General features: G+C 44.0%; 5 protein-coding genes across 9 annotated transcripts in view; 2 read left to right on the top strand and 3 right to left on the bottom strand.

Moving 5' to 3' along the window:
• The window catches only part of USP42 (ubiquitin specific peptidase 42), a 31,037-nt gene extending 8,965 nt beyond the window's left edge, over positions 1–22,072 (bottom strand). Inside the window, exons 1-13 of one of the 4 annotated variants that reach the window (XM_063315027.1) lie at positions 22,019–22,072; positions 12,760–13,006; positions 10,898–11,098; positions 10,078–10,188; positions 9,664–9,766; positions 9,489–9,556; positions 9,301–9,371; positions 8,088–8,170; positions 7,456–7,567; positions 6,983–7,123; positions 4,442–4,542; positions 2,889–3,042; positions 906–1,646 (exon numbers count right to left, since the gene is read on the bottom strand). In XM_063315027.1, the coding sequence (XP_063171097.1) occupies positions 906–1,646; positions 2,889–3,042; positions 4,442–4,542; positions 6,983–7,123; positions 7,456–7,567; positions 8,088–8,170; positions 9,301–9,371; positions 9,489–9,556; positions 9,664–9,766; positions 10,078–10,188; positions 10,898–11,098; positions 12,760–12,997 (2,124 nt within the window). In that variant the 5' untranslated portion in view covers positions 12,998–13,006; positions 22,019–22,072. Of the gene's footprint in view, positions 1–905; positions 1,647–2,888; positions 3,043–4,441; positions 4,543–6,982; positions 7,124–7,455; positions 7,568–8,087; positions 8,171–9,300; positions 9,372–9,488; positions 9,557–9,663; positions 9,767–10,077; positions 10,189–10,897; positions 11,099–12,759; positions 13,007–13,579; positions 13,963–16,411; positions 17,303–20,397; positions 20,599–22,018 lie in introns of those variants that run through there. The other 3 variants (XM_063315029.1, XM_063315028.1, XM_063315025.1) reach the window with 3 other exon arrangements.
• Positions 22,073–27,566: 5,494 nt separating this feature from the next.
• Positions 27,567–45,008, top strand: EIF2AK1 (eukaryotic translation initiation factor 2 alpha kinase 1). The gene is made up of 15 exons (XM_063314922.1): positions 27,567–27,834; positions 31,842–32,000; positions 33,018–33,154; positions 34,414–34,445; positions 35,387–35,486; positions 35,905–35,985; positions 36,787–36,916; positions 37,459–37,511; positions 37,639–37,920; positions 38,455–38,563; positions 38,727–38,833; positions 42,677–42,797; positions 42,897–42,976; positions 43,952–44,185; positions 44,799–45,008. The coding sequence occupies exons 1-15, from the start codon at positions 27,582–27,584 to the stop codon at positions 44,928–44,930; spliced, it is 2,010 nt and encodes a 669-aa protein (XP_063170992.1). The 5' UTR covers positions 27,567–27,581; the 3' UTR covers positions 44,931–45,008.
• On the bottom strand, positions 39,373–40,411 carry ANKRD61 (ankyrin repeat domain 61). Its single transcript, XM_063315049.1, has one exon. It carries the CDS (start codon positions 40,186–40,188, stop codon positions 39,373–39,375), a length of 816 nt encoding a protein of 271 aa, XP_063171119.1. The 5' UTR covers positions 40,189–40,411.
• Positions 45,009–45,330: 322 nt separating the features above from the next.
• AIMP2 (aminoacyl tRNA synthetase complex interacting multifunctional protein 2) lies at positions 45,331–51,851 on the bottom strand. 2 transcript variants are annotated; one of them, XM_063314917.1, is made up of 4 exons: positions 51,822–51,851; positions 49,476–49,682; positions 47,756–47,987; positions 45,331–45,857 (listed from the first exon to the last, which is right to left on the bottom strand). In XM_063314917.1, exons 1-4 carry the CDS (start codon positions 51,834–51,836, stop codon positions 45,472–45,474), a joined length of 840 nt encoding a protein of 279 aa, XP_063170987.1. In that variant the 5' UTR covers positions 51,837–51,851; the 3' UTR covers positions 45,331–45,471. The 2 variants fall into 2 exon arrangements, with proteins under 2 accessions (XP_063170987.1, XP_063170986.1); XM_063314916.1 differs by having other exon boundaries at positions 51,684–51,836.
• Positions 51,852–52,912: 1,061 nt separating this feature from the next.
• On the top strand, positions 52,913–66,466 carry PMS2 (PMS1 homolog 2, mismatch repair system component). Its single transcript, XM_063314661.1, has 15 exons — positions 52,913–53,117; positions 53,591–53,724; positions 53,881–53,967; positions 54,971–55,073; positions 55,883–56,066; positions 56,847–57,014; positions 57,856–57,953; positions 58,659–58,758; positions 59,274–59,358; positions 61,007–61,159; positions 62,115–63,066; positions 63,176–63,343; positions 63,961–64,061; positions 64,647–64,816; positions 65,849–66,466. The coding sequence occupies exons 1-15, from the start codon at positions 53,101–53,103 to the stop codon at positions 65,990–65,992; spliced, it is 2,664 nt and encodes an 887-aa protein (XP_063170731.1). The 5' UTR covers positions 52,913–53,100; the 3' UTR covers positions 65,993–66,466.
• The last annotated feature ends 3,282 nt before the right edge of the window (positions 66,467–69,748 follow it).

Raw genomic sequence — 69,748 nt, 5'->3', positions numbered from 1 at the left:
AATCCCTCACCACTGACCACGTTTCCTATAATTCAGTCTCTGGAGGGCCACAGATGGTCTACTTCTGCACCAAGCCCTGGTTTGTTTAACTATGTTTTTTAAAACAGATCACCACTGGTCCACATGCTAAGCCATTCAGGGCAAGTTACAAACCACAATGGCTGAGTCTGCACAACACATTAACCCCAAACCAAACAAAGCACGTCATGGCTTCGCTGACAGGTGAATCCGGCAAACTCGATTCCATTTTGCAGGGACAGATATGTCAAGTGTACCCCCAGAGAGGCTGGGATGTTAGTGCAGAGACTGCTAGCTTCAAGAATGCTCACTTGCTCTCCAGCATGAATAGCTCCTGTACTTGTTTGCATTAAGCATCTGCATTCTTCTACTCAGCATTAGCGGTCAACTGTGGCCCTATCTCAGCTTGAATGTGAAAAAGGTCTCCAATCCCAGTTAAGAGGGGACCTGACTAGTACTAAGATTCCAAGACTGCATGGGAAATGCTAAACTATGGGTAACTAACAAAAGGAAAGGGGAGGGAGCAAGTGACTAGAGCAGTGTTTCTCAACCTCGGCCACTTTCAGATGTGTGGCTATGCTGGCTGGGGAATTCTGGGAGTTGAAGTCCACACATCTGAAAGTCGCCAAGGCTGAGAAACCCTGGACTAGAGGCTTGAGGAAGAAACACACGTCTTCCTGAGGACGGCTCTGATTCATAGCTAGCTTTCACCCCCAGGCAGAGGGACTCCAGCCCATTGCTCATTCAGTCCCAGGCCTCGTTAATCTCAGCCGGAGTGCTGCCTCATGAGGCTCAGAGACTATCTTCTCGAACCCCAGATTTGCAACTTAAGGCTCGCTGGCTGAGAACCAGATCGTAACTACTCCAAACCATAGAAACACACTCACTTTTCCGGGCAACCCGTTGGTTTTGGAAAACGGGTTGTCTGCCAGCCTCACCGGCTTCACTGGGCAGGTGGAATCACTGCAGAACTGCTTCGGGGCATCGTTCAGGCTAATGGAGACCACCACGGTAATGTTTTTGGGCAGCTCGTGCTGGGGCCCCTCCTTTTCAGGGCCGTGACGGGACAAGCAAGGGTTCTCCAGCCCGCCAGCTGCGCTGTCTAGTAAAACGCCATTGAACACTTTGGCGTGGCCGTTCTCCTTCAACAGGCCTTTGGACTCCTCGTCTGAGTCTTCGGAAGATTCCGCTCCGTAAGGGACCAACGTGCTGGGGCTGCGTCTGGACCTGCCGTTCATGACCAGCTTGGAACAGGGCTCGCCGGGGGGGGTCGGCTTGGAGACCTGGTTCGCAGCCGAGATGGTGGACGTGCTTGAGGTAGATTGCACTGCGGAAGGGTTAGAAATGGTGGACGACGGGGCAGGCTTGCTGAGGTTGTCCAAGGTACCGCTGGCGTGCGACACGCTTTGGCGAGCAGGCAACTTGTTATTGTGAATACTGAGGGTGAGTTTTGGCTTCTTGGAGGGATCCGGGGGGGCAGCAGCAGTGGACCTGTTCACGGTCCAATTTGAGATGGACATGGCAGGCGGTGCGGAAGGAGACTTGACGAGGGAAGCATTGCTAGGGATTGCCACAGTACTGCTGGGCGTTTCCTTCAGGGATCCAGTTCCATTCAAATGATTTGAATTCTGCAATTATACAAAAGGGGGGGAAAAACCCAGAAAATAAGAGATCTACTTCCAGTCATCAGTTCCTCACCCTTTCTTCCTATATTGCTACAATCTCGTTTCAGGAATAAAGCCACAGTTGTATTTCTTCAACCGTGGTTTGATGTGGTGTCTGAACCGTTGATGGCTGAACTGGCCAACTGTAGACGGAGCCAAGGCTGCGCAAGGCACAGCACACAGGCCGTCTTGTGGCGGATCAAGAACCTGAGGCTAAGAGAATGGAAACACCAGCAACTCAAACTTTGAGTGTGCCTAGATATTCAAATCGTAATGTGGGTTCTCCCTGTGGTGACACCGAGCCCAAACTTTGTGCTTTGCCACGAAGTTCAAACTGAGCTGCTGCGATCTGAGGATTTCAGAAAAAGAAACCACCAATCTTCCTTTAGGAGCAGTCAAACATTAGAGCTTTATTTCAACCCACTAGATATGAGTTATTATTTCTGCCTTAAATAGAGGATCTGTCTGTCTAACCCAACAATCACAGAAGTTTACTTATGGTACACCATCCTAGGAGAATCCGACTGGAAGTATGAGGCTCTCTTACAGAGGGAAACGGGCTCCAGGATGATCAGTGGAACTCTTGTAGCTCAGCTACCTTTGAAGAAGCCTCAATCATTCCTCTCTGCTCTCACTCCACAATTACAATCTTCCCTTAACATTGGGAAGGAAGATTGAGGAAGCAACATGTGCAGGACAATTCAGAATCAAAGCGGCATAACAGAAGTTGGGAGAAAGCTTGAGTTGCTCCATTAAATAGGAAAAGAGTAATGCTACGTTAAATATTTTCACATGATGGACAGATTTCTTCCTGAACCAAACTTCTGAAGGTGTTGCTACGTTTATTTCCCTTACCTTATCAATGTATTATAAGACGTATGGCATGATTAGAAGAACTTTATTTTACAAATTAAACTCTGGCTCTCTAAACAGCTTCTTTGATGACCCTGTACTTAACTGAGAGCCAGTTGGGTGTAGTGGTGAAGGCACCAGGCTAGAAACTGCGAGACCGTGAGTTCTGGTCCCGCCTGAGGCACAAAGCCAGCTGGTGACCTTGGGCCAGCCACTTTCTCTCAGCCCTAGGAAGGAGGCAATGGCAAACCCCTTCTGAAAAACCTTGCCAAGAAAACTGCAGGGACTTGTCCAGGCAGTCTCTGAGAATCAGACACGATTGAATGGAATTTTTAAAAAAACAAAACACCTTACCTTAATCATGTGTGGAGGGAGCTGAGGTCCAATAAACCCTGGAGTAGTTTGTTTATTACTGACCACCCGCTGATTGATAACAGGTCGGGGAGAAGACTGCCCTGGCATGTGAACTGAATGAATGTGTTCGCCACCATTTTTCATGTCGTGGGACCTAATAAATAAAAAGCCATATTGAGCCATGTTAACTTCTCCTTTCACAAGCCTGGTATTCTTTCCTTAGGCTGGCATCCATTCTACCCTACCGTATTCCCCCCACTCAAAAAACACCCTAAGTGGTGTTTTATGTTACTATAAACTTGAGGCTGAGAAACTACAGCTGGATTCCCACGTCATCCTTCTGACCTCATTCACAGGCTGGGGGACCGAGAAATGCTGGCAGCCAGATTCCTGGCTCTGGAAAGAAGAGGCCGTGGCCTCTTATGTGGCCTAGAGAAAGAGCAGCTGCAGAGAGCTTCCTTCCTCACTCTGGGTCAGCCCTTCGAGGTAGTCCCGACAAGAAGCACACCCAGAAGTGCTAGCTCTACCTTTATTGTAAGGCTACATCAACAGAATCTTGCAACTCTGAAGGTACATCTCCCCCGCCCCCGCCTTTACAGCCCAAGAAACTGGGGAGGGTCCCTTCTGAGACGTTTGCCATGCCCCCACTGCTTCTGTGGGCTCAGCCGCCTCTTATCTGACTGTTGTCTAGACTGCGGCTCTTCCTCCCGTCTCCCAAGGTCATTCTCACAGACCACCGCACTCTGCTAGAAAGAACACTGGGTATAAGCTGTCCTAGGGTGGAGGAATGAAAAGTATGAAACTGGGGTCCCATCCTTCAGCCAGGCTACAGGTAGTCCTCATTTAGCGACAATTGGACCAGCAATGCGGTTGTTAAGCAAAGCAGTCACAAAGTGAAACTGACTGTGTTTATGATCTTACTTCAGCTTTCCTTTGCTTTACAGACCCGTGAAGGTTGTAAATGTGGCGACTGGTCGCAAAGTTACTTTTTCATCACTGCTGTAACTGTGAATGGTTGCTAAATGAGGCAGTTGCTAAATGAGGACTACTTGTATAGGGATCACTGGGATGATGCTGCATGTGTCTTCTGCCCCTCTTCGATCTCCCCTGCAGACATGTTTCTGGCCAGGCCCAACTGGACCAAAAAGTCTGCTTTATCTCACTGCTTGGTTCTAGCCTGAGTGAATGTATTTCCTTCCTCTGCTTTTTCTCTCCCCTCTGCCTAGTGCACGTCTTGCCGGTGGGCTGTTTTGAGAGACGTGATTTTTTAAAATATTGACCCTTTTAAGAGCTTGTTGTAATTAAAATCCCTTGCTGAAATACTGCAGTCCCCCACCCGAGATCTAGAGGTTGATCCTGCTGGACTTCCTGTCTGACCCAAATTTAAACCGCAGAGGGAATAGTTTCTCAAGATCAGAAAGCGTTAGACATTACGGAGAACGATGCTGGGAAAGAGGAGTGACTCTTCCATTTGCAAATAAGGTTTGCAGGCCAGAAGTGGGGCAGGTCATTGTGCCAAGACAGAAAACCAATTTTGGAGCACTTGAAATTACCTGATATAAAAAAGCACATAGGCTTGTTGATTTAATACAGCTCTGATGTCACTGTTTGAAACAGTGGAGTCATTCATCTGGTACCACTGCCCGTTACTGGCCTAAAAAACAACAACAAGAAAAAAACCCATTGCTCTCTATAAATCAATTCTGCAGTGTGAGGTAAAGCAAAACCCCAACCTCTTGCATCACCCTTATCTTGAAGAAGGCCTTTGGCTCCCACCGAGGCATCAGAGGCCCTTTTTAAAAAATAAAACTGGTGGATGGGAGACCAAGTCCATGCTTTGTTTAAAACTGGATCCCACCAGATGTTTCTCTTCTAGGAAGGGATGCAACTGGTGATCTGCCAAAACGGATAAAAGCCATTCCATGCCACAGATGTTACGTGGCTGGATCCGGAAGGAGGCCTGGCCTGCAGAGCCGACCTCTGTATCTGTTGCTTTTCAGTGTTTTTGGCTTCCCTGTTTTAAAACCCCCCATCATTTCTGCAGGAAACTGCAGTAATACATCCTTAAAGATGCATTACCATCTCAGACGCTTCCATGAATGCTCCAGAAGACAGTGGCATAAAGTTAGGAAAGGCAGCTCTGCTTTTCAGAAAGAGTCTCGGTTTTAATTGGAAAATAAAAGGCCTTCCTTAAAGCTGGTGGGAGGAGAAACTGTGCCCTCTACTGGGACTGAAGTGAAATACACAGAGTGATTCTCAACCAGGGTCCCGTGGCACCCTCGGGTTCTGCAAGGGGTCACCAGGGAGATCACAATTTATTTAAAAAATTATTTCCAATTCGGGCAACTTCACATGAAAGAGGTAAGGTTCATTCTTTATTTTTAGTTTAAGAGCACTGTGAATGCATATAGACAGACCTACCCATGAAACAAATATAATAATTTTGTAACTTCTGACCCATACTTGAGCCTGAATGTGCAGGGGTTCCCCGAGGCCTGAAAAGTATTTCAAGGGTTCCTCCAGGCTCAAAAGGTTGAGAAAGGCTGTTCTATACAATCAAAATATTTTGTCTAGCAGAACGAGAAAGGAAAGGATTGTATAACTAAAAAGAGACTAATATAGCCTTTACATTTTAGAGCAAGCATTTACTAGTGTCTAAAAGTACGCACAAATCTTTTGAGAGCATGAATTACCTTAAAGCAGTGTTTCTCAACCTCGGCAACTTGAAGATGTATAGACTTCAACTTCCAGAATTCTCCAGCCAGCATGGGGAGTTGGCTGGGGAATTCTGGGAGTTGAAGTCCACACATCTTCAAGTTGCCGAGGTTGAGAAACGCTGCCTTAAAGAATTAAATGCCTGGGATCAAATCTCAATCCCTTTGCAAAGCTCACTTTGGGCAGTCGCTGAATGTATTCCTACAGTGCACTAAATCATGGCTTGGCTCACACTCTAAGGAGTAAGAATGTGAGCCAAGCCATGATTTAGTGCATTGTATAAATACATTCACAGTGCCCAATGTGAGTTTTGCAAAGGGATTGAGACTTGATCCCAGGCATTTAATTATTTAATTTAATTTAATTTATAAGTCATAATAGCAGAGGTCGCGCATTTGGAAAAGCCGCCACTTAGCAAAACACAGGACCGCTTATTATGCTGCTACCTATACTCTCTGCCTGGCCTACCCACAGGGCTGTTATAGTTATTAAAAAAGGACAAATGCTGCTTTGAACGCCTTGATGAAAAGAAAAGATAAAATAATAAATGAGACCGAACAAATCTGAAATGATGTACTGTATATATTAGACATCTAAGTATTTCAGGGCACAAGGATCACCCCCATATGATTTGGGATGTAGGTGTTTACATTTTATGCAGGTTTATGTTTAGTACTTCGCATAACAATGTATTCAAAGTAATGGATTAGTGGAATCAACTGTTCTTACTTCGCTGGGATAAGAGTTTGTACTGCTTTCCATTGCCATCACCCATTTCAAATTGTAACCAATTATTACAGAACGGTCACCTGCTCTGTAGTTAAGAGCAGAGACCTCACACTGACAACAAAGGTCCGCATAGTTAAAGCAATGGTGTTCCCCGTAGTAACATATGGCTGCGAGAGCTGGACCATAAGGAAGGCTGAGAGAAGGAAGATAGATGCTTTTGAACTGTGGTGTTGGAGGAAAATTCTGAGAGTGCCTTGGACTGCAAGAAGATCAAACCAGTCCATCCTCCAGGAAATAAAGCCAGACTGCTCACTGGAGGGAATGATATTAAAGGCAAAACTGAAATACTTTGGCCACCTAATGAGAAGACAGGACACCCTGGAGAAGATGCTGATGCTGGGGAGAGTGGGGGGCAAAAGGAAGAGGGGCCGACCAAAGGCAAGATGGATGGATGGTATTCTAGAGGTGACGGACTCGTCCCTGGGGGAGCTGGGGGTGTTGACGACCGACAGGAAGCTCTGGCGTGGGCTGGTCCATGAAGTCACGAAGAGTCGGAAGCGACTAAACGAATAAACAACAACAACACCTGCTCTGACACACCTTCTTTAACGGCTGGAAACAGTGAGATGGGAAACACAACAAGCGTTTACCTTTATGTAGCAGTAGTAATGTCCAGCGTGACAGCTGAAGCCCGTATGGACTAGCACTGCGTAAAGTGCATAAATTATTGGTTCTCCATTTGGTTGGGACATGTATGGTCGGACATCTAAATACTCTGGGTATTTCACCTCCTAAACCAGACAAGAGAGGTACTTCTGAGTTTGCATATCAAATCCAGTTTAAAAAAACACAGAGCGAGAAGCAACCTCATAAAAGTTAATTTTTTATATTTGTCTCTACAGAGGACATCAGTTCACACAATTATGTTTGTGAAAATACCACAAGTTGGTTACCTTGAGCATCCAACAGCCCCCCCTGCCCCCCCAAGCACTGTTCATTTACTCAAAACCATTTTTATACAGTCCTCTGCCTGGTTTAATCCTATACAGCGTGGTGTACTTTCAAGTCTTTATCATTCATATTGCTAAGGCTACGCTATGAATCACGGAAGTTCATTTTTTACCTTTGTGATTTTGCCACCACTGAAATTTGCAAACCGTTTGAGGGACAAGGTGAGGACATTTGAAGCCCGATGTATCGTAAACCGCTTGGATGCAGGAACCATTTTTTTACACCTAAAACATAAGGGAGATTTAAGACTTTTCCCCCCCTCGTATGGAGCATTTCCTGAAGTTCATGCAACTACTTTCTGTTGGGAATTTGTGTTTCAAACAGGTTTAGATTTGCTTAAAAACATGGAAGAGGAGCCAACACATTACTCTTCCTTCTACACCTAGGCTCACCTCCTTCAATATTCCCCCAGGGCAGTGTTTTTCAAACTTGGCAACAGGTTGAAGTCCACACATCTTGAAGTAGCCAAGTTTGAAAAACACTGCCCTAGTTTGCCGGGGGTGGGGTGGGGTGGGGTAGGAGGAAGCCTTTTCATTTCCCTCTAAGATTTTCCTCTAAGTAGGACACGCGCATTTAGGAAGCAAACACAGGGCAAAAAAGACAAGACATACATACCATGCCTTGCTAAATAAACTATACCATAGCAAAACCTGTTTAGTGTTAAATGTGGGGTTTTGTAACCATGCAAGACACACAAGAACAATCAGCCTAGGAATTATAGAACATATTAATTCTCCCTCTTACTTGCTACATTTATAGGCATTTTCACCATCCAGCTGTTCGGGCTTGACAAACTGCTCCAGAGCTTTGTTGACACTTTGAGCTGACTGAAAGAAAAGGGGGGGGGGAAAAAACTTGCTGGGAGCGGTCACAAGCAAATAATTCAGTACAAATACTCACAATAGCACTAGGTCTGGCTGGGATCTTTGTGGCAGCGGTGGACAACTGGAATACCTCAAAAGTCTTGCTGTGACCCAGAGAAAGCCCCCACCTACTTTTTCCAGAGCACCCCTGGCCAGATTAACTCAAGAACAAGGGTATCTCTTGGCCTAAAAATGGGGTGCAGCCTCACTCTAAACCAGTGTTTCTCAACCTTGGCAACTTTAAGAGGTGTGGACTTCAACTCCCAGAATTCCCTAGCCAGCCATGCTGGCTGGGGAATTCTGGGAGTTGAAGTCCATACATCTTCCAGTGCCCAAGGTGGAGAAACACTGCTCTAAACAGACAGAACGCTTTCCAGCTATCTAATGCTTTACCACCATTGATTTTGCAGAATAAATTCTCCATATCCTTTCTCTGTATCCCCTCTGCCCAGTAACACAGTAATGGAATTTCCAAGGTTTTAAATGGGGGCGTAAGAAGAATAAAACATTCTTCATACAAAGCCTTACTAAAGAAATGGAATCCATTGTTAGAAGGAGGGGCAAGAGTCCTGAGTTTAGAAGGAGAAAAATTACGGAATATTCATCTGTGAACCACTGGAATCCCTCAGGATCTGAGGCATATTGCCATGGAATAGCTAGCTATAGCTACTGTGGTGGAGAAGAGGGCAACAACAGAAAAAATGCCCCATTCTTTTAGATCCCATTCCTAATGGGAATGATAAGAGGAAGCATCACTCTGGGATATCAGGGGTTAGATTAGATGGCTGTTTTGGTCTGGTCCAGCAGGATGTCACTGGTGCTTACAAGTATGGGGAAAACGTCTACATTTGTCCTTGCAAGCAAGTGTGACAAAATAGCCTCAGGAACAGGGGTCCTCAGTCATATAGACAGTTATGTCTTGACCGATGACAATGCTTTTATATTTTCACCTGCAAAGTAAAAATAAGGCCTGCATTTCCTCAGCCATTCACGCCTGGGATTTTCTGCATCAAATGCATTGTGCTAAGTGTCATTAAGAATTTGCAAAAAAAAAAAAAACCCAAAACAAAGCACCAAAGAAAACGAAAGTGTACCTTTATTTCCAATGTAATATCCAGATACGGATCAAAGGTATCTGAAACACCTTTGCAATTCATGCATTTTACTGCAATTAAAAGAAAAGGAGCAGGTTGAACATATTATGAAAGGAAAAATCAGAATATTCGATATCCTCAATGAACTTTAAGAAATATTCAGAGAAGGGAGCTAGTTAGGGGTGTACCTCTAGATCTGAGATATCCTCCAAATATCTGATGAATGAAGGTGGTCGCCTGGGTATGTCTGTCCAATCTAGAAATAAGTTACAGGGGTAGATCAAACATAAACATTAAAAACCCACCTATCGGTCTAGGGATGGAAATCACCCATCAAGAAAAGAAGCATAGGTTGCCGCTTACTTGTTGCTACCATTCAGACATGCTTTCTGCATAGCGTCAACAGTGTACCTTAGGAATTCATGCGCATCTTCTTGATTGCCAAAACGGAAATGTTTTGCTATTCCTAGCAAGTAAAGGAGAAAGTCGCATTATATATTTTACGACAGCTGTTGTAAGAAAATAAAAACCGAAGTGCAGATCAGGCCTATTAAGCTGCACCAACCCCCTTCCAGAGACACAGTAGCCTATTAGAGGCAGAATGTAACTCCTCTGGGGGGGCTATTTGGGGGGGAGTCCAAAGGATCAAAGATCCCCAGTATGATAGAGCAGTCAAAACACACCACTTAGCCCCCGTGTTTAGCTCAGTGGCTGTGGGGGCCAAGTGCGGGTCAAAACCCTCTGCGTGCACCCGTGCCAACATCGATAGAGCCTTACGTCTAAGATCGTTTATGACAGGCATCGGCTTGATGACAGTGCCGGAATTAGAAAAAGCCTGGTTGATGTGACCTTGCATGGTGCACATCATGCAAAATCCTTGTTCGTGACCTGCATGCAAAAAAAAAAGAAAAAGTTATATCCCGTTATGGTATCTCCGTACTTGAGAAACAGGACAATACTTCTGGCAATGTTAATCCCCACAATAAACAAAGGGGGAGGAGGAAGAGACTGGGGTCGTGTAAGAGCCAACACAATATGTGTCAGCCTTACCAGGTGGACCAGACAGGAAACACAACCAGATGAGCTAATTCTACCTTATTCTTAGGCTACATGGACAGAATCTCGCAAGTCTGAAAGTACAAATCTCCCACCATCTCTTTTACAGCCCCAGAAACTAGGGAGGGTCCCTTCTGAGCCTCTTGCTCCACCCATTGTGCAGCTGTGGGCTGTGCCCTCTCTTATCTGACCGTTCCCTAGGCAGCATCTCTGGGCCTAGTCTCCCAAGGTCTTTCCCACATACCATTACAATATGAATGATCACCGATTGATTGAATAAATAAACAGTACATTAAAATTGCAGCATCCTGAGAAAGCAAGGCAATTCTATCTGTGACATATACATCTGTGAAAATATTTAGCAAAACATAGACTTGGAGTAGCTCCTCTGTATAGAAATATTTGCCTTGCTGTTCCTGCATATTTGGGGGGAAAAAAACAGAGCCAAGCCCAGACTGAACCACCCTTTGAAGAATATGCATTTCAGCTCAGACTTCCTTTTTCAAATGTTTAGGGGAAAAATGTTATGAAACATACTCACAGGTTTTGGAGTGTTCATAGGAAAGCATGTAATTGGCAAGGGGAGGGGTGTATGTCAGACATTGCAGAGCGGAGTTCAGGAAACAAGTGTTGCCAAGATTTTGGAGACCAGCTCCAACTCGATGCATCTTTTGCCATTTTAAGCAGATCTTCTCTGCCGGAAAGAGGACCTTCTGGGGCGCTGCAATCCCATCACCGATAGCTATCAGAAATTAGAGATCAGGAAATAATTATGGTTATACAAAAAGATTAGGCAAAGGCATAATTCAAAAGCCAATCACAGGATGGTTCCCCTTCCCTTTTCCTGGATAAACTAGGCACCTGGGGAACTCCAGTTGAAAGAAGGGCTGAAAAACTCTGACGTTAATTAATAAGGCGATCAGAAGAATAGCTGGATTAGTCCCTTAAAGTGAAAACAATTCAGAGTGTCACATTCAGGTCTTAAAGCTAGCAAATTTATTGTGGCAGAATCTATTTTGTCACTTTTTTTTTATTTCCCCCTTTTCAATTTATGGTAAATACTTTGCTAACCTTTTTTCTTTTTTCTGTATTACAGCAAAAGATGTGGCTTCTTTTATTAATATATTAGACAGCATAAAGATGAACATTAAGGAAACAGAAATTTGAAGAAATATGTCCTTTAGTTTTAGAGGAGGCACATATGCACTCAGTGGAGATTTTCTGAGGAAAAGCATTTCTCTTCTCAAACACGCAGGAAGGAATACTTGATGGTGCGTGCTTGCTACCCATTTCCTTTTTTTAAAAATGAATTTCATGCAATGATAAAATATAGAGATCTGCTCTCCCATTCAGCGGGGAGCATCTTTGGGTGTGTGTGTGTGAAATACACCTTTGCACACTGACTGTTGCAACAATCACAATCCATTTTCGGAAGGAAAGGCTATGCAAGTCACGTACATCTGCAGGGTTTGGCTTACCTTATAAATCGGAATGACCTGGTAGCGGAGCTTGGTCTCTGCAAGAGGAATGTGAGAGTAGCTCTTGCCTCCTGGGATGCAGCCAGGCAAAACAAGTAATTTAAGTGCATCACTTCCCTGTGCGTGGGAATATATTCCCCCCCACATTCCCCCTCCTGCACACTTCACCCTCAGGAAGTGGCACACTGAACTTTGCCAGGGAGTCAGGAAATGGTGCTGGCTCACAGGATGTTTTTTCCTTGGCTACCAAGAGGTCACCCAATATAAAAAAGGGCCTGAGGTGATGCACAGCATATGAATCAGTCCCCAGAGCAGATACTTAAAGCTTCATTTACAAAGGAGTTACAGGCTGTATATTAATGGGTTGTTTTATATGGCCAGCTAGCCAAGAGCATAATATTATACGCAAAAGTAACTTCCAATTCAAGTTTCATGGCTCAAATTTACCTTCCAGTTTCCAGCTGGATGTTGGTGTGACTTATTCCAAAGCCCCAAGACGTATGCAAATGAAAATGGAAACCGTGGAATTAAGTCACTGCAACCAAGACCACCAGACCGATTTCTAGGTCAGAATGCGGCCCATCCTGGATCCCGTACCTCTGGGGTGGTGTGAAGGGCTGCCTTTACCACTTATTTTTTAATCATTTTTCTAGCAACTTGGCACTATAGATAGCAAAGCATGTGCCACAGGAAGTTGATAAAAAGCTAGAAATCCACTTGAGAAACAGGTGTACTGTAACTTTTTTTTAAAAGGTTCTTTGCCTCTGTAAACCCTGTTGGATGGTGTTATCCTAAGCACCTCGTTTTATTTTGGTATGAAAGAAGAAGAACTGAGAATCACCGAGAATAGCTTTTGCAAACTGCTGTGTAGCGATAACCATTAAAAAGGGTTGGCCCGTGCTTTTAAACAGTGTCTGGAACTTACACAGCTCTTTGGCGGAAGGCTTGCATTTATCTGGTCCTGATGCACTGGAATAGACTGCAGCTCCTGGCACTGGTCCCAAGGAGATCTTGTGTTTCGGAGCTTCTAACGAAGACGACACAGCGCCCCATCCTGTAGTGCCTGAGTCCATATCACCGGAAGCTGGTGCCACGGAGCTGAAGGGCTGCTTCTCAGAAGCCGAGGGCTTTGAGGACTCAGACGTCTTGTCAACTATGGTCATGGTTCATCTCTGGAAAAGAAAAGGGTGGGGGGGAATCTTTAGCGCATGGCAGGCAAAGCAGAGCAGTCCTTATTCAGTACTCATTTCCAGCTGTTCTCGATTTCAGAGAACTACTCAGCCAGCAAGGTGAGAATAGAGAATTCAGCTCATTTAAAGGAAGAAGAGAACACATGGTCTCTTTTCCTCCATGAAGGAAAACCAGCCAAAGAGAGGCGAATCTTTCAGATGGAAGAAATGCATTATCATATTGTTTTGTAGTACTCTGGCTACTGAAAGCCTTCTAATAGTTTTGAAGGAGCAGCAGGCATTAAAAGAAAAAAAAAACCACCTAGCTAAAGCTTATGAAAACTATATCTCATGGCTACGTGGTAGCATTAGCTCCTCCAACAACTTATGGTGGTATTGATTTTAAAATAGCATTCTTTAAAAAACAAAACAAAAAACCCGACACACGCCGGCTTCATAACCAAAAAACAAAAACGAATTGCAACCAGACAATACAAACTTAGTTGGGGATATCTGTATGACTTGTGACTTAGTAAAATCAATAAAATAATATAAAACGCACAGCTACCTCCTCACCCTTTGAGCCAATATAATTAATTCCATTCACTCAAAGAAGTGGTGGCAATATCTGTGAAACCAGATGGTGACATAGCTAGGTTTACTGGTCGCCAGAGAAAATTAAATCAATTCAGCATCTACAATAACGCAAGCCTCCAAGTTTTACTGGCCAACCTAACATTCTGCCAATTTCCCCAAGGACAGCACTGCCCCCATTTGGAACACTGATGCAGTGGAGGTCACATTTCCCTCTGATGCTCAGGCCAAAAGACAAAAGTGATGCACAGCTGCCTTTGGATCACATACAGTGTCGGGATGAGCCCGTTTTGTAGAGGTGGGGAATATGACCGTGGTTGGTTGTAACTATAGTCGGTGTTCTTTTTATTTTTCTTGGCTTTTTCCCTTTAAAAGTCTTTCTATTTTACCCCTATTTTAGCTACCCAGAGTCACAATTTGTGGATTGGTTGGTTGGTTGATTTATTTATTGGGTTTCGGGGCAACCTGACTCCAAAAAGGCTCTGTGGGCAGCTTACAATTCTTAAAAAGAATATGTAATCAAAAAAAAAAAAAAAAAGGAACATGAGTGTCCAGACAAAACCACATAAATAACATCCTGAAAAAAAATGGCCAGGGACTCCACAAATACCCCAACCCCAGCCCTGGGAACAGAGACTTCCAGAACATTTGATGAGTGGGAGCTGTATGCATCTCTGGGAGGAAGCTGCTCCAGAGGGCAGGTGCTACAGAAAAGAATTCATGCTTCCTCAGTTGCAAGATAACAACATTTAACCGAAGGGACCCGGAATGCACCTACTCTGCCTGATCATACAGGATGGGCAGAAACAATTGGATACAGGTGATCACTCAAATAAAAGTCAAGGAGCACAGTGAAAAAATGGGACTCATATTAAATATAAAGAAGACCGAACTCATGACAACAGGAACAACCACCAGCCTTAGAATTGACAGTGAAGATATTGAAGTGGCAGATAGCTTCTGACTTTTAGGCTCAACCATCAATAGTAAAGGAACAAGCAGAGAAGAAACAGGCCACAGTTTAGCACTTGGTAGAGCAGCCATGAAGGCCTCGGAAAAGATATTCAAATGCCATGATGTCTCTTCACTTACAAAGTTCAGAATAGCGCAAGCAATGATATTCCCTGTGAAAGCAAAAGTTGGGACTTTGAAGAACCAGGATAGAAAGAGTTTTGATGCTTTTGAACTCTGGTGTTGGAGAAGACTCTGAGAATCCCATGGACAGCCAACAGAACAAACGGATTGTCAAATAAATCAACCCAGAGTTCTCACCCGAGGCACAAATAACCAGCCTCAAATTATTACGCTTTGGATACATTATGTGAAGACCTAGCTCTTTGGAAAAGGTTCTAATGTTCGGAAAGGTGGAAGGAAAGAGAAGAGGATGACCAGCAGTAAGGTGGAGGGACTCAGTTACAGCGGTGATGGGTGCACTGTTGGAAGACCTGAAGGACCAGGCTGGGGACAGATTTTATTTATTTATTATTCAAATTTTGTTACTGCCCATCTCCCCCAAAAGAGGGACTCTGAGCGGTTTACAATGAAATTAATACTATAACAATAAACGTTAAAATCCCATAAAAATAAAAACAAGTTACAAATATAAAATACAAAATAAATAAATATAGAATCCAAGTGGCTATAAAAATTCCAATCCGGTGGGAGGGGCTCTAAGGCATGAGCCACCCCAAAGAATGACTACCCACCTTCCCGCCCCAAGCGAGACAGCAGAACCAAGTCTTCAGGGCCTTCCGGAAGGTCAGGAGTGAAGGGGCCTGCCTCAGCTCCAGGGGCAAGATGTTCCAAAGATTGTAAGAGAGAAAATCTATCTAAGTGATCGCTAAGAGTTGGCACCAACTGGATGTCACATAATGAATCAATCATGTCATGAAGGGCTTTAGAGGTGACAGCCAACACCTTGAATTGCACTCGGAACCCAACCGGTAACCAACGCAGCACACAAAGCAACAATGACACATGGGCATAATGAGGAGTGCCCATTACTGCTTGTCCCACTGCATTTTGGACCAGCTGTAGCCTTCAGATGAGCTTCAAGGGTAGCCCATGTAGAGCACACTGCAATAATACACACACACACGTCGAACGAATGAATGCTGAGAAGGATGAAGAAACACACAAAGCTGCAATCATACTGCTGTCTGGAGAAGGCACTCTGGTTGTTACTCAAAGGGACACTGGCCCACTAAAGCTAAAATATACTGCATAAAATAACCGTCATGGTGTTGCATTTTTCAAAGCTGAAGAACCAACAGTAAAACCAACTTGTATAAGCTTGCTTGTGTTACAAACTATTTCCCATTTTTTCTGATTGGGGTGGGGAGGCAGTTAAGGGTTACTCCTTGTTTTAAGCCTATTCCATTATTATTTAAGCTGTTTGGAGCAGGCCCTGGGGCTGAAAAAAAGAAGGCTGAAATGGAATTACTCCTTATAATAATTCACTTCCATGAAGGTAAACTGAGGGGTGACTGCTCCCAGGTTACCAGTAAACTTCATGTGGGGGTGAGAATTTGTTCCAGGTTGTAGCCCAACTTTTAAGCCATTGCACGATGAAGTGCTTTCTCATTTCAATACAAATGACAATTTCCTGAAATTAATCTCTTTGCAGTTACAAGGAAAAGATCCTGGTTCACTAGCAGAATACCTCCTTTCCATGTAGAAAGTCCATTTCCAGAATCTAGCATCTCCAGGTTGAGCTGGAAAAACTCCAGAAATCTTGGAAAGACACCCTTTGATTGTGTTCAAACATGGGCTAGAAAGACCAATGATCTGGTCCACTGAAAGGCAGCTTCTTACATTCTTACTGTGAAATCAGCAACACTTTAAGTCCTCACAACCTCCTGATGCTCGTCTAATAAAGCCCGTGGTTTGACTGAGAATGGATAAATACTGCAAGCGTTTTTACATGCACAAGATTAAATAAAGTAACATTTAACAGCTCTCCTGCTCTAGAAAAACCACACATTCCCAGAAGTCCCTATTAAAACTCATTTCCTTCACGGAATTATAAAGCTAAAATTACCGAAATTGCACAATCATAGAACAAAAATCACACTGAGAAAGGAGCCTCTGCACCAACATGCTCAAGTATTTACTCATTTCCTGCATGTGGCTGTTTGTTCTTAATTTGAATAGCAATGAAAGCACATCTTAAGCAGAATTCTCTTTTTCCCATTAACTAGGAAAGGTACAATATACAAAGAGAAGGGAAAGAGGTAAGGTAAGATGTCCCTTGTTTTACAAACAAGCCTATTACGGGGATTGCTGGTTAAGAGTTCCCTTGCAAGTCATCTCCAGATTTGTTTACAGAAAAGGGGAAAAAACACATCAGCAAAGAAGACAACAAGCCAAAATTCATTTGGATGACAATAAACTACAGGCATAGTACATCATTCCAGAGGTGCCTGGAGCAAAGCTGGCAATAAGAGAGAACTCAGAATTGTCAACTGCTCAGATAATTTGCCTGCAGATGGGAATCCAGACAAAGGGTACATTCCTGGAGGAGTGGGATTCTCTTGTAGGAAAGAAGGGTGCAAAATGTGACAAAAATGGTCAAAAGGAAAAGGGTAGCAAAGGAAAGACTGAAAATCAAGCTACAGTAAACATGGCCTTCCCTCAAAAACAAACAACTGATGAATCAGGTAAAAGGAAATATTTTCCTCTCTTAATCAGCTACAGTAACTGAGAGGGAGTTAAAAGCCACATGCACAGTAACTGTTACGTGATTTCTGGGCTTGCTTTCTGACAGACAGGCTTAAAAGACCCCACCATCCAATGAAATGAATGGGTGACAAGGGATTCCACCGGTCTGTGCAAATTCATTTAGGGCCAGACCACCCTCCCAAGTGAACTGGCCTCAGACAGGGCTGACTCTCTTCGATTGACTAGAGATTAGCTTTCTTGTGAGAAGTCTCTGATGGAAAACTGGAAGAAAGTTAAGCTACTAGCCCAAGTATTTCACACTCCTTTTTTCAGGAGCAATCAGAAAGGACTTTAAAAGGCCACTGGTTAACTGGCCATGCCGCGAGTTTCACATATGATTCTGCATGAAGTGGGAGGAGGAAGAATACACCTATGCAGTGCCGGCTGAAGGGTATATGGCGCCCTCAGGCCACATTGATTGGCCTTGCTGCTTCCCGCCGATGCAAAGGTTTGCATTTTTAGAATGATTTGGAAGTTGGCACTCCCTGAGCTTCCGCTGCCGAGCCTTAGCCAAAAGCGGGCCCTGCGTGTGTATCCTCGTACCACACCTGTGTGGCAGCTGCCTGAGAAGGAGCAGGACGAAACAGAAGATACGCTTCAAACATCACACCTAGCGATTGTTTTTAAACCATGGTTTCCTGAACAAGCCCTACTAACCTGGTTCACAAGTTCCACCAAGCCATAAATTTATTTAATTTTTACCCCACCTTCATTATTTTTATAAATAACTCAAGGTGGCGAACATACCTAATACTCCTTCCTCCTCCTATTTTCCCCACAACAGCAACCCTGTGAGGTGGGTTGAGCAGAGAGGGAGGGACTGTCCCAAGGTCACCCAGCCGGCTTTCCTGCCTAAGGCGGGACTAGAACTCTCCTGCCACGCCTGATTGGCTCTTGGGCTGAGGGAGGGACTGGCCCAAGGTCACCCAGCCGGCTTTCATGCCTAAGGCGGGACTAGAACCCACAGCCTCCTGGTTTCTAGCCCATTGCCTTAACCACTAGACCAATAATCTGTGACCCCCCAGCACCCAAATATTACACTATCAAAATGGCTGGATTTGCACAATGTGATTTTGGCTGTTTTTGTGTACTTAACGCTTGGGATGGTGGTGAATTTTCTCCAAGATTCACAGCCACCATTAAGCCTCCCCTGCCATGACCAGTATGGAGGGTTTTTAAGAGTGGGGGTCATAATGGTTTGCCTCCAAAAGCCTCTCATTCCTGTTCGTATCCTTAAATCCCACCCCGCCAAAGCAGCTTAACATTTTCAGTCACACCTCTTGTTGTGACGTCAACCTCCTGAACCCCTACAGCAAGTTGAGAGGCTGTGCTGCAGCCACCAGCCTCTCAAAAGGCCCCCATAAAATCAAATTAAATATAATAGAGCAGTGTTTCTCAACCTTGGCAACTTTAAGACATGTGGACTTCAACTCCCAGAATTCCCCAGCCAGCAAGGTTGAGAAACACTGTATTAAGAGTTTAGGACAACATACAAATGGTCTTTAATCCATTGGACTCTTTATTATGATATGGGGAGACAAGTAATTTCTTAAAACTAGGATGGGGGAACCCAGAAGCAAGCCACATGCACTGGATGTAGGAGGCCCAATCCCTGGGGTCCAGTAGAAGGATCTAGTATGAGCTGAAGGGAAAGACCTTAATGAAATCCCTGAAGAGACACCCTCAAAGGGGACAATACTGGGCTAATGTGCTAATGGTAGTTGGATCAAGTATACGGCAGTTCCCCCTCTTGTACTTCTAAGAATACATGACAGCATTGTAGCTAGATGAGCATCATCAATGTAAACAAGGATAAACATGAGCATTTTAGTCGCCTTTTCTACTTCTCTGTAACTTCCATGCATAACTCCAGTTAACCCTCCCGTCACCAAATTCCCTGTATGCCTTTATCTGGACTAGTTAACATGTGACAATTGTCCCTACACTTTACTAAGAAAAAATGCTTGAATATCTCATGGCTATCATTTGAAATATTGTAATACGGCATCTCCCCATAATCTGATGCTCAGTACATACACCACAAACACAATACCCTTACAGGTGCATATTTATTGTTTCTACATGGAGGCTCAAGCTGGATAAGAAAGCTGCCCAGGCATGAACTACTGCGCTACAGAGAGGAGCCTTTTGTGCAGGGAATGGGAAGTGCAAAACTGTAGGACTATCATAAAGTAACTGGCACACTACTGACTCCTTGCATTAAAGCACACCTCTGTTAAAATCCGGCAGTTCTATACTTACTACACTAATCAAAAATATACAGAGGTAGCCCAACTAATGAGAACTGGAAGCAGAACTGCAATACAGTTTTAAAATTTATTTTTACACAACCTCAGCAAGAACAATACCTTTAACAATCACAGTGTAGACTGTTCACATTTGTCTTTGAACTTTAAAATGTATCTAATTGTCCAATTTGCATTCTCTTTGAAAAGAAATGTACCTGGAACTCAACAGAACACAGCTGACCTTGTAGAGCAAATGCCATGATTAAATCCATTAGATCTCTAATTAGAAACCTAGAATTATTTTAGGGACCTAGATGAGTATGAGTGTGAACTTCTAGCAATAAACTCCCACTTCCACTAGTTATATTTTCACATAAAACAGTGCCCTGTCCTCTACTTACGATTCCAAACTGATTTATTTTTAAGAGCTTCTAATTCTTTTCTCTCTTCCAGCTTTGATCTGCTGCCTGAATCCTTTCAGTTTAACCACAGCGTTTTACAACTAAGTTAACTGGTTCTCTTAACGGATTTGATTTCACCTGCCTGAAAAAGCAATTAACTTGCAAGGAGTATTGTGTGTTTAAGGCCACCTTTAAGGTAGATTTACGGTCATAGTTTCATGGCATCATTTATGCCAACCGAGGCTAGTATTTCTATAAAGCAGCACAGAGCAGTAATCAGCCCACAGCGAAAGCAAGCAGACAATCTATAATGAGCCAATTTCCCTTAGTCCTAGAAATTAATATTACAGGAGCATCTGACAGACGTTTCCTTGAGAAGCTAAGTGGGAAGGAAAAGCCATATTCACAGTCCTATTCTGAATTATACTACCTTGGGATTTATCATGCCAGAGTTCTATCATTTGCACTAAAGGAAGAGCAACTTCATATCAACATGTCTCACAGCAAATGTTCATGCAGGAGAAAGATTTACCATCCTTTTCCAAATCCAGTGGCATCTGCTGCATCCCTTCTCCTCAAAGGGGGAAGGAGAGAAACAGGAGACTGCCAACTCAGGCCTAAGACGCCACAGAGAATCCACGACACCGGCCTCAGTTAATTTCCATCCCCACCGTACCAAGGCCTGATTCCCAGACGCAGGGGGCGGAAAGAGAAGACAGGACTGTAAAGGAATCACTCATTTGAGAGGCAGTGACCATGGCAACCAAGCCAGGGAAGAAACACCAATGACAAGTGACTTTAAAATCCACCCCCTTCAACAGCAAAAGCAGGAAGGTGGCCTGGGCCACAGGAGGAGAAGGCAAAAGTGAAGGCAAGTAAAGCAAAATAAAGATCAGGCACAGTGGAAGCAGGGAGCGAGCCAACGCAGGCCACTCACAAACTGGAGGAAGGGGAAGCAGCCTTTGCCCAAAATATAGGGGGATCAAAATCGGGGCGACAGGGTCCAAGCCATCCCGTGCGGGAAACCTGAAGAGGTAAAAGCGAAAATCATTCAGAAGTCCTCAAACAAAGACGGGCGGGGTGGGGGAAGGAGGGAGAGATGCCTATACAAAGCCACCAACAAGCCTTCTTCCTGCAAACCCTTTTGCACGCCCGTGCACGCTCCCCCACCCCCCGCCATGGATCCGCGCCCCAGGATGCCCCCGGCAGCGCCTGGAGCAAAGCACGAGGGCGCCTTTCAAAGATGCTCTCCGCGCAAAGTCGCACTTCGCGCACTTCGCCCTCCCGGCTCGGAGGAAGGGGGTCGCCGCCCAGCCGAATCGCCACCCGCCCCCCCCACGCGGCCCAGGTGCGGTTATTGTTCGCCGCGGCAGGTGAGCAGAGGCGGCCCTCCGGCGGGAGGCTCAGGGACCCCCGGCTGCCCCGAGCCGGACTGCAACGCCCATAATCCCCGGCGAGCAAGGCCGGCTTCCCCTTTCGCCACGCCGGATCGGAGGGCCGCCGGCACCGCCGGTGGGGGCAGGCCGGAGTGGCCCGCAGGGGGGCGCGGGGATGGGGCCCGCTCCTCCCCGAAGCCGCGGGGGGGCGCCGGGACGCCGGCGGGGAGGCACGCGCCCGCCCCCCACGGCCCCGGGCCCCCAACGGCCCCGGAGCGCGAAAGGGACCCCCACCCCGCGCGCGGAGACACACCTCCCTGCCCGGGCTCCCCCCGCAGCCCCGGAGGAGGAGGAGGAGGAGGAGGAGGAGGGGGCCCTCCAGCTCCACGCGTGCACGCCCCCGCCTCCCCAGGGGGGGCCCGCGACCTTCGCCCCCCCGGCCGCCGCGTGGGGGTGGGCAGCGCGGCGGCCGAGGGAGTGGGCGGGGCCTGGCGGGGAGGGAGGCAGGCAGAGAGGGGGCGGCGGCAGGCGGAGGGGGCGCTCCCGCCTCAGCAGGGGGGCGGGCCGAGCCGCGCAGGCCGGCGGCGGCCTAGCGCGCCCACCCGCCTGCCTTCCCGCCTCTCCTCTCCCGGCCGCCCGCCCGCCCGCCGCCGCCGCCGTCGCCGTCGTCGTTACCTGGCTCGGCGCTGCCGGGTCGCTCTTGGCCTCAGCCCGCCCGCTCCGCCCGCCCGCTCCGCCTCCGCCTCCTGCTTCGCCCGTGTCGGGGAACAATGACGTCCCCGCTCCGCCCGGCCTCCTGCATCCGGGGCTCCGGCGGCCGGCACAGCTCTGGGTCACACGGGGACCAGCGCCGCCCCTACCGACGGCGGGCGGCAGGGGGCGCTGCGCGCGCAGGCGGCGGGGGCGGGGCCGAGCCGGCGCCGCACGCTGGGCCCCAGGCTGCGCCCGCGGGCGCCCTCCTGTGCCTCCGCCGGGGGACGGAAGCGGCTTTTCCTACCTGGCCTTCTTCCGGGTCCGGCTGTCGCCTCCCCGGATCGCCCGGTGGTCTCCCGTCCTCCGCTCCCCCCTCCGCTTATTCCAGATCAGGCCAGGTCGGATGGGTGCAGCCTGGGCTGAGGACTCCAGTTCCCACCATGCCCGGCCGGCGCACTTGGAGGGTCGGTCGGGCTGAGCAGCAAGAGGCCAGACCCAGACCTGACCTCCCCCTTCCTTCCCCAGCGTGGCAGGTAGCGTCCCATCCTCCCCAGCGCTCAGTGGGAGTGGTACCCAGCCCCATCTCCCGCAGGAGGGCTGCTTGATCGCCCTCCCCGTCTCCCACCTGGGCAGTCCCGCTTCCCCTGAGGTGTGGGGAGAAATCTTAGGGACTGGCATCCTTGGCACCGTTGTGTCTAGAAAGGCGGGTTCGAAAGTGAGGGGGAATTTCTGAAGCACGTGATGGCATTTGGAAAGCCAATTTCCCTGCCAAGCACCCAGGATAGTGTTTCTCAACCTTGGCAGCTTTAAGATGCCAAGGTTGAGAAACTCTGAAGCTTCCTTGTATTGAGTCAGGCTACTGATCATGAAAGTCACTAGTCTTTTGGCTGGTTCACGCAACACTCAGGGCTAACATATGTGGGATGGGTCTGTGGCATTTCTGAGTGTTGTGCGAACAGAGGAAACTCTGGGTATCCCATGAAACCAATTGATAAACCATGGCTTAGGGTGTTGCATAAATTCGATGGGCTCCTGGTTTTCAGAAAAAGGCGTTACCAAGCCCTGCCTGAGACGCAGAGAGAATTTGAGACTTTAATTGCAGAGGATGTTTAGAGCAGCAATCCTTATGCCAGAAAGCAAGCATGCTTCTAATCCTGATTAAAAGGTTTGTTTCAACACGGGGAACGGAAAGCACCCCTTTTAGAAGCGAGACCACAGATTCATGTCAAATTCAGTTTTGTAGGGGCATGATATAATTTTATTCCAAACAATGGCATTCCTTATCTGGAGTGGAAAAGCATGTGTTCTGCTATGAGATGGGCCCCTCCTGTCTTTTTCTTTACATAAGACATTATTTTCAAGGAACTATAAGACTAGCAGAAACACATTCAGCTGTTGGGCTCAATCAGATCTGCACTCAGATCCTTCTTTTATTGCGAGTTTTTGCTGACCAGAGAGTATCTTTTAACCTGTCTTACTTCACAAGGCTGTTACGAGGATAAACTGGCAATTTACATCCTTGGTTCTTTGGGAAAGGAGAAGCTTTCCCAAAGGAAAAAAAAAATGAAATTGCACAGAAAATAAAAAGAAAGTAATCAGAGTTTAAGATGATTGTTCTGTCCTGAAGATACACAGACTAAGGAGCTGTGAGATTTGGCGAAAGCACTGAACATTGGGCTAACAGGGATTTCCTGATAGAATGCTCCACTACAGTGAAGCTCCAGGAAACCCCATCAGAACAGCTGGAAATTCAAAGTTATGGCTGAGATGTAGACAGCACAGAAGAGTAGGAAAATGCTTATGTCACCTCTTAAGGACTAGCAGCTTGGTCTCATGCAGTTTTTGGATTCTCCAATATTCCTTTGCAGGCCATGCGGATTGGAATTCATGGAGTAAAAGTTCAACCCGCTTGGAGGCCCTGAGGTTGGTTATCCCTCATTCCAACCCTGCAGAGGCTGCGATTTTAGATGCAACAAGGTATTTCTAAAATTTAACACAACTGGAGGGACCCAGGCTAACCCTAACTCTACCAGATTAAAACAAATATATTAAACGTTCAGTCCCACCACCTATTAATGTGACTGCTAAGAGCAGTTCAGTTGTTCATTTAATCAGGTATTTCACAATTCAGAAAGCTGAAACAGAGGTACAATCCCATCCACACCCCCAACAAATCTCTTACTGCCAACATTTCCAGGTCCATGCCTGAATGATCACTGCCAACCCATATGAGCTCATCACAATGGTGTAGATATCCCACGTTTTGTACCTAGCTCAAAAAACGATGTCCTGCTGAATGAGCACTGTAGATCATCCCCAAATTCTGTCTCCTCCACAAGCTTCTGTTCTTGGGAAGAAGAAAATGATAAAGATGTGTGAGTGCAGGATAGTGCCTGGTACGTGACAAAACATCAGGATTTCCAAGTGCCTTCAATAGCACTCAGCAGGCACTCACTTCTAAAATCTGTTGGGTTTTGACAGGAGACAAAGAAATCCTCTAGAAAGTTAGCAGAAACCACGAGTGAAAACTTCAAGATGAACAGGAGTGTCCGTTCTAAATTTTTGTAACAGATCATGAAAAAAAACAGAAGCCCTCACTATAACGTTCAGTTTCTGGGGAGATGTGATTTAATTAATCACCTCTCGGTTTGCTGAGTTCTTGAACTGCATATTCCCCAGAGAAATGGATGGCCCCATTAGCTTGATACAGATGGCTCCTGTGTAAAATACAGCTTTTTTTAGACATCCTATTGAATCCCCATACAAATTAGGAAGCATCTTTTCTCCCAGATCCAAAAATAAACATTCAGAACATCATGGATGAAATTCAGCAGAAATCAGCCTCACTGAGCTTTAATGGGATTAATTTTGCAGAGGTTTATCATGTAAGGTCCCATCCAAATTTAAATAAAATAATTGATCTGAATGCTATGTTAGCAGCGGGAATGCATTTATTACTTTCAGTGAAAGGAAAATGATAATAAAGCTAGCTGTTCTCACTAATAGTCATTTCTCATTTTTGACATGAGCTGGCTTTTAAAAACATCTCCAAATATATACTTTGTTCCCACGCATCCTTCACTTGCGAGAAAATGCTTTTGAATTACCTGCGGTGTATTAATCTGACCTAATTTTATGGGAGTCTTTGGTGCTCCAAAAGAAGAGAATCTCTGTAGCTCAGGATTGAACTGTGGAGTCCTCATGCTCTCTGAACTTGGTGGTTGGCTTGCAGACATTTCATTACCTAATTTTATGGGCACCCACAACATGCTAGCCATAAGCTACCTTTACTGTCTGGCATTGCATAGTAAATTGGCTAAAACTTGGTTAGTACAGGATATGGTTCAGCATGTCATGTGAACACAGCCACTGGAGCTTATTTACAAAGCATTATTTATGAAGAAACTCTTATAAGTGTTTTGGTTTAATCCCAGTTTAGTTCAACCAAAGTTTATTGAATAACAAAGAGATGTCACCCATGTAGACTTACCTGGGAATATGTTTCCTTGAACATCAAGGGACTAAGGTCTGAACAAAGATGCATAGTAGAGCTAATAAGTCAATTATTAATAATATTCTTCTGTTTACAAAATGACTGATACAATGGCCTAAAATTTGAAATTGGTTTTCTCCCTCCTGAATATATTCCTGCCCATGCAGCTTTCTTGACAACCGTAATGGAACTGGATTTATTTCTCTCTCTCTCCCCCTTCCTTCCTTCCTTCCTTCCTTCCTTCCTTCCTTCCTTCCTTCCTTCCTTCCTTCCTTCCTTCCTTCCTTCCTTCCTTCCAGCTGCCTCCATTCTTCTCATCCAGTGGTCCCCACACATCTGAAGCTCAGCAAATTGAGTCTGTCTACTCTACATTTGAGGTCCAGTTTGGGGTAGTGGTTGAGGCATCAGGCTAGAAACTGGGAGACTGTGAGTTCTAGTCCCGCCTTAGGCACAAGGCCAGCTGGATGACCTTGGGCCAGTCACTCTCTCAGCCCCAGGAAGGAGGCAATGGCAAACCACTTCTGAAAAACCTCGCCAAGAAAACTGCAGAGACTTGTCCAGGCAGTCTCTGAGAATCAGACACGATTGAACGGATTAAAAAAAAAACTCTATACCTTTGTGTGGAAAGGACATAAACGTGAGCATAAGCTGCATGTGTTCAGTACTGGCACGTCAGAGTAAATAGGCTTGAATGCGGAGGACTAACACATGAAATGCTGCTGATGCAGAGCAATGCATGATGCTTCCCCCCTCCCATCCCATGTAAAGCCATAGATTGGAAACAGCATGAGGCAGTTTGCAAATCTTAAGCTTTCACAGGCTTGTCCTAAATCTTCCACAGGAGCAGAGAAAGAGGTAAAGTATGGTTTAGTTTTACAGATCAGAGTTTCTGCCAGCAGCTTGTAACAGGGAAGGAAGTTTGCTGGCTGGAAACAAGCAAAGGCAGCTGGGTTGCGCAAGAAGCCATCCGTGGGTCTACAGCAGAGAAGGGTCTGCAGAAGGAAGACCAGGGTCAAACTGGAGCTCCATCTGCCGATCCAGGAACATGGAAGTGAAGCTGCAGGAATGCAGGTCGGGAAGGAGTGTTTCCAGCTTTCTTGTCTGACCAGAGATCCCCGGTGTAGCATTATTGAGAGGATCCTCTCCTCTCCTCTCCGGGGTCCTGCAGATCTCTTCTGCTCAGCCCTCTTTAGCTGGCGGCATCTTTATGGGTTGGCATCTCCCCAGATCAGGATCTGACTCTCTCTTACCCATGTGTGCGGCCGACTGCATTGACTCTGAGGCCCTGTTTTCAGGGGGCTGGTGGGCTAATGCTTCCCCAACTCCAGGCCAACAGGTTCAATCACAGGCAGAGAATCCCCTGGTTCAATTAGAGGCTGAAAGTCCACCAGGTTTAACTACAAATGGAGAATCCACTAGGCTCAATTACAGATGGAATCATTGGGTTCAGTTAGATGCTGAAAGTCTACCAGGTTGGACTAGAGCAGCGTCCCTCAACCTTGGCAGCTTTAAGATGTGTGGACTTCAATTCCCAGAATTCCCCAGCCAGCCATGTTTGAGAAACCTTGGATTAGAGGCTGAGAGTCTACCAGGTTCAACTACAGATGGAAGATCCACCAGGTTCAGCTAGAGGAGAGTCCACCAAGTTCAATGACAGGCAGTGAATCCACCAGGTTCAAGAATCTACTAGGTTTAATCGTAGGTGGATAATCCAGCAGGTTCAACTACAAAGGGAGACTCCAGCAGGTTCTTTAGAGAAGAGAAGGAGGGTCCACCGGATCTGATCAGAGGCCGAGAGTCCACCAGGTTCAGTTATAGAGAGAGAGTCCCCCAGGTTCAGCAGCAGGCGGAGAGTCCACCACGGCCTGTTTTTCAGCCTGAGAATCCAAGGCCACAAGCATCGCAGGCCGAAATCCATGCAGCACCCAAGAAGTCGTGATAAGGATAACGATAATAACAATCCTAATCCCCTAAGTTTGGGGGCCGCCCACGGGCAGCCTCCCCCATCCGCGCCCTCAGGATTCGCCCCCTCAGCCCGGCTGGGTGGGGAGCATGGGCAGGGTAGTGGCGCCCGCGACCGGCTGCGGGCCGGCCAGGGGGCGCCGCCGAGCCGGGCGGGCGCGGCGCGAGGCAGGGAGGAAGCGAGGCAGGGAGGAGGGAAGGCCCGGCCGGCCGCGGGAACTGCGGGAGTGGAGCGCGGCCATGTGGCGAAGGCAGGCCGGCGGCGGGGCGGAGGGGCGGCGGGCTGCCCCCGCCGCCATTGGCTTCCCCGATGAGGAGCCGGGACCCGAGCTGCCCTTCGACGGTGCGCGGGCCGGGACGGCGGGGTTTCTCTCTGCCGGGCGGCGGAGGGCGGGAAGGTGCCCCTCGGCCTCGCCGCGGCCCCGGAGGGAGGGAGGCCGGCTGGCCGGCGAGCACGTGAGCGAAAAGAGAGAGAGAGAGAGAGTGTGTGTGTGTGTGTGTGAGAGAGAGGGGGATACGTGGGAACGGGTGCGCGCGTGTATCAATGGTATGGGTAGGTGAGGATGTATGGGTGCCACTGTGGGTGGTGAGGGGGTGGGTAGAAAAAGAAGGTGGTTACTTGAGAGGGAAGGGGGTTGTGTGCGTGTATGTACGTATAGTGTGTGTATATGTACAGAATAATCTTGGGTCTCTTATATAAATATGAGACTCTGTACGCGACTGGGGATTGTAAGTGGAGGTGTGTATAAAAAGATGGTTATTTTAGAGGGGGGGTATGGGTAGGTATGTGCAGTGATGTATGTGTGTATATATGTGTGTGTGAGAGTATACATACATGTTTGTGTGAGAGAATGTATGTATATATGTGTGTGACTGTGAGAGTCATATATATATATATATACGTGTGTGTGTGTGTGTGTGTATACAGAAATTAGGGATATATATATACAGTATATATCTTCCTAGATTATTATATGCTCAACTGGGGATTATAAGTGGGGGTGTGTATAAAAAGATGATTATTTTAGAGAGAGAGCTGTGTGTGTGTGTGTGTGTGTGTAGATTATTGTATATGCAACTGGGGACTGTAAGTGGGAGTGTATCTAAAAATATGGGTTTCTTAGTGATATATATGTATGTATAAAGATACACATACATGTATATAAAAGCCTAGATTATTACATATACAATTGTGGATTGTACATGGATGGGTATATAAAAATATGTCTATTTAAGAGAGAGAGAGATGTGTGTTTAAACATATATGTATATAAAATCCTAGCTTATCATAGATGTAGTTCTGGATTATAAGTGGGTTAGATATCCTACTTGTACATTATCACAGCTGGGTTTTAACTGGATAATACAGATATGAATTATAGTTCTTAGGTCATGTTGACATATGGTTACGCATCTATAAATTTTTCATGTGTATATAAACACATAGAAAATTATTTATTTTCCAATTTTTGTAGCCCAAATCAAATAAAAATTGTTGTTGCTGCAATAATAAAAGATTCCAGGCAAGTTACAACAAATTGACATGATAAAAGCAACATAGTAATGCTTCAAATAACAAGAAACAACTGTAGTAATAAGTCAGCATAGTAATAAGTAACTAATTATTTATTAAGTGACAACCCTAGTCAATAATCAAATAATAAATAAAAATATACACCCAAAATACAGATATTTTGTATTTGCAAAAAAAAATTAATATAGATGCACAAGATAATAATTGTATTTCTGGATATTAATGTTTTGTGAGTTGCATTAGGTGAAACAAGGATCCCCTCTTCCCTCTAGTGTGTTTTGTTCATTGGATTAGACTCTGGCCTTTTTCTACCTTTTGACCCTGGAGGAACCCTTGAAATATTTTCCAGGCCTTGGGGAACCCCTGCACAATCAGGCTCAAAGATAGGCTAGAAGTTACCAAATTATTATATTCATTTCATGGGTAGGCCTGTCTAGATGCACTAACAGTGTTGATAAACTAAAAATAAAGAATGAAACTTTCCTCTTTAATGTGAAGTTGCCTGAATTTGAAATAATTTTTTAAATAGTGATCTCCCAGGGAACCCCTAGTGACCTCTCACAGAACCCGAGGGTGCCACCGGACCCTGCCTGAGAAACCCTGGGTTAGACAAAGGTTCCTGCCCTTGATAATCTGATATTCAATAAGAGGTGGTTACAAAATTGATGGAGAAGAAGATGGAGGCAAATGATGCATAATAAAGTGCAAATTACTACTTGCAACCTCTAATAAGAAAGCTAATTATTTCCAGGATTGGAATCAATGTTCTCCACCCACCTCCACGTTTGCAAAACAGAATTAGCAGCATGCCCCTGAGCAGGGAATACATGTGTGGTAAAGTTCACCTGAGAGACTTAATCCACATGAAAAACAATGTGCCCCCCCCCAGTTCAATTTCTGTTTGAATGCTTTTTTGCTGGAAAGTACCTGCATCTAGAAAAAGGTTGGGCTGGAAGATAAGTTCATCTGCAGCCTTTTCCCTAACATGCTAGTTTTTTACATGCAAGAAGATTTTGTTGGGAATATTAAGGTATTACCCCTTGAGCAGGAAGTGGATAGCTTAATCATTTATTTGTTACATCTATATATTTCCTCTGTGAAGTGAAGTGCATTTAGAGAATACAGTTTTGGACTGTGCAGGTTGACAACCCTGCTTTGGAAAGAAGATGACTTTTTAAAACAATGCTCAATTATGTGTATTTAAAAAAAAACTCCAACAAGTAAAATAGAAAAGTCTTGCATTTTTCCTGGTTCTGAGTTTCTGGGCAGAGATTTAAAATTCAGAGTTAGAGTTGAACTTAATGTTCCTTTGGTTTTGCCTTGGGGGAAAAAACTTCACTAGACAAGGAAAAGGCATTTTGGGGGGTCTGTGTTTTCAGTTAAATGGCTACTTTCCATGTAATTGCCACTTTTTATTTTTTCTTTCCTCCCTGTTTCAGAAATACTCCCCTTGTAGAATAGCATTTGAGATATTAGTGCCTAAGCATTGAAGAATATTAGATGGCTGAACTTGCACATTGTGGGATCTCATTTCTTTACCTGGAGACTGATAAGGGAAGGAGCTATTGCATCATTTCTTTGAATGGGCCTTGTGACTTTGTTTGCAATATCATTGCATCAGCGTCCTTTCTGTTGCCTCAGATGCAAAGCGGATCTTTGGAATTCTGAGCTGCCTTCACTTAAAAACGGCCAGGCAAAAATCACACAGAATTTTTAGCACATTGATTGATGTGAAAGGGATAGAGTTACAAGAATTTCAGCAGTTAAGCTATTTCCCATAGAACGGATTGATCCTAAGATAAGGCCTTGAGTTGACCAAAAATATATAAAGAAAGGCAGGATAAAAATATAATAATAATAATAATAATAATAATAATAATAATAATATAAAGAACCAGCTGAACTTGCAGTTATGGGTGCAAAGAGAAGGGATCATGTGATAACTAGCGGATTGAATGGAAGAGGAATGGATCACTGAGTGACCAAGTATTGTTGGACTACAGATCCAATGCTCTCTCTAATTGGCTAGGCTAGGTGGGAATTAATGTTAGAATTGCACAGATTGGGAAGAAATCACCTATTGCCCAAACGCATCAATATAGCTGTGTCAGTATTTTTTTTACTCAGATGTATACATGTGGTGGATCCTCACAAGTTGCATGGGAATTTCTTGCTACAGTATTTCTGTATGAGATGGAATCAGTTTAGTTGTCCACACACGGATAAACACAGGCAAAATTATTCTGTGTGATAATCTATACTTTTCTTTCACATTTTCTTTATTAAAAATTTTATTACTGTGGCTCATACCACAAATATAAAACAAGGAGATGGAAAGGGCAATAAAGCTTTTTACAAATGAGTAACAACAGTTTGTCTATATAACAATGCATGTATTACTTATAAATAGGCTGTATAATCTGGGGATGATTGCTTCCTACAAACATGCTTTTTTAAAGCAACCCTGCTGATACAGCCTTAGAGATGGATTGCATCTTTATTACATCCCATTTGTCATGAAAATGAAGCATTTCTCTTATGAACATGTATCTTGCACCTTCACATGGCCATAAAACAGCTCTGCAGCATTGATACTCCATGGCATAGATAGGAGGCTGAGATAAATAATGGATTATTGCTTCACTCCGCATGGTTTCCATCTGTTCCAGAAAGAAGGGGGAAGAAAATCAAATGCTTTTGAAGAAATCTGGGTTCTTTACACTAGATCCCAACGTATTTGAAACTCCTTTGAATATTATTTTCAAGGCCCTACAAATGAGATGTAATCCAGTTTTTTGTTCTTTTTTTTTTTTCAGATTCTGACTGGCCCACCGAATTTCGGAGTGCAAACAGCTCCCAGAAATTGATGAACATCACGTCCTCCTTTGCCAATCAGCTCCTTCTAGTTTCTCTGCTGGAACATCTTTGCCACATGTATGCTGAAGATCCTACACGCTCAAGACGTTTGTTTCAATGTTAGTGAGTAGTTTGAATTGACCTGGCGGGATAGACTGGGCACAGTACTTTTCGGGGAGTAACACCAAAGAACAGCATCCATATGATCTCAATTTTATTACATTCAATAAACCTGTTAAATAGGAGGGCAGAGAATAAAAAGGTCAGCACGTTCAAGATGCACTTGGTGCATCCTTAAATATAAAGTGGCATCTTTTTCAGCCCTGCTGACATACTTGGCCATTTGCCCCGCCCCCAGCTGTATTGAGGGTGTGGCCAGTGATGTCATAGTGACATCCCATGGGTGGGACTAAACATTTTGAATTTTTCCTTTTTTTTTTTTTTGCATTTTTTCAGGGTTGAAGGTATGAAATGGGGGGTCTTAAGCTTTGCAGAAGTCCAAGACACACATTTGGCCTTCTGAAATGGGGAAATGTGTACTTTTGATTGGTGGTTAAAGTTTTATAGATTAAATAGGTACCTCATGTCTCTGCACTTAAACACTTAAAGCCACCCAGATTGCCCCAAAGTGCCATTTGATGGGCTTTAGCTGAATGTATCATTGTGGGTTCAATGTTGTTTTCCTCTTTACTCTTCTCCACTGTTACATTACAGCAGCTCTGCAACATGGCCCTTTAATTGTGACCTGGCCTCCTTCCTTTGCAATGCATTACGGGTAAAAGCAATTAAGCCTCACCATTATAGACTTATAGGAAAGCTTAACCCCCTCCCTCTTTTTTTCCCCTTGTTTTTCTCTAAAATTGCTTTTTATTTACCTGCCGATGGTGTGTAGCTGCTATTGTTTACTGGATTTTAGATTTGGAGGGCTGGGTGAGGCTAGTGTTGTTATAACTGCTAGTTGTATTAATATCTGGCTTTTTATTATACTTGAAGCCATCCTCTGGGACTTATAAACATAATTTAAATGAAATAAAAGCAATAGAAGTAGAGTGAGGCCATAAAAACATAATGAACGCAAGTGTTGAATAGCGTTGGGTTTATTTTCAAATGGTCTCATCCTCTTTTTTTTCATACAGTACTCTGCAAAACGTTTACTCAGATGCGCTTGCTTTCCGATTTCGCTGTCTGTGAAGAATTCAGCAGTTTGCGACTGCAGCATAATCGAGCCATTACTGAACTAATGAAAGCAGCCAAAAAGCAAATACACAGTGAGGTATTTCTCTCTCTGCTTCCTGGCAGAACCATTCAAATCATGCTAGGACAGGTAGTCCTCGCTTAAGAACCATTCGTTCAGACTTACAGTGCTGAAAAAAAGGTGGCTTACGACCAGTTCTCATGCTTACAACTGTCACAGTGTCCCCATGGTCACATGATCACAATTTGGGTGCTTGGCAACCAGTTTGCATTTATGACCATCGCAGCATCCTGTGGTCACGATTGCCATTTTCAACCTTCCTGAGCGGCTTCTGGCAAGCAAAATCAATAGGGAACAGCATGATTCACTTAATGACTAGGTGGTTTACTTAACGCCCACAGTGATTTGCTTAATGACTGCCACAAAAAGGGCTGTAAAATCAGGTCAGATTCGCTTAGTGACTGCTTCACTTAGCAACCAAATTTAGGTCTCAATTGTGATCGTTAAGCGAGGACTGCCTGTATGGTGTTTCAGATCAGTCCAGGATGACTCTTTTAAGACTTGTGCTAAATTGGGAATCTTGGCAGTTCATTGCTATGGTTGTGGTGAGTTTATGACAGCTGACGCAGCTTACTTTGCTGAAGGAGGGCAAGGAGAAAAAACCACCATTATTCAAGTTCATTTGGATGTCATGCTAAACTATAGGATGTATCAACTTCATTGTAGAATATAAACTAAAGCAGTGTTTCTCAACCTTGGTGGCTTTAGGAGGTGTGGACTTCAACTCCCAGAATTCCCCAGCCAGCATGCTGGCTGGAGAATTCTGGGAGTTGAAGTCCACACTTTTTAAAGTTGCCAAGGTTGAAAAACACTGTATTAGATTCAGCTTTCAGATCTAAAAAGGCAACTGTGGTTCAGAGCAGCTTTCAGCTTATGATCCTCTCAGCATCCTTAGTTTGTTCCCTTCTCAGGAGATGCCCAAACCTCCTATTAAGCACAATGAATGCAAACTCTTCTTTGCAAGCAGATCTTCAGATCATGGATTTGATTTGTTGTGTGACCAAAAAAGGTCTGTGAGGTTTTTTTTCCCCCAAATTTATTGTTTGGTTTCCTTAGGTACGGTTTTGTAAAATACCTGGAGAATACTGTAGGAATAAGAAGACATTGGAAAAGAAGCTCAAAACTGCTTCTCTGTTGGATTAACCTTTCTTCTTAAAGACTGCTGATTTTTGCTTTCTTGGCTTTCATTTTATTTTCACTTATCAAATCTTCGCTTTTTGATTGTGCATTTGTTACTGAATCCATGACTGCAACATTTCTTTCTTTGTGTTACATAGGAAGTTGGTCATGATGATTCCTACAAAAACAGGTACGTTAAATAAAGCCCTGTGTTTTATTTAACATGCTGACTTTAAAATTGCTTGGTAGAACTTTATTCTCCACTGAGCATTGGCTCTTGGAGTTCCCGTATTGCAGATATAAAATTCAGGTTAATGTTAGGTTGGAACCAAAAATCATGTAATGTAAAAGTCTTGGGCATCACAAGAAGAGACTAAAGTATTTTGGTTTCTGTTGTCTGAATTGGAAAAACTGAGATGTGTCTAAGGCAGGCTAGAAATCAACAGTGTGATCCTGGAAGGCTGTCACCAGTCTGGATATTTTTCTACATAGACAGTGGCTGTATGTATATAGACAGGGTCAAATACTGCAAAACGGAGAGCCAGTTTGGTCTAGTGGTTAAGGCACCAGGCTAGAAACAGGAGTCTGTGAGTTCCAGTCCCGCCTTAGTCACGAAAGCCGGCTGGGTGACCCTGGGCCAGTCCCCCTCTCTCACCCCAACTAGGTACAATGTGAACTAGCCTCCTCATGGTGCACCCCGGGCAACATGACTTGTCACGGCTAAATAGTCCACACATCTGGCTGCTGGACCTCACAAGGATTACCCAGCAAGAAAAGCAGCATGAACACCGAACTGTTATGCCATACGATTAAAAAAAAAACAACTGCAAAACTCCCTGGTTTTCAGCCCTGCTTCCACAGATTTGGATTCCCAAGCTGCAACAATATTTCTATTTAGCTATCAGTGGTGAGTGCAGGGCAATGCATTTAGAAGGCCTCCCAGTTAGGGACAGCTGCCCCTTTTTCTCCTGCAGTTTGAACGATACTGTCTTTCCTACTTCCATGCTTTGCTCATCTCTCCATGAAGAGAAGTCCTACAATGGAATGCTTCTCCTTTTTATGTCTGTTAGTGATTGTACTCCATTGCTAATTTTTTAGTGGCAATTATTAATATGCTCTTTTAAAAATTAGGGAAAACGAAATCCTCTTTGAAGCACAGACATCCCGTTACGTTAATGAATTTGATGAGATTTCAAGGCTCGGAAAAGGAGGATATGGAACAGTATATAAGGTATTTATAATTGACTATCAGCAGCGTTATCATTGTTTATAATGGAATGGAGAATAATTCTCATTGGTGGTGGATAGGAATTCTGGGAGGCCTTCTTTTGATATATCTAAGATTTTATGCTGAGTAGGCTTACAGAATGTGATGCAAGAATATGCTCTTAAAACAACAGGTGGTTTGGATTTGCTGAAAACTAAAATTACATAGTGTGGATTGTTTGTGCAAGTATGTCATGATACACACGGTGTGTTTCTCCCCACTTGCCACCCGAGGCCCATATTCTGAATCTGGCAGATTATATGTGTGTTTGTGAAATCACAGTGTGTGTCTGGATTAAACATCTTTGAAAAAAGGATGCTCGGGTTGCTGTTTGTTCCTCCCTAGTCTAAATGTTCCTTCTGCCCTGTTGATCTATTTTCAGGTCAGAAATAAACTCGATGGTCAATTCTATGCGATTAAAAAAATCCTGATTAAGAAAGCCACAAAACAGGATTGCATGAAGGTACACGCTTGTTTTAACGTTTGCTCGAGGGTGTTGTGGAAAGGCAGGCATCGTGGTCCTTGGCTCAGGGTTAGTTGGTGTTTAGTGTTAAAAGAAGCACAAGCAGAAACCTTATTTCATTGTCTTGTTTCAAAAATACTGCTCATCATTGATGCAGACTTTAAGCAAAAGTACTCCCTTCCTGCCTCTATGCTGGGGAAGGAGAATGGAGGGAGGGAGAGAAGAAAACAGGATGTCAGTTGGATAACTCCTCCCACTTTTGACTTTGGCCCCTCCTGCTGATTAATCCCACCCACCGTTTGTTGGCTGTACTTCCAGTGGAATGCCAGTGTGGGAGGGGGGGAGGGAGAAGTCACCCAGCTCTTCAGGAGTCTTTCCCATCATCCAACTCAAACCATTTGCCCAGAGTGCAAAGTTTTTCAGTGGGTGCCTTAAGGCCTGCAGTGCCCTTATTGTGGAAGTTATATCTTGTGGTGGTGGGTAAGGACAAAAGTGAAAGGCGCCCTCTAGTTCCATTTCAGGAAACATTTATTTATTTATTTATTTATTTTCTATCCCACCTTTATTATTTTTATAAATAACTCAAGGCGGTGAACATACCCAATACTCCTTCCTCCTCTTATTTTCCCCACAACAGCAACCCTGTGAGGGGAGTTGGGCTGAGAGAGAGGGACTGGCCCAAGGGCACCCAGCTGGCTTTCATGCCTAAGGCGGGACTAGAACTCACCGCCTCCTGGTTTCTAGGCCAGCACCTTATCTGGCCACGCTGAGGGTGATAAGTCCTCTTTGATCTTTTTGTAGGTCTTGCGGGAGGTGAAAGTCTTGGCTCAACTGCAGCATCCCAATATTGTAGGTTACCATACTGCTTGGATGGAACATGTTCAACCAGCGGGTCCAAAAGGGGAGTATAACTTGTGGGCTTCATTCCGCCGTCTATATCATCCATAAACATCCTTTTAAGTTTTTCTCAATTAGTGGAGAACCCGATAAGGTTTATACGCTTAATAAATATGTCGGTAACGTTGAAAAAAGAACACATGGGTAACTTGCATTGATTAAGCTGTAGTAACTTCCATTGCTGGCACCACAGATAGGGGACATGTGGTCTTTCAGATGTTGTTGGAGTTCAGTTGTCATTACCATCAGCCCCAGCCAGAAAGGCTAACGAGAAATTTAGTTCCAAGCCCTCTTGATGGCTGCAGGTTCTTGGCCTTTCACCACTATATTCATAAAGCTGAACAACTTGAATGTTTCATGGTATTAATAAATAGTGAGGTCATGGTTTGGGTACATACCCACAATCTTAAACCCGGCTTATCATATCACTTAATGCTCCCAGCAAATAAACTGCATTGTGCCCACAACACATACTAAAATCCAATTTGATTTTCATCTAGTCCATCTTACATGAACCCAGCAGTATAATATATTGTCTTTATAAAATGTCCTGTTTCCCGATTATAGGTGACTCAGTCTTGGATCTTCCATTGCTCAAAATGTCTTCTGGGCAAGGAAATTCTGAGTACGTATTCTAGGATTCCACAAGAACAGCCTTGTTATTTTCCAAAGAAAAGCCTGCTTTTGTTTTCTTGGACAATGAAGGGATGTACAGTCTCCTTCAAAGCCTTGTTTTTGGTTTTTGGCAGGGGCCAGAGCTGCATTCAAGAAATGGAAGACAGTTCCATTATCTTTGCCAACCAGAGCCCGGAGGATTCTCTCAGCAGAAACTCTGAAGGAAATGATGCGGATGCTTGCGCACTTCCTCTTGGGACACATGACAGCAGTGGTGAAAATGACATGACCAGTGAATTAAGGGACAGCGGAAATCATCAATCTATCCTACATTGCTATAATCAAAATAGGGACCAGGAAAATGCCAATGATTCTTGCAGTGATGAAGACTCACAGAAGATGTCTTGGCATCAGCCCTGTACGGTAAGCACAGATTCACCTTGAATATTTTAATTATGTTCTGATACTTCTGCAGAATGGTTTTAAGCCCCTTTGTAAATCTGAAATCTGGCCCACTTTCTGAAATTTATTCTTTTGTGGGATTGCATCTGAACAGGAGTGAAGGAGAAGAGTAGGATTGTGCTAACTGTATGAAAAAGATTTGCCCAGATTCAGGTTTTGCACAGCCCTGGTGAACCACGTGATTTGAGTGAAGTGGGGAGGGGTGTTTCTACATGCGGTCTGAAACTGTCTCGTTGTTGAGGGATGGTGTATTTGTTCAGAAGTTGGTGAATATGAACATTTGATAAGCAGTCCTCAAAATGCATCATCTGTGTCAGGCATGTACCCTATGACTCTGAAGAGTTTTGAGGGTGGAAAAGCAGGAAGGATTTTTCAGTAAATTATCTACCGCAGTTCTGATTTGAGTAACTGCACAGCCTTTCATAGCTTTGGGGTAGCGTTGCACATGCTTCTTGTGGCGCATTGAAAAAGTGTGCATTCCTGCTTTCTTCCTAGACCAAGTATCACCTGATGCTTCACATACAAATGCAACTGTGTGAAACCTCCTTATGCAACTGGATTGCTACCAGAAATGACACCTGTCTGAGAGGAACAGGTGACTCTAGTAAGCCTTAAAGTTTAAGTAACTGTTCTTGAAAAGACTGCTGGCTTGATTTTCTCTTTTTTTTTAACTGACAGTGCTTTAAAATAGAGTTGTTAACAAGCTGTTGTAAGACGTCCCAGTATTGAACATTAAAAAACTTGGTTTTTTAAAATGTTTTTTATAGGCCCTTATCACCATATTGAGAAACACTGGACACTAAAAATTTTCCAAGAGCTGCTAGAAGGAGTGTATTATATCCACAATATGGGAGTCATGCACCGGGACATTAAAGTAAGTAAAATGCTCCTTTAAGGCCATCATGGAAGCTCCATCAGCTTGTGGCTTACGTATGCCCCAGAAGAAAATCTGTTTATAAATTCTGTATTCAAATAGTGCATTATGAACATGGATATACAGTTAAATCGTCAGAAGAAACACACACTCCTATATTGGCATCACGTTAGATACGGAGAACAGCGGAGTCTTCTACTTAAGCACAAATTTCTGTTGCTTCAAACTGATGAACACATTTTTAATATATGGGTATTCACCATGCGTGCCAGTTCCTCCTTTCCCCTGCTTTTAGTTTTTCCCCAATCTCTGTGGTATTCAGCTATAATTACATTCCTTCTAGTGGGGGTTAAAAAGGCTCTGCCGTGTGTCTGTGGCACATCTCTAAATGCAGAAATCCCCTCCCATTTTTCTTATAAATATTGCAACAGATGGCGTGCGCTGCATTGAAGTAAATGTTTGTGCGGACTGACTCAGAACACAAAGCCAAGCCTTTATTTTTTTGATACTTTGGTTAGCATCACAGGGCCTAATTTCTCCTACTCTTGACTGGTGTGCACATTGCACACGGTCAAGTCGTTTATTTTTGAAGCGTACGAAAACTGTTGGCTAATGAATATAGAGTCCCACAGTTGGGTTGGGATTCTCCGTTTGAGCCAATATCTTGAGTTTCCTCCATATATCTTCCTGATGTTGAACTTGCAGATATCCTGCAAGGACCACACTTCTGAAGATGCTTGCAGAAGCAGGCCTTTCAGCGGCTCCCAGCAGGGGTGGCCGAGCGCTCGGGGTAGTCGGCCTTCGCCGTTAGTGAGCTTCAGAGGGTACGATAGGCTTAGCAGCTTCTTCAGAACGTGGACCTTTCTTAGATTGATTGCTCTTTCAAGGAATAGAAAAAGGGGAGACTCCTCCCGCCACGTTAAGGAGTTCACGTCTGCCCCATAATCGAGGAGGAGGTTAATGATGTCTTCTCTGCCGCTCTGGCAAGCGCGGTGAATGGCTTCCTGGCCTTCCCAGTCTTTCATGTGCACATTTGCGCCATGCAGCAGCAGCAGCTCCACACACTTCCCACCTGCTGCTAAGACAAGGCCGGCCTTGGAGGAGGAGCAGTGGACCGCCAGATGCAGCGCCGTCTGTTTGGTCATCAGAGTTGTGCAGTTTACCTTGGCACCGCAGCGGAGTAGCATTTTAATGGCTTCTTGGTTGAGGGTTTCTGAAGCTAGGTGAAGAGCAGTTTGGTTTGCTTCCGCCCTGTCGTTTATTTTGGCCCCCCGCTTCAGCAGGTCGGGTATTAGGTGATGACACCCAATCGTTACAGCTAAATGGAGAGGGTGGTGATCATGGTGGCCAAACATGTAACTGTTTATGGTCTTGACATGCTCCTTCAATTGGACAGGGAGATGTTTTTTATCATTCCTTTCTTCTGTTCCGTGATGGATCTCCAGGGAGCATTCTGCTGTTTGGTGGCTATTTAGGCAGGGATAAAATAGATAAACACAGGTCGTCCTCACTTAACCACCATTCGTTTAGTGAAGGTTCGGACATACAGCAGTGTTGGAAAAAAAAAATTATGACCGGTTCTCACACTTACGACCATTGCAGCATCCCTGTAGTCACATGATCACGATTTGGGCACCATTTTCTACCTTCCCGGCTGGCTTCTGGCAAGCAAAATCAGTGGGGAACCACATGATTCGCTTAACGACCATGTGGTTCGCTTAATGCCCACAGTGATTCACTTAAACACTGCCACAAAAGAGGTTGTAACATTGAGTCAGATTTGCTTAATGACTCCTTCGCTTAGCAACCGAAATTCTGGTCTCAATTGTGGTTGTTAAGCGAGGACTACCTCTACTTTGCAAGTCCTTTTTCTCTGCACTGTAATATCTAATATTCAGGGGCAAACTACATGGTGTGGTCTAGATATTTTGGATGTCATCAACTCTGGCCAACCAAAGATGACTTCTCATATTTGGTTCTTCACTGCTAAAAGGCTTGGGTTGGCAATGTCGATGGTGAAGCCTTTAAGAGGGGTTGGGAATTTTCTTCCTGTTAAACATTTCCCAGATCCCATATTATAACCTCTGATATTTGGTAAAACATTACCTCGTTTCAGGATCTTCATTGTGTATATTATCTTGCTCATACCATCCTTGTTTCTTTGACAGTAGGGGAGAAAGAAGATATAAAACTGATAACTGGTAAATGTAAGCTAGTGAAACAATCCATCATATTTGATGTACTTTAGATAAATCACAGTCCATCTGAAGGACTTTACCATATTTATAATACATTTTGCTCTACAGTCTATGGGTGCATAAATAAATAACAAGCTTTTCTATTTCCTTCTCCAAATCCAGTTCAGGCTAAAATTTCTACAGCTTTCAATAAAGGCTGCAAGCACCTGGCAACCCCCAGAACTAAAGCATGACACTTCTGAGTGCTGAGTGCTCACCTTCCTTGAAAATGTTACAGCAGTTGTCTTGACAGACTAGGCCAAAGCCTGCTGTGATTAATACAGAGAAAAATCTGGGCAGCCATAGCTCTCCTGATACTTGGATAACAGTCTGGATCCCTCAAAATTTACAGACTGAAGAGAATTTTTCTGCCATAAAAAAGAGCCTCCCTTCCAACTGCTAATTCAAGGAGAATGAAGAGTCCAGAAACTGTCTCCTAAAGTGGGATTAAGCAGAGTCACCAAGAGCCTAGGAGTGGCTATGACTCCCTGAAAGCCAGGCTGTGTTAGCCTTCCCCACTTCCAGAATTTCTGACTTATTCTCTGAATCTGACCTGAACTTTGACAAATGCCCAGAAACTGATTGTAGAAAGGTTAATTGTAACACATTTTGCTGATTGTTTTGAAAGCACAGCACCTCTGTAGGAAGCCTGCTAAAATATTTTATAATCTACATTGGAATACGTATCTGAAGGATTAGCCAAATAACACTTTTTCAGTGACGGCTTAATCCAGTGTATTTGTGTGTAAGATTACAGCCGCGTCGCATAGACTTGTGTTTGTTAACTCAGAATTAAGACCATTTAGCTTTAAATCCTAAGAGTGGTTCAGTGGATCTTTCTTTTTATCAGATATGCATAAGACTGCACAGTCATTCTGCTGCTTGCCAGATGTTCAGATCGAAATAACCTTTAAATACCATTTGGAATGAATTTGTAATACTAAATTAAACATCCTTCCAGAAATACTGGCTTTTGAGCATTCTATGTCAATTTCTATGTATCTTTTAGGTTTAGGCAGATGGCTACCTGGCAGATAACGGTTTGGTAGACTGAATGGGATGGCAGTAAATCTTGAAGCGTCGATGTATCGTTGGTCATTATGGCTTCAATTAATTTTTCTTCCGTCGATTCACTTTCCCATTTGCGGGGACTTCTTACCAAGTTACCCATATTAGAAAACACCTGGTTCAGAAGACTTTGCATGGAGAAAATGCAGAGGCTCGGAGCCTTATGTGTGAGCCATTGTCCCTTTGTGATGGTGATGCCCAGCATCTGCCTGGTTCTGGAACCAGTTAGGAGATGATCTCACAGTTCTTTCCAGTGGCCAAACTCCGAAAGGTTGCAGGCCAGCCAGGAGATGGATTGCCTCTGCAAAGATGACATGTTCAGCTCAGGCTTGTATCACTGCTGGAGAAGACACTGTAGAATGGGAAGGGGCCATTCAGGGTCCCCGTACTTGGTGCTCACAACCAGAACCTGGTTAGCATGTCACTTTAGCTCTTAGCTCTATTTTAAAAAAAATTCTATTTTCAGCTCATCTAAATTTCACACATCCTGCGATCCAGGATTTCTGAAATGCATTCACCATTTGTTTTGTTTTCACAGCCTCGAAATATCTTTCTACAAGGACCTGACCACCACGTGAAAATAGGAGACTTTGGGTTAGCCTGCAGAGAGATTATAGAGGAAGATACAGCCCGCTTGCTAAGTGCAGAGAAAAATAATGGTAATCATTAAGCACTCCAATAGTGCTTCAGTTATTGATTTGGATAGCGATTTTCGATTTTTTGAAAAACACTGACATTCTCTCTCCATTTTGGTATAGTGTTCACCCATACCTCCGGAGTAGGCACTTGTCTGTATGCTTCACCTGAACAACTCCAAGGCTCTCGTTATGATTTCAAGGTACGGCCGGCCAGCCAAACCTCCAGTGCAATTGTAGCCTTTTTTAACAGGACCCCAGTTGTGAACTTCGTACCTTTCAGCGTAGGTGTCAAAGGACAGGATGCTAATATTAAGAATTCTAAAGGTGAACTAATTAGAAAGGCACAAAACTCTCAACATGACAAACCACTGAAAGTACAAATGCTTCCACGAAGGACGGAGGGCATGGGGATTGTTCGTAGCCATGAGAAATAACAGTTGCAAGTGGCAGCCTTTAATCCTTACCAAGCTGTTTCGCCATGAGCTTAAAATATTAGAGGTGACCTCTTTGAAAAATAAAGCGCTTTTTGTAGTGTAAAAGACCGATATGCCTTGATTTACAAGAATGCCTGGCTAGGTGGGGAATTCTGGGAGTTGATGTCCAGACACCTGAGAGAGAGACAGACAGAGAGAGAGACAGAGAGAGAGACAGACACACACACACACACACACACACACACACACCAGGCAAGCCAGCTAAAAGGGGGATAGAGAGCACACTGGGAGCTTGAGAGGCGATGACACAGGGTCCTTACTTGTGCCTTCTGGAAAATGGGTATATTGCAGACTGGCTGCAGTGGCTATGACAGACATTTGGTGAACAGACAGAGTGGGAGTGTCCTGTTTTGCTACGTGAGTGAGTCATCACCCAGCGATCACCTCAGGAACCAGCGTCTGTGCAAGCATTTGGGCTTCTCGGTGGTTTGGAACGATGGCCTAAAAAGCAAACGTGCAGCTGGCCTGAAGTGGGAAAGTTTCAACCCCGGAAAAGTTTCTGGCCCACATCTCTGCTTTTGCCAAAATTTGCCTCCCTGGTGTATGAATCAAGTGCAAACCGCTATCTAGCTGTTGCTGTACAGTGCACATCCCAACAATGATCCTGAGGGGCAAGAATATTAAAAATATTAAAATCTGAAAAGAGCTGTAACCCTGAACATTTATTTCTTTTCTCCCCAGTCGGATATGTACAGTTTGGGGGTCATCCTGTTTGAACTTTTCCAGCCATTTGGAACAGAAATGGAGAGAACAGAAGTTTTGATGGGCTTACGACATGGCAGTCTACCGTTTTCTTTTAGTGGAAAATGGCCAATACAGGCCAAATACGTGAAGCTGCTGACAAGTAACATATCTTCATGCAGACCAACAGCCATTCAGCTTCTGGAAAGCGAACTCTTCCATAATTCAGCAAATGTAAGCTTGGGCAAGATCTTTTCCTATCAGGGGCTCCTTTTGTGATAGCTGGGGTAGATGTGCCTCTGTTATGCTAAGATAGCTTCCTGGGTGTGCTCTGCATACCAGTATTTCCATTTAGTCTAAACAGGCTCACAGATAGATTGATAACCCAAATGGACAAACGGTTTTCAAGTTATATCCTTGTTTTTTTTTAAAAAAAAATCTTCCTTTTTCAGAGGCATGGATCCCAAAATATTGCAATAAATTAGATGTCACAATTGTCATCCAGCATTGCCACAGGACAAAGCTGTGGAAGGGAAATGCCAGAACAGGAGAATCTGAGATATGCTTCCTTAGATGACAGCAATCTTTGGCCAGATAGTAAATCACGGTTTTCATTTAGAAGCATTCCTCCACAAATGATGTCCCAATATGGTTTGAGACGCAACACTTCCTGCGTGCTGAAATGCGAACCATGAATATAATTTAAGTGAAATTAAGCTGGGTGTTCTTAATTTGAAAAAGGAAGCGAACAGCCACATAGAAAAATTATCCCGTGCTATCAGATCCCATACTACTACTATTTTGAATGCGGGATGGCTGCAGTAATTGTCTGTTTTGTTTTGTTTAGGTCATTTGTATTCTTCAGCAGAAAGTAATGGAGCAAGAGGAAGAAATCAAACTGCTTAAAGAAAAAATCAAGTTACTTTTAGAAGAGAGAGATGAAAGAGACAGAATTAAGCCAATCGGCTCTCCGGTTTAAGTGAACCAAAAGTGCTTGTAATTGTGTTGCTGTTAACTTGTGTTTTTTTTTTTTTACATAAAACATCCCAGGTCTTAATGTGCATGTTTCTCATTTGAACTGAGTAGAAATCAGGTAAGTGTTCCTGAAATTCTTTGGCTTCATACATTAACAATCATGCTGAAGTTACAGCAGGCAGCAGGACCAGCCAAACTTGGGTTATCCCAAAGCTAAGCAGGATTGGGCAGGGTAACTGCTTGGATGGGAGACTACCAGAAGATTCCCAGCTTGTAGGCTAAGCTGGAAAGTTAGGAGAAAAACATCTCATACGGCCCATACTGCTGCCAAGAAGGCCACGTGGGTATGTCCATGAAATGACCAGGGGGTAGTTCTCTTGCTGAAGAACTCTCATTTTACAAAGGAAAATTCTGATACCTTTATTGGCATTACAGCTTTGACTATTTCTTAAATCTCATTTGTCCCAACCAACATCCCAAATTCAGAGCCAGAGCCCCCGGTTTAGAAAATGCTGAATCTGCGTGCCTGTCCGCAGGACAGAAATTCACTTCAGTAACTTGAGAGCGGAATTAAAAGGTGCCAAATTCTCACAAGACCTGAGCCATTTCTGCACATTGGCCGGGACAGCCTCGGTACTCCCCGTCTGCCGAAGGGCACACCAGGCCACAATATCCGCAACCGTCAATTCGTCGCCCACCAGCCAGGACGTCTTGCCGAGGGCTGTGTTCATGGACCGCAGAACCGCTGCTTTCTCCTTATTGCTTCCTCCTTGGAGTTGGAAGATGGCGGTATCGACCCAGCTGTCTATCAGAGTGGCCATGACTGCATTCAGCTTTTGGCCGAGTAAGGAGAACAAGAACCGAGCAATGTTTCCTTCTCCTTCGATGGGGCACATGGTTTGAATGCTGAACTTCATCTGGGGCTTTGGCACTGAAATGACAATCCCAATATAGCATTAGACACGGATGACATTTGAAGAGCTAGTACAAATTCCCTGTTCCTTCTGAACATGCGTATGAAATCTCATGGAGTTCGGAGAGAGATTTCCTTGGTTGCCGGCCTGATTTTTCATGTAAGATATTACCCTGCAGGTAACAAATATCCCAAGATGAACAGCAAGCAACGAACATATCTCCAAATACCTCACCCTTTCCTCCACCTCCTGGCATCCTGGTGATTTAAAAGGTTTCTACAGCCACCCAACTCGGTTGCAACTCCAAGCAGTCAAATAAAGATCCCCCCAAATAATAGTGCAAATAAAAACATCCAACATCACACAAAACACCCGTCAACCGTATCAACACAAAGCTGGGGCTCACCAATCATGCACTATCTCCCGGAAGACGGGCTCATCTATCATCCTGGCCCAATACTTAGGGCAGAAGCCAGATTTTTAAATTCCCCTGAGGGCTAACAGGGTCAGGGCCATCCAAGTCTTGGGGGGGAGGGGGGAATCTCCCAAAAGGCAGGCAGAACGGAAAAGGCACGTCTTCAGCTTAGAAGGCCTGTGGCTACATCAAAACTGCCCTATGATGCTCTAGGCAACGTCCCAGGAATGGACGGTGTGTGCAAGGGTGTGCCACTCTCAGCGTTTTGAGTTCTTCCACAGAGCATGCTTAGCTACCGGATTCTGCTTAGAACGACAAATAGCTGAGGGAATAATTCAGCAAGAACAGCCCAAGCTAACACTGCCAAAGAATTCACTGCAGCACCGAGCCTAATCAGTGCAGCTCCGCCTGTCACTGTGTTGTTCGAGTACCCCCGGTCCTTTTCAAAGAGTGATTTCTCTGATTCATAACCACAGGTAAAATCTCATGGCAGCTACTTCAAAGGGATTGAATTGGCAGTGTGCTTGTTCTATAATTAATGACAAGTTAATTTCACCAGTTTAAATTGCATTAGCTGGGCATTTTCAAACGGTCTTCTAAGAAGCAGGATAGGAAGAGTATTGGCGCCTTTGAACTTTGTGCTGGAGAAGACTCCCGAGAAGACCATGGACAGCCAAGAAAACAAACCAATGGATCATTGAACGAATCAGCCCAGAGTTCTCACTCGAGGCACAAAGGACCAGGTTCAAATCATCCTACTTTGGACACATTATGGGAAGTCCCAGCTCTCTGGAGAAGGCTCTGATGCTGGGAAAGGTGGAAGGAAAGAAGCAGTGGACGACCAGCAGCAAGGAGGAGGGACGCGGTTACAGGGGTGATGGGTGCACTGTTGGAATTGCTGAAGGACCAGGTTGGGGACAGACTGTCATGGAGAAAATCTATGTGGCTGTTAGGAGTCAAAAACAACTTGATCAATCAATCCTAAGAATGAAAATTCCTGAAAACCTTAGGATTTTTGTGAAAATAAAGAAAACAGGAAAGTATCCCACTAGCTACATTGCCTACATTTGCCTCAGCCTACTTCTAAGGAGAGTGAGTAGGCTGCCCAGCATTTAGCTTTAAATGTCATTATATTACCGAACTATCTATCTCAGATTTTAATATATCTGGATTAGCTATGATCTATCACAGGTCTCACAATTTATTGTAAAGGCCCTATAAAATGCGACTACACTGTAAAAAGCTATTAATTCTAAGAGTTACTTTGGCGAGGCCAATATTCTTTGCCCCAGTTCATATTATGAAATACGCCATGGAGAACGAAAATGTGATTTGAATCTCATTCATAAAATGATCCTGACTTGCAAATACATACTTAAAACCGCTTTAGATACGAAGATCTGAGCATGCATCTTCGTGTTAAGAGTTAGGATAATTAAGATGGTGTGAGCTAATTCTGTAACAGTTCTAGCAGCTATGAATAAGTGCCCGTAGACTTACCATCTTTCCAAATTAAAGTAAAGCCCAGCTGGTATTCATGGCGTGCTTGTTTCTTTGTCTGCTCACCAAAGCATCTGAGGAGGTTTTCTGGCACAGTTTTCACAGATGAGTGTGTATGCACAGTTGAAAGTATCCTGTAGTTCTCACACAGCAAACTGTGGAGTATTAGCAATGATAGTGGAGGAAAAGAGGGGTTTGCGTTGATCACGATATCCTTCAGAGCACCGTAGTCCTGCATTAAAACAGACGTGCCTTTAGTGAGCTATTCAGGAGATTTCCATTTTACATCTTTTCCACACATTTTAATTAATATTCTGCAGTTTTTTAGTACAGGTAATCCTCACTTAATGACCATTCATTTAATGACAGTTCAGACTTACAACAGTGCTGAAAAAAATGACTTAACAACCGATGCTCACACAGCCATCACAATGTCTCCATGGTCACATGATCACGATTTGAGCACTTGGCAACTGGTTTGCATTTATGACCTTTGCAGCATCCCATGGTTATGTGATTGACATTTTTGACCTTCCCAGCTGGCTTCTGGCAAGCAAAATCAATGGGGAACCGCAAATCACTGAACAACCACATGATTTGCTTAATGACTGTTGCAAAAAGGCAATAAAATCAGGTTGGACTTGCTTAATGACTGCTTCGCTTAGCAACTGAAATACTGGTCTCAATTGTGGTCATTAAGCAAGGACTACCTGTACTGCAACTATTTTTCCATAGATCAACTGCAGTTCTACACTGCCTATTCACTTCATCTTCCACCCTGCTTAAGCTAGCTGTGGGGAAGAAGCGGGGGATAAACCACATAAGTGGCTCTCGTGGGTGGCAAGAGATGAACCAGCCATTACACATGTCAGTTGAGAGCTTAAAAATGCTAGACCTCTAAGAATGTCAGAAGCATAGAGTGCACACACAGAAAAAAAAGGAGAATCTGTGTCCTAAACAGATGCTGAATTGGATCCAGATTTAGCCATACTTAGAACAGTCTCATCAAAATTGTATGTTATGCACCACTACATTTGAACACATCCTATAAACACACACAATAGTTAGGATACAAATTATTGCCAGCAATATTTTCTAAAATATTCCAAATTATAAATCATACATTTGGTTATCGGTACCAGTTAACCACTGGCAGTTACTACTGATGGCAACTGAACATTTGGGTGAAAATATTCTGCAAAGGTCAGGAACTGCACAGAAAATCTGTACCCACTCAGATATACCAAGCGATAGGAAATAGGAGATGAGAATCAAATGCTGCTCCCAGATAAAGGAGAAAAGGCTAGTTATTTTTACTTAGCTAGCTATCAATATACAAAGTGGTATTTGTCACTAACAATGGTTTAATTTAATAAATTTTTGCTCATGCTAGCTGTAACTATTTGTAAGTAACTAAAAGCAAACAGGTTCCTCTCATTTTTAGGCCGATTTTGAACAATTAAGTGTACCTTCCATTTCCCTGAAGCCCCCAAATCCAACTCTGGCATTAGTGTTGGCTTGGGACAAAATTATATTTACTATTTGGTTGATACTTCCGCAATATAACTTTGTTTGTAGAATCATCATCACTAAATTTATCTGGACTTTTGGCCAGACTGCAAGTTGTTATTTGTTGCAACCCAACCCCCCCCCCCAACTTTGGCTAATCTATTCAGTAGGCAGAAGGTGAACAATCAAGGAAAAGTTCATCCGGACTTGCCTTGCCAAGTAAACTATCGAGTTCTGCAGAGCTGACAGTCAGAGGAGCATGTTCATCTGCTTGAATTATGTTAGTGGCATCGAAGTCTGCATCGGGTGTCTGGATCAATTTTGAGAGCCCATCCACAGCAGCTTTCAATTCATACAGACGTTTCAAGATCTCTTCCTGGCGTGATTCAAGAGCCTGGAGTGTTGAATCAACTTCATTCTAAATGAAAATTAAGTTAGGATTCACTTAACTGTTTTGTACTGTGTCATAACAAAACCAAGTATTTCAGATGTCCCTTCGTAGGTGCAATAATCCCACTGAATTCAATGGGTTTATATTAGAGCTTATCCAAAATTCTAATTCTCTCCTTAGCATTTGATACACATTTGGTATGATCATGAATACATACATGGGACTGTTGCAAATATGAACAGATCCGGTAATGATTAATTAGATTATACTTAATACACTGCCGCATTAACAACCAGGGGAAAGCCTCAAGACCATTGATGAAAAAAAAATTATCCCTTCCAAATAGATGGATACAAAGAGCTGGAATTCCCTGTTGCCCACTCATGCAGTTCTCTAAGTTCATAGAAAAACAACACCAATTTTTTAGTGCTACAATCAAAGTCATCTTAAACATTTGTTACATTATAGCTTTGGCTCAGAAGCTTGCACAAAATTTAGATACCATCTTTTACTGACAAATTATTGTATATTTAAAAATAACTGAGTCAAAGGTTTCCTTGAGAGTTGTCTGCCTGTTGAACTGTCTTTAGTTATACACTGGGGTCTATTTCTCAAAATTGGCTTCCTAATCAAAAACAGTCACAAGCATAATGTAGGAGTCATGTGTCAGTAACATGTGCAAGTATTTGTCAGAGGAATATTGGTGCAGCTGTCCTAGGATCTGGAGCTTGGCCTGAATCACTGTGACAACTGGGCTTGTATCATGTTAAGCCATGTTGAATAAACCATAATAGCTGTGTTTTCAAAAAAAGCTAATTCGAACCAAACAAACCATGTTATGCCTTATGTCTGAACCCAGTCACTGATTCTTCCTATTAACAGATGGCTGGGTACTACTGTGACCCCTGCATCTGGAGCCCTTTCACTGCAGTCGCTGAAAATTAGCGACATCGTTTCCTGCCCTCCTACGGTGGGGAAAGTTCAAAAACTCTAGCACAAGTTCTAAAGTAGATTCACACATTAAAATCAAAAGAGAAAACAGCAATGTATTTATGTTAAAAGCAAGGTAAATATTGCCATTCATCAAAATATAATCCAAGGCACTTTACAGAGCACCATAAAAACAGCAACATAAACATCATTCCGTTCAGTGGAAGTTGGCCAGGAGAGTGTGTGTGTGCGCCATTTGAACAAAAAGGGTATTTCCCCCTGATTTAACTTCACTTTCTTTGATCCCAGCTGGGCTGGGAGCTACGCCTGCTGTGGCTGTGCATTCTGGGAACTGTAATCCAGTGCATTAGAAAAGGGCTGGGACCTGGGAAGAAGGACATTCCCACGGGATGTCCCATTACGCCTTTGCCACACCTGTTCTCTTCAGCCAGGCCTTCCTTGTAGGAACAAGGTGGGGACAACCTTTCTCTTCTGATTAAATCGCTATGGCTCGATATTCCGTCCAATCGGATTTTGTACGCGCTTGGAGACGCCCTGGCACAGGATGCCCCGCTGCCAAGAGGCCGTCCTTTGGGATACCCTGCATTTTAATACGGCTTTCTTTTTTTTTTGGACCACGACTGTACCTTCTTTAACAAGGCAAAGCGAGGGACAGAAGAGCCGGCTGATCCAGGGGGGGCGGGCCCCACCGCGGAGGGGTGACTTTGCCCGAAGTTGGCGGCGTTGAGTGAAGTGAAAGCGAAAGGAAGGCAGCCCGATGCGAATCCAGGCAGAGGCGCCCCCCCCCCCCCCAGGCCCCAACGGGTCTCCGAGGAAGGCAGCCCTTCCAAAAGCTTCAAACCATCCTCGGCTGATGGGACCTGGAGCCAGGGACATTTGGCAGGGGCGGAACGATGAAAGGCAGACTCGAGAGAAGGGGCTGGGGCGGGGAGAATGGGAGCTGTAGTCCGAAAGCGAAAGCGCCGGGAAGGGAAGGGAGCGCCTTCCTCGGCGGCCTCCGGGCCAGAGAGCGCGGCCGCCAGCCCCCCGCCACCCACCCAGCCCAGGGGAGGCGCCGCAGGGCCGACCGGCTCCTACCTGCTGAGGCGGCGGCGAGGAAGGGTCGGAGGCCCCGCCGCCCTCGGGCGGGCGGTGGGCGCAGCGCACGCGGTACATGCAGGTGGGGAGGTGCTCAGCCAGCACCGCCGGGCCCGACCCGTCGCGAAAGGGCCTCACCTTGTACATCGGCATCACGGCCGCCCCGCCGCTCGCCTCACGCGACGGCCGACTCACGCACCTCCGCCTCCGCCGCCCCCGCGCGCGCCCGGCTCCCATTGGAGGACCGCCGCCCCGCCGCCCCGCCCGTCGGCCTCCGATTGGCCCGCCTGCCACGGCCGCGAAGGCTACTGGCGGCTCCCCTCGGCCGAAAGGGGCGGGGCTTCTGCGTCGGCCGCGTGCGGACTTTGCCTTCGCCGCAATCTGTTGCAAGCAAGCCACTAAGGTCGGGATGTAGAGGGCGGGAAAAGCGGCGCTGACCTTGGTCTTCGGGTTACAAAGCGAACCCATCTCCTCCTCATGCGGGGAAGGGCGGCTTCCACCCAAATACGCTTCTTGGGGTCAGGCGAGGAAAACGCAGCGGAGGCCTCTGCGCACCCTGCTTGGTTTAACCTTGCTTCCTCACTTAGCAGCTGGGGGACTCCGAGCTGCTGGGGGAGTTGGTGCTTCGGCGTGTTATAGCGCAGCCCGGGAAACGGGGGTGGGAATCAACAACCAGGTCAGTGCCTCGTCTGAACAGAGCACCAAAGGATGAGCAGAGACTGAGGGATGCTTTTCACAGTTCCGCCCTGCTTATCATGACCATCTTCTCAACCAGCATCTCTGTTTTAGATTCAATGCCGGTTTTTTAAAACTCTAAATCACTGCTTCCAACCATAGCCATTTCCAGGCGTGTGGACTTCGACTCCCATAATTACCCAGCCAGCATGGTCATTGATGAGAATTCTGGGAGTTGAAGTCCACGCATCTCAAAGCGGCTGAGCTTGAGAAACGCCGTTCTCAATATTTCATTATTCGGAGGCTATTGGGTTCCATGGGTACCTGAAGTGGTGGTAGTCACACCCGACTCCCCTCCCCTAGTCGCAACTCGACGGGCTTCGCTAGGATTCCGGTCTTCCTTCCTTTTAATCCCTTCTCCTCTCTGATTGGTGCGCTGATGGGCCAATGAGAAGGCTCCGCCGCCATGATTGGAGGAAAAGGATTTTACCCAGAAGGAATCGCGGGCCTGGGTTGGTGAGGGGATGCGGCGAAGGCAGCGAGCCTCGGGAGCGGGGCCGAAGGGAGGCTCGAGCTCCGGCCCGGTGCTTCATTTCCTTCCGTGAGATCGACTGAGTGGAAAATGGGCGGGAACGAGCCGGACCGTCCCTTCACGCTCTTTTGCATGTCATTTGCATGTCATTTGCATACCCCGTTTGAAAAGTGAGCAGGCGACGAAGGCTTAATTGCAGCTCCGAGCAGCATGGAATTGACTCCAGTGTAAGTGTACATAAAACCTGACTTGTAAATAGGAATCACGCTTTTAAATCTATTTTTATTTTTTATTATTTATTAAATTTATCTGCTGCCCGACTCCCAGCGACTCGGGCGGTTTTACAGATGGCTTAAAGAAAACGTGCAAAGAAGAAAACCCCAAACAAAAAAACCCGTTTTGGACAAATGTCTGCAAAGTGGTTTCTGCAGGGCTCGGTGCTGCATTGCTCAGAGGGGAAAGTGAATTATTTGATTCGGATTTAAGAGGGGATATTTTGCCCCGCCGAAGCAAGTTTTCCTAGGCTTGCCTTTCAGCGCGGTTTAAAATCTGATTCAGAATTAAGGCAATGTTACAATCTGAAAGCGGAAGCGAAGCAAAACCACAGAATAACGTCCTGGGGGCCGTCCTGGTTTCTGAGCAGCTAAGAGAAAGAAGAGGGGGGGAAAGCAGCTTTATTGTTTTTTCCTCTTTTTTAAAGGGTGGGAAAAGCGATCAAGCCAATTGACCGCAGGTCCGTTCATCAGATCTGTTCAGGCCAGGTGGTGCTGAATCTCTGTAGTGCCGTGAAAGAGCTGGTGGAAAACAGCCTAGATGCTGGTGCTACTAACGTCGGTAAGTTACTTCTTGTTTTAAAGGCCTTAAATCTCGGCTGGCTTAGTTACGCCGCTATTACCTATTGGTATTTGGAGGGAGGCAGGGAGGCAGGAAATAGTCTTTAGAAACTTAATCTTCATAATTTGTTTTGTCACTCCTTTGAATCATTTGCAGAAGTGAAGCTTAAAGATTATGGAGCAGATCTTATTGAAGTCTCTGATAATGGTTGCGGTGTAGAAGAGGAAAACTTTGCAGGCTTGAGTATGCTGTATTTCATACATTTTTCACAGGAAAGAGGAATGTTTTGGACAACTCTTTTTCTGATCTAGTTTTCACTTGTATCCAATTGCTGATTTTGAATCTGGGAAAGCTGCGGTAGTGGTTTTGAAAATAAAACCATAATTTGCTGTGAAGCATGTCTGTTCATTTTTAATCTTATTTACAGTTAATACATCCATTCATTCATTTATCCATCCATCCATCCAATTTGTCCCTGCCCATCTCCTCCCATCTGGGGACTCTGGGCGGTTTACAATAATCAATACAACAATCACACAATAAATAAAATATACAGTATAAAATTACAGTAATAAATAATATAAATAAGAGTAAAAAATAAAAAGTCTAAGTGGCTAAATTAGTTACATTAGTTGTTCTTCCACAGGGAACCTTTTGGATTATTTTTTTCTTCATAATGCAAAGTTTGGCAACCTGGTGTTTGTGGGTGTCTGGGAACCCCAAACAATGCCTGCACCTCCCTAAATTATATATAATAATTTTAAAATGTGCTAGGATCAGCACCATCTTGTCACATTTCAGTGGGGTTTTTTTTTGCAAGATCTCTCAAAATTTGGGGGGTGAGATCACCAAACTCTCGTTAGGTTTAACAATGGTGTGAGATTGTACCAGCAGGGCGAGAGCAATCAGTCCCCTTTCTTACTTTCTTTTGTAGCACTTCTACACCACCCCAGTCAAATGATCCTGGTAGGGTACAAAATCATCAATACAATAAGCATCAATTAACAACCTTTCCCTCGTCCTCCAAAAGTGTAGGAAAATTAAACAGCCACTCCTTGTTCCTTGCTAGGGGCCAAAGCCCTGTTAAAAATGTATAGTTTTCAGTGCCTTCTGAATTGCCAGAAAAGGCGGGTGGGGGACAGTGCATCTCTGGCATCAGCCTGTTCCATAATGTGGGGGCCAGGCCAGAGAAACCCTGCCTCCTGGCCTATACTCTTCTTACCTCTCTTTAATATATCCCTTCCAGCACTGAAGCATTATACTTCCAAGATCCAAGATTTCTCTGATCTTATCAACGTGGAAACATTCGGTTTTCGAGGTGAAGCTCTGAGTTCCTTGTGTGCGTTAAGGTGAGAAGCTTGTCCACGTGGGTAGCATTCTAACTGGAACAGTTGGTGAATCTTATGCCAGCTTCAGTCAGGAAAGAGGACAAAGCTTGTTTCCTTGCTGTAAACCAAGGGGAAAACATTGTATAGGTCTCCAGCTTCCATCTCAGCTGGTATGGAGTAATTTGGGCAGAGCAGATCTGCCCCCAGCATAGCAGCAGCCTTTGCACACTTACGAGGCAGAAGAGCACAGTGTGACCTAGACCAGGATAAGCATGTGCAAGTTTATACTGCTGAACCCAGGCTTGTGTGGCTTCATTCTCTGTGTGCACTTGTGTGGGGAGAGAATGCTTCGTGTGCGCGTATGCAAATAGGAACTGATGAATTTTACAGACGGGGTGGGGTATATATATACACACACACACATATATATACAGTACAATGCAGTGTAATATCTTTGTTCTTTGACTAGCAGAAAGTAAAGACATAGTGATTATGCAAGTAATGCCTATGCAGGTAGTCCTCAACCTACAACTTGTCGTTCAGCGACTGTTCAAAGTTACGACAGTGCTGAACCGATGGTGATTATGACAGGTGTTTTGCAGGTGTCCGACGCATGCCTTCAATGGGGGAGAAATCTCTCAGACTGATTTCAGTATGAATTGGCAACCCCAGCTGACAAGGTGGGGAAGCTGGGCGGTATACTGGATTTCTCTGCAGGTGTTTAATCTTTTTCTGTCTGATCTTTTGGGAGGACTGCCTTAAACCCAAGCTGGTCCCCCTTGCGGAGACCTCCGTATTAACCGTGAAAACGAATGCATTCTTTTGCTCAGCGATGTTTCCGTTGTCACTTGTCACAAGTCTGCCAATATTGGGACACGGCTGGTGTTTGATCACAGTGGGAAGATCACCCGGAGAGTCCCTATCTCCCGACCACAGGGGACCACTGTCAGCATCCAGCAGCTGTTTCACACTTTGCCGGTCCGACACAAAGAATTTCAGCGTAACATCAAGAAGGTAGGAATCAGTGACCCTTGTTTTTAACTCTGGCAGGAAGAAAACCTTTCCTGAGGAACTGAAACCAGGGCAAGTGCCACTAAGGTGACTAAAAATGAAGCATTACCAACCCTTGGTAAATAGGATGTTTAAAAAATACTGGACTTTCAGCCTGAATGTATGTGTAAATACCTTTTTGTGGTTCTAAACTCCAGAAAGCATAAAACCCTGAAAAAGTACTGTGCTTTACATATGTTACTGTAAGGTTTGAATACTTGGAATCATAGTTTGACTGCCGGGCAGTAGATAAGCGGGATAAAATATTTGCAAAGGGAAAATCTTAAATGAGAATATTATTTAGATCTGATGTCCAAATTGGCACGTATGTTTGTGCCACATTGTTCCACCTCCAATAAAAAGAGTCTTGTGGAAAAATAATTTTACAAAGATAATGCTTTCGTTTTTAGATGCCCGTCATAGCAACGAGTAACTTGACCATGTTTAGCGAACTTCCCATGGTAGATTTAAGTTTAAACAGAGCGCTTAAGATTCTCAGCTCACTTTTGTCCTGATACTGTTCACTATCACTAATTCTTGTTACATAACTCCAAGGTTGTTTGTTTGTTTGTTCGTTTGTTTTGTGAAGATGTTGACTAGGAAACCATCCATTAAAAAGATGGGGGGAAGGCATTGATCACGAATTGCATTTTTGGGTGTGGGGGGGAAACTAGGCAAGAGCTATTCTTTATCATTAAGGTTCCACTTAAAAAATAACTTTTTTTCTGTTGCACACACCCGAAGGAGTTTGCAAAAATGGTTCAGGTATTGCAAGCGTACTGCGTCATCTGCACCGGGATACGGATTAACTGCACGAACCAGGTTGGTCAAGGGAAAAAGCAAGCGGTTGTGTGCACCAGCGGAAGCTCTACTTTGAAGGAAAGCATTGGTGCTGTATTTGGACAAAAACAGGTATTTTTATGTGCTGGTTGTGATAGTTGCTGCTGATTGGAAGAAAACTGCCTTTGGATAATATAGCTTTGGAGGCCTAGTTGAATAGAGGTGTTAAAATTCAGTGGAAATCAATACGGTGCATTTGAAACTGTATTCTATTTGGCGCCCTGTTACTGTAGTCAGTGATGGGACACAATCTGCAGGCAGGACAAAACTCTGTTTTGCATTAAAAGTTCATACAGCCACAAATACAACCACCTTTCGGGTAGAAGAAAAATCACCTAATGCATAAGCCATATCCAAAGAGTAGTTGGATGTCTGAGGTCAGTAGTTTTCAAAACTGTCTTATTTACAGATGTTTGATCCTATTTTTTATCTCTTAAAAACCACCACTCAAAGGGGAGCAGTGAAGTTCTCCGTTTGCTAACAATCCTGCTTCAAGGAAAAAGGCATAATATTTGCTAATGGTTAGATCTGCTCCAGGGTCTTCAGGCATGCTTACTGAAGCCTGAATTCAAAACAATATTTATGTGGAACGTGTGATTTTGAGTTCATTGATGTTACATTCAGGTTTCTTACACATGTAAGCTCCCTGGGGGCTTGCCAATTCAGCTGTGAGCATAACTCTGTAGGGTATATTCTGCCATTTTGGGAATTTTCAAAATTTAGCAGCTGGCGGGAAGCACCATGTTTATAAAAATAACATAGATGGGCTTCAAAGATGAACAGCAGAAAGTTTGGCCCATATATCACATCAAGCCATAATGTGGTCGTTTTGACTCTGACATAATGCATTGTGGTTTCCAAATTAGGGCATCTGAGAAGTCAGTTTCCGTATAGTTTGTTACTTCTTTTCCAGGTACAAACTCTGATTCCATTTGTACAGCTCCCTCCGAGCGGAGAAATCTGTGAAGAATATGGCTTGAATTTTTCTGATATGCCCACTAAGCTTTATACGTAAGTAAAAAATGGGGACGACCTTTTCTGGAACTCTTTCCTCTTTGTTGTTGTTCATACTGGGCTTAGAAGTCAGAGATCCAGGGCTGCCAGTCACAGCATACCCTTTGTTTTGATTGTCACCTTAAGCCAAATGGGAGGCCTGTTTTAAAATAACCTCCTCCTTTCTTTCATTCCTGTGTCGAGAACTCAGATGAAGGAATCCCATTTAAGTGAAAGGGGAGCACGATTTTTTTGGATAAAAGTGTAGGTCTTTTGATAAACAAGCTGAAGAGAGGGTTGGTTTGCCTTTCATATCAAGGGGCTGTCACAGCATCACATGGTCACATGATTGCCTTTTTTGACCTTCCCAGCTGGCTTCTGGCAAGCAAAATCAGTGGGGGACCCGTGTCATTTGCTTAACGACCACGTGGTTTGCTTAATGGCTTCATTGAGTCACTTAACAACCACCACAAAAAGGTAAAATCAGGTTGGATTCGCTTAATAACCGCTTTGCTTAGTAACCAAAATTCTGGTCCCTGTTGTCGTTAAGTGAAGACTACCTGTATTTATTATATTTCCAGAATTTATCTTGTTCTTGAGTAAGTGCAGGTGAGAATTTCCACAAGACTCGTTTGGGTCTGTCTTAAAACAGATCAGATCACCAGCTTTTTAAATCTATGTTGTTTTATGGGACTCTCTTGTTGACGTGTTCATTTTAAACAGCATCACAGGATTCGTTTCCCGTTGCAGTCACGGTGATGGGAGGAATACTGCAGATAGGCAGTTCTTTTTTATTAACCAGCGGCCATGTGATCCACGCAAGGTGTGCTTTTCTTCGTTTTAACTTCTTCGTTTTAACTTCTCTCTGGCATTCATTCTCTCTTTTGAATCTACTTTCAGGGTTGTAATTGTATTTTAATCCACATTGTTTAAGATTCTGAGCAACCACCCTGCTGTTGTCAAGAATGTATGGTGTTTTCATTTTGCATTTCATGTGATTTTATTGAATATGTTTTTATTCCAATGGTGTTTTTAGTGCCTTTTGTGGTAAATCACCCAGAAAGCTTCAGCTGTTGGGCAATTTAAACATTTTTTTTTAAAAAATTACGCCTTTGAGTCATTTTTTGACTCCTGGTGACTGCCTGGACAAGTCCCTGCAGTTTTCTTGGCAAGATTTCAGAAATGTCTAGCCTGGTGCCTTAACCATTACACCAAAGTGGCTCTCAAACATTTTAATATGTAAATAATATTAAGTAAACCACACTGTTTTGGATCTTTTTAAGTCTTAGCTGAATTTGAGCAGGAATAGATGTCCATTATTTTTCCTTTTCTGAACAGGTTTCCAAAGTTGTGAATGAAGTATATCATATGTTTAATAAGCACCAATATCCATTTATTGTTCTTAACATCCATGCAGAATCCGGTGAGTCTTATGTGCTGCTCTTTCCTTTTTTTAACTGAATGTGTCAGCTTGTCAGCTGTGTCCCTGATTACCATGTGGAATGAATCTCCTGACTCCAAACAACCTGATTGGAGATGCAGATTTTTGATTCCAGCAGTTTTTATTTCCAAAATAAAGTTGTCAGTTGCCTTAAAACACGAAGACACTACAGACTGACAATGTAGATGCCAGTTTGGAAAGTTTACATGGTCTGAAGTTCAACTTCCCATTGAAGGACAGGGGGGAGGGCCAGATCAAATGTGACCATTTCCATCACATCTGCATATATTTTTAAAACAGTGGGTTGTCCTAGCTATTAGAATGTCTCCCACGGAACAGGTCTTCCAGAATTGGTCCAGAGGACTTTCAGTGATCGATGGTCTTCTTGATGGAGATGGTGTTGGAACGCTTGATAGAAGTCCCAGTTATGGTGGTTTGGAAGAGTTCTCTGAGTTCAGTTTTTCGTTTGAAGATGCTTCTGTACCCTCTTAGGTAAGAACTTCAGAGCTATGACCTTGGAGAGGAATCTTCTACAGCTAACCAACCAACTTCCCTTCTCCAAGATCAAGGCACTGAAGGTGTTACCCAAATGGGTAACTAAATGTTTGCGAATAAAGATCCAAGTTCAGAGAAGTTCTCCAACCCAGTTGAGCTGGATATACAGTATTCTCTACCCTCTCAGTCTTAGTTAGGTGTTTGAGCTATTGTGGATGGTTTTCCAATGGAGGTTTTAATCTTTAACGTTGGACTTATTATAGCAGTTATTCTAATATTTGAGTGTTGACTGTGGGGTTTTTTTAATGTACGTTGCTGCCATGGATGTTTAATTTGATTGTAAGCAATATTCCAGTTTTGAATTAGCCCCTTTTGAGAAGAAGGCTGGCAGTTTCAACCGTGTGGTAAAAATTCAATAAATCCTCAAGAAAATAAAGCACCAACTGCTGCTATTTTTATTAACCAGTGTCTAGCAGACGCTTTAGCTATCTCACAACTAAAGCCAGCATTATATTTTCATGAGACGGCAGTAGAGTCTTGTTTCTTGACAGATGTGACCGACAAGTGAAAGAAATGCAGGAGAAAACTGAATTATTTTCCCTCAAGGTAGGATGGGGAAAACTGTGCTCTGCCAGTTAGAATCTAGGAATGAACTTTTCAGTAATCTCTTTCTCTTAAGAGAGAACAAAACACAAAATCAGAAAAACTTCGCATTACAGGTAGTCCTTGCTTAACAACCATTCATTTAGTGATGGTTTGGACTTACAACAGTGCTGGGGAAAAGCCAACTTACAGCTGGTCCTCACACTTATGACTGTTGCAGCATCCCCATGGTCACATGATCACCATTTTCGACCTTCCTGGCCAACTTCTGGCAAGCAAAGTCAATGGGGAACCGTGTGATTCACTTAACAGCTATGTGGTTTGCTTAATGTCTGTGGTGATTTGCTTAACAACCGCTGCAAAAAAGGTCATAAAATCAGGTCGGATTTGCTTAATGACCGCTTCGCTTAGCAACCAAAATTCTGGTCCCAATTGTGGTCGTTAAGCAAAGACTACCTGTAGTACTGCATGTCACAAAATAGTGCAAAGAAGAGAAAGATAGCAAAAGAATGGCAAATATTTTTGATTTCAGGATGCGTGGACATCAACGTGACTCCGGATAAAAGGCAGATCTTGCTCCAGGAAGAGAAGCTTTTATTAGCAATCCTAAAAATGTCACTGATGGCAATGTTTGGCAGTGACGTTAATAAATTGGTGGTCAATCAAAAGCTGACAGATGTTGAAGGTAGGAAGCCAAGTGGCAATTTAAGCAAAATCCATTTCCGTTGTTATATGCAGCTTTTAAGACAGACCGATAACAACAGCTCAGACTTCCCTGATCTGCTAGCTGGAAGGTTATGATCCGTCGCATATAGAGCACAGCAGGTCAGAATTTTATGAAGTTTTTTATGATTATTTTTTACTAGACAACCCTGTGGCCTGTTGGGTCACCCTTTGAGAGAAAGGTGGTGCAGTCTGATGTGACCGGAATGAATGTTACATTTTAGGCTGACCGTAGTTTTTTTACCCCAATGCTAGACAGTCCCGTGATCATCTAAGAAGAGTATAGATAAATAGATCATAAATAGAAAAAGAATTGTAGTGGCAAACGAACGTCAAGAATAAGTCAATATTCATCATCCTAAACAGATGATGGGCAAAAAAGCAGGGGGAGTGGGTGTGACTTCCTACTTCCTGCCGGCTTCCTCATGGACTTTGCTTGTGGGAAGCTGGCCAGGAGCATCAGAAATCACAATCACATGACTGCAGGGACGCCACAACATTGCAAATCAAACTGGTCTGAACATCATGGAAATTTCATTTCCACAGGAATAGTGGCTCCCGGATTTTTTATGCATTCTTTAAGTTAGTGGATTCGAGGTACCTTGATTCAAAAATTGTTGCGGTATAATGCACCGTTTGGGCTAACTTGAGGGCACAAACAGGCAAACAGATAAACACAATGAGGGTTTTAGTAGTATATAGATATGCTTTTATATTGGGTTTTTTTCCCCTTGTATATTTTCCTGGTTGTGTCATTCTTTTTGTTTTTATATTTGTTTTCATTGTTGGTAAGCCACCCAAAGCCATATATATTATGAGATGGGCAGCTCTGTAAATTTGAATAGTAAATAAATAAGTGGAACATCAGAGACCCTACCAGGAAAATCACCACCATCTCGTTTCATACCTTTTGGCAGGGAACTTGAAAAGCACTCTCCGAAATGAGACAGCAGTGCCTCCCTTGGAAACGTCACACAGTTCTCCAAATCTGGGTGTGAAAATAGATCTGGCGGTTAGTCGATTAAGGGAGTCCTTTTCTTTGTCACCGAGAAAGTCATCTGCTTTCCAAGAGGCTGAAAAAGCCAAACAGGCGTGCAGATCCCCCAAACAAGGAACACTCCAAATGTTTCCTGGCATTTCAGCGTCTCCCCAAGAGAAAACTCTTTCTTACAAGGGTGCTAAAGATGGAAGCGAGCTGGATTTAAGGAGATCCCCGCTTGCAGGCTGGAAGCTGGAGAAATCAATGGAAGACATTGATTATGGTTTGGGTAGCTCCTCTGCTGATGGAAGCGAGGTGGATTCAAGGAGATCCCCACTTGCAGGGCAGAAGTTGGAGAAATCAGTCGAAGGCACGGATTCTGGTTTGGGTAGTGCCTCTGCAGAGTCAGATGGGGGTTTCAGCACCCCAGAGGTGGGTGCCCAACTTAGAGCTGAAAGTGCTGTTGGTTCCCCAAGTGAAGAACCCTGTGTTTTTAGAGGAGAAATTCAGAGCAGTGACTGTGGATCTTTCGGGGTTTTCCGGCCCTCTGAATCAAGCCAGAGCGAAGGGGAGAGCGTCTCTCCGCAAGCCGATTTATCTCCCCAAGCAAAACGTTTTAAGAACAGCCCACCTTTTGCACCCAAGGCCAGTTCCTCGGAGACAACACGTGAGCAGGACTCTGGAGCGCAGCCCTTGTACGACGTCCCCGTAAAACTGGAAAAGAGAACGGTGCCTCTCGCCGTCTCTTGGAGCACCTTGGCGGACCGAATCCGGAAGCAGTTGAGGCACCAGGAGACCAAAAGGGAAATGCTGAAATGCAGAAAGTTTAGGGCAAAGATTAGCCCAGAAGAAAACAAAACAGCGGAGGATGAGTTAAGGAAGGAAATAAGGTATTGGAGAAGAGAGGCGTTCTCAAAAAATGAGTGCTACTGACAGATGATTGAAGAGCAGATAGATCTTACAATCTATGTATCTTTCTGTTTCTCCCTATGCATGCAGTAAAGAGATGTTTGCTGACATGGATGTCATTGGCCAGTTTAATCTAGGGTTTATCATCGCCAAGCTGAAATCGGACCTCTTCATCATTGACCAGCACGCTTCGGATGAGAAATACAACTTTGAGATGTTGCAAGAGCACACGGTCCTGCAGGGGCAGAAGCTGATCAGGTGAGTGTCTTCTCAGTGGTCCCAACTCACCTGTGGCTTGTCATTTCCTGAATTGAGCCATAATTGGCTTGTGTTCATCCAACATGCTAAGCCGTGAACAAGCAAACCAGGTCATAGCTGAATGCAGGGAGTGAACCAGGCTCTGAGTTACGTTAGCATAGTCCAGTGTTTCTCAACCTTGGCAACTTTAAGATGTGTGGACTTCAATTCCCAGAATTCTGGGAGTTGAAGTCCACACATCTTCAAGTTGCCAAGGTTGAGGAACACTAGCATAGTCAATGCAGGTTCTTTGCGTTGTGACTCATTTTGTTGTTTTTTACTACAAAGTAGACTTTCCCAATCTGATACTCTCTCCCATCATCCACAGCCAGCATGGTCATATTCTTTCTGCTCTGTGTATGTGCCTGTGAGTCTCCTCCCTCCCCCAGTTTGTAAACTGATTTGGCTATGCAATAACAGGATAAATCTTAGCAAATTTTAGATGAAATATAGCTATTGGATCATTCTGGGCTGTTAGTGTTTTTAATGTATTATTTATTTACTCTATAGACTCCCAGCTCCACAAGGGCTGCCTTCAGATGTAATTTTTTTTTTTCCCCTGTGTCCCACTTTTTCAGGCCTCAAAATCTTAATTTAACTGCTGTGAGTGAAAGTATCTTGAGGGATAATCTGGAGATCTTCCAGAAAAATGGATTTGATTTTGTTGTTGATGAAAACGGTGAGTTTTGGCCTACAAACTTTCCTAATTTCTGTAAGGGAAATGGAGAGAAGGTTCTACTATGGGGGAGTATCAGTTTCTTCCCTGTTATCCATTAGGAAACCAGGGAAAAAAATAGGTTGCCCTGCTGACTTAGATCTTAGCTGACTAAAATAGAATAAAAACCAGCTTTTGAAATTGCCTTTCTACTTATTTGGGGAGAATGGCTGGGGAAATACTGTCTTTTAAAAATTCACTCTGGATTTTCCATAGCACAGGCAAGTACCCTTGCTCCATTTTTTTAAATTATAGATTGTCACAGCTCTAGAAGTATAAAACACTTCCAAATAACAGAAGAATCAGCATGTCAAACAATTCCATTTTAAAGCTGTCTGAAATAGTGATATTTAAACTGTCTTTGGAATTGGGGTTCAACTGGATATTCTCTTACTGCCCCCCCCAAAAGATCCCCTAGGTTTAAACTTAACATTCAGGGTTTAGCTCACAAGTGGCAATCATTATGCAAGCGGTTGGGTTTGATGTTAAAATGTTCCCACTGTCTTTACCCTGGGAGAGTGACAATTACGCTATTTTAAAACTTTTCAGCTCCTGTAACTCAAAGAGTTAAGCTCTTATCTTTACCAACCAGCAAAAACTGGACTTTTGGTCCTCAAGACATAGAAGAATTAATCTTTATGTTAAGCGATTCCCCGGGAGTCATGTGCAGGCCATCCAGAGTCAGGCAGATGTTTGCTTCCCGAGCGTGTAGGAAATCCGTAAGTATTGCAGTTGCTGCAAACTGGGGCTTGGTAACCCTTTTGGGTGGATGGGGACCCTGAACCTTTTCAGAGCACTTTGAGGCAGCCTCCAAAAACGCAGGTTTGAATATGAAAAATGAGTGGGACGTGCTCTACCCACTTTTTTTACTCCCTAAGGAAGTCTCTGGGGACCGTGTGAGGCCGAGGGCCATTTATGTAAATAAAGGAGACCCTAGAGCTTGGGGGTTTGCCTTGCATCAGGTGGGGTTCCCATTTGGGACCCGTAGCCGTGGGAAGTGCCCATGGGTGCGGCGTTTCCCCAGAAACTGAGTAGACTGACCCTGCCATCTTCAGTTTCTGTTGCTATCTTTGATTGATTTTATTCCGCACTGTGACTTACAGGTAGTCCTCGACTTGCAACCATTCGTTTAGCAACCATTCAAAGTTTACATGGTGCTGAAAAAAGTGACTTGCGACCAGTCCTTGCACTTACATTGGTTGCAGCACCTCCACGGTCACATGATCAAAATTCAGGTGCTTGGTAACCAGCATGGATTTACAATGGTCGCCGTGTCCCGGGGTCACATGATCACCATTTGCGGCCTTCCCGGCTGGCTTCCAACAAACAACGTCAGTAGGGGAAGCCAGGTTCACTTAATGATTTGCTTAATGACCACGGCAAAAAGGTAAAATCAGGTGTGACTCACTTAACGACCACCTCACTTAGCGACAGAAGTTCTGGTCCCAGTTGTGGTCGTAAGTTGAGGACTGCCTGTAGCCGCTCAAGGAAAGCTCCATGTCTTGCTTCTCTTAAATCATGTGGAAGATCGGCTCTGCTTCCTAGTGAGGCCTTTCACAATCAAATGGTCCTTTATAAAATCAAGCCTTTGGGGATAAAAAGGGGAGGTCTGGGTTATATAGCTCTTCAAGTTCTCCAGCTATTCTCAGTTAAAAGGACCTGTTGGATATTTTAAGGAACAAGGGAGCAGCCAAGGTATTTCAAGGAACAAGGGAGTAGATATTGACACTTGGACTTTGTTCCTGTTGCAGGTGATGATTGGAACCCCACTCACTGCTGGTGAAATGAAGAAATTGATCACTCACATGGGTGAAATTGAGCACCCTTGGAATTGTCCCCACGGCAGACCCACAATACGACATTTGGTCAACCTGGACCTTATTATGCAAGAGTGATGGGCTTCGTGCTGTATCAGCACTTACTTTATCAAGGAATGTGACCGTGATCTTTGAGGCTATCACAGAGCTCTCAATTTTGCTAGACCAGAAGCTTAAATCATGGTTTTGTGTTGCAAAAGAAGAACATGTTTCTCTCTCTCTCTCCCCTTCAAAGGGGCTGGAGACTCTCCAAGTGGTTCCGTTAATATAGACCCAATAACTTTCCATCTCCTGCCCTCCGAAAGAAGACTTTTTTGCATTTTTGTTGAAAAAATGGCCAGAAAATACAGCACTGCCTTTTCCCCCAAATGGGCTTGTTTTATTGCTGCCCTTACAGAAATCTTTGTTTTCTGCCCATGTTCTTCATTTTATTGATTTCCTCTTCCCTGTATACAGAAAGAATTAAGTGCACATCACATACCCTGTCTGGAGGACCTCCTGTTTTAGAGCAGACCCATTTTTAAAATAAAGATTCCTTTTAAAATACCTGAACATTCTTTGTGCTTTAACAGAGTGGTTCTCATCTACAATCTATAATGGGATGGCCAGTTCCTGTAAGTATAATACAGATGGTTAATGCCAAGGGCTAGTTGTTTAGGACACTGGTGTCACGGCATTTTAGTAATTATAAGACAAAAGGATTAAACAGTTCTCTAGCATTACAATCTTTAGTAACTGGTTTGTCTAATAGTGAATGTATGATCAACTTTGGATCAATCAGTTACTTTATTAGAAGTCACAGACCCATCATACAGGCCAATTAGATGACATATAATGAAGTAAGATAGAGAAAAGAGGGAAAAATAAAGATTAAAACAATACAACGCTGTCATGCTTTAGGGAGTACTCTATACAGCACAGCCAACGATTAATTGGCCAACAGTAATGCACTAGTTGTACAGGCTGCTAATGTAAACTTTGCTTGATTTTAGGATCCGGATCTGCCAGATGACATCGGGTATAGAATTCATTTGGATGTCTAAGGAATGGCCTGGTTAGGTGTTAAAAGTTCCCGATGTGTCCCCACTACAACCTATAGTAGAAGCAGTTATTTCTCAACCTCAGCAACTTAAAGCTGTATGGACTTTAACTCCCAGAATTCTGGGAATTGAAGTCCACACATCTTAAAGTTGCCAAGGTTGGGAAATACTGCAGTATAGTAACGTGGGCCAGTGGTTTGATATTCCCAGGCTGGCAAAAAAATGCCCTTTCTGCAGAACAGATTTTCTTAATGATGTCAGAATGATGTCAGAATGCGACAGCATAAAGGCCCCAGTGATAAACCTGAGGAAGTGTGGTGTAAACTACCGTACAGGCAAAAAATAACATGTATAACCATGTGAAGCCTCACCTGAGTTAATAGACCGGGCACAGGCTGTGTCTGCTATGAACGTATCAAAGAATTAGTAGGGAAAAACTTCAGTTTCCCAAGACACTCCCTGATTTCCCCGAATGACTACAGTGATCATATTTTCTTGGAAAAAATAAAGGACCAACTTGAAAGGGAGGCAAATCTGAAAGCGGTTAATAAGGATAAAAAAAATGTTTATAACTTCATTTTACGAAGAAAAATTCAAGAGCAAAACCAAGAAAATAACTAAACCTAAAGGACAGCTTTCTGAAATAAAAGGACTGTCCTTTATAATAAAGGATGTATGGTTGCTGTACAAATAGCAGAAATACAACATGGATTGGATGGTGAATACGTTTGGTCCAATGTTACCATGCTTTAAACAGACTCTGCCAAAACCATTTTGTGAATGGTCACTCTCAAAGTGGGAAATGTACTTTATGTGCTCTTTTGCAGTTTTGCAACTAGGCTGGACAGGATCTGGGCCTTTTCCCTTTCCCAAAACAAAAGCTGGGCCTTTGCAAGCCAGAGCGAGTTTTTGCCACGTTTTGCAAAATGCAGAAAGGTGAAGCTGGAAGGGGAGGTTACCCAGGGCCCACCCCAGTGTTTCTCAACCTTGGGAACTGTAAGAGGTGTGGACTTCAACTCCCAGAATTCTCCAGCCAGCAGATGACAATGCTGGCTGTGGATGATGGGAGAGAGTATCAGATTGGGAAAGTCTGCCTTGTAGCAAAAAGTAAAACAAGTCACTGCAAAGATTCTGCATTGACTATGCCAGTGTTTCTCAACCTTGGGAACTTTAAGAGGTGTGGACTTCAACTCCCAGAATTCATGGCTGGCTGGAGGATTCTGGAAGTTGACATCCACACCTCTTAAAGTCCCCAAGGGTGAGAAACACTGGCCTACCCAGTTCTCTTGGAACAGCGAGGAAGACTCTCTTGGCCTGCCTAGGCCCGCGGTTGCCATGGCCACCGCCCAGCCCTGCCTGTGGTTGCCATGGCCACTGCTCAGGCCTGAAACAAGGCTGCTCCGACAGCTTTGGCTCTTAGCAACTTGCACGGCAGGGCAGATTCAGGCGGCCTTCCCTGGGCACCCACCAACCACAGCCTTGTGGAGGGAGGCAGCGGGTGCAAGAGAGGAGGGATTTCCCAAAAGGTGGATTTTACTTTTTCCTGGTTTCATTCGTGGCTTTCAGGTTTGCTTTTTCTGCCCACCACCTGATAGTTTAGGACTACCAAATTCCACATCCTGTTCCTGTGATTGCAGATTATGGAGCATCCCTCCAGCTGTGCTGATGGTTGCAATGATTTAGGACTTTTTTATTCTTATTCTTGCTATTTAGTCATCAAATTTCTAGGCTGCCCAAACCTGGATCGATTCCGGGTCTCTCCGTTTTTAAAAGGCGTTCAAGGTTGCCCAAAGAAAAACAGTTGATCAGTCTTTTGTGGTTAAAGAGCGTATGGGGTTTTTAAATGTTCCTTTCGGGAAGGGGAACATTTTTTCAAAAGGGACTTACAATTCAAGCGCTATTAAAAATATTAACAATGAGACAACCCCCCCAATTTTTAGAAAGGGCTCTAACTTTTTAAAAACTGTGCTCTGAGTACAGTGACCATATTTTCTTGGAAAAAATAAAGGACCAACCTGAACAGAGGGAAAATCTGAAAGAGGTTCATCAGGATAAAAAAAAAAATTGTTTATGTTGATAACTTGGCTTTCCAAAGGAAAATTCAAGAGCAGAACAAAGAAAAACTTTACAAAAATGCATATTCTAATAATAATGTCTAAAAAGCATAAAAAGCTATGAATACTTTAATACTTCTTTTATTAGAAGCAAGTATTAAAAAGGATTTCTGCAATCAGACTGTGCATTAAATGGTCCCCTTTGTACGGTCAAAGTGAAATGACCAAAATAAAGGACAAAAGTGAGTTTTTGAAAACATAAATAAATCTAAAGGACTGCTTTTGGAAATAAAAGACTGTCCGTTATAATAGTGGACACATGGTCACTGTAGCTATGAGCTACATGCTAATAAAGCAACATAAAATAAATTTAATATCTCCTGCTTGTATTAAGGATTTTATATAAGCGATTTTATAGCACAGAAATCCTGGTGTGTTGCAAAATTTTGCTGTTGAGGGACATAGAAAGCTGTGAGAAGAATCACCATCTGCAGCAGTAACCTTCCTTGCCTATGTTAGAAAGTAGTACATTCTTCAAACAACTATGAAAATTGTAAATTTTTTTATTATGGATTGAGTTTTATTTATTCTATTAGATTTCTGGTCAATGACTGTAATTAAGTTTTGCTTTGCTTTGATTTTACATTCAGTATCATCACTGCCCCCATCCTGAACTGCTCAAGGAAGAAAATAAGTATTAAACTTAATAATTTTTTAAATTTAAATTTTTTAAAGTTTGT

Source organism: Candoia aspera, chromosome 14 (genome assembly GCF_035149785.1).
Source record: "Candoia aspera isolate rCanAsp1 chromosome 14, rCanAsp1.hap2, whole genome shotgun sequence".
NCBI classification, from domain to species: Eukaryota; Metazoa; Chordata; class Lepidosauria; order Squamata; family Boidae; genus Candoia; species Candoia aspera.
This window is presented reverse-complemented; position numbering and strand designations above follow the sequence as displayed.

Bases quoted from the DNA above. Each gene is read 5' to 3' on its own strand.
- EIF2AK1 (XM_063314922.1), top strand. From the start codon at position 27,582: ATGGGCAGGGTAGTGGCGCCCGCGACCGGCTGCGGGCCGGCCAGGGGG. The intron at 35,487-35,904 runs GTATTTATAATT...ATCTATTTTCAG, and splicing joins GATATGGAACAGTATATAAG to GTCAGAAATAAACTCGATGG. The intron at 42,798-42,896 runs GTAATCATTAAG...ATTTTGGTATAG, and splicing joins AAGTGCAGAGAAAAATAATG to TGTTCACCCATACCTCCGGA.
- AIMP2 (XM_063314916.1), bottom strand. From the start codon at position 51,836: ATGCCGATGTACAAGGTGAGGCCCTTTCGCGACGGGTCGGGCCCGGCG. The intron at 47,988-49,475 runs GCAAGTCCGGAT...GTTTTAATGCAG, and splicing joins TCGATAGTTTACTTGGCAAG to GACTACGGTGCTCTGAAGGA. The intron at 45,858-47,755 runs GTAAGTCTACGG...TTGTCATTTCAG, and splicing joins TACTTTAATTTGGAAAGATG to TGCCAAAGCCCCAGATGAAG.
- PMS2 (XM_063314661.1), top strand. The intron at 57,015-57,855 runs GTATTTTTATGT...CTTCTTTTCCAG, and splicing joins CTGTATTTGGACAAAAACAG to GTACAAACTCTGATTCCATT. The intron at 63,067-63,175 runs GTATTGGAGAAG...CTATGCATGCAG, and splicing joins GAGTTAAGGAAGGAAATAAG to TAAAGAGATGTTTGCTGACA.
- ANKRD61 (XM_063315049.1), bottom strand. From the start codon at position 40,188: ATGTTTGGCCACCATGATCACCACCCTCTCCATTTAGCTGTAACGATT.